This window comes from Salvelinus alpinus, chromosome 2 (genome assembly GCF_045679555.1).
Source record: "Salvelinus alpinus chromosome 2, SLU_Salpinus.1, whole genome shotgun sequence".
Taxonomy (NCBI): Eukaryota; Metazoa; Chordata; class Actinopteri; order Salmoniformes; family Salmonidae; genus Salvelinus; species Salvelinus alpinus.
Genome location: NC_092087.1, coordinates 128,821,656 through 128,879,497, shown reverse-complemented (window position 1 = coordinate 128,879,497; position 57,842 = coordinate 128,821,656). Strand labels below are relative to the sequence as shown.

General features: G+C 43.1%; 1 protein-coding gene and 1 long non-coding RNA gene across 3 annotated transcripts; one reads left to right on the top strand and one right to left on the bottom strand.

The window, feature by feature from the left end:
• Positions 1–11,261: 11,261 nt before the first annotated feature.
• LOC139568748 (E3 ubiquitin-protein ligase pellino homolog 1-like) lies at positions 11,262–56,011 on the top strand. 2 transcript variants are annotated; one of them, XM_071390799.1, is made up of 9 exons: positions 11,262–11,550; positions 37,090–37,320; positions 42,378–42,782; positions 42,904–43,208; positions 51,375–51,504; positions 51,730–51,831; positions 52,251–52,466; positions 52,699–52,887; positions 54,108–56,011. In XM_071390799.1, exons 4-9 carry the CDS (start codon positions 43,009–43,011, stop codon positions 54,693–54,695), a joined length of 1,425 nt encoding a protein of 474 aa, XP_071246900.1. In that variant the 5' UTR covers positions 11,262–11,550; positions 37,090–37,320; positions 42,378–42,782; positions 42,904–43,008; the 3' UTR covers positions 54,696–56,011. The 2 variants fall into 2 exon arrangements, with proteins under 2 accessions (XP_071246900.1, XP_071246901.1); XM_071390800.1 differs by lacking the exons at positions 42,378–42,782; positions 42,904–43,208.
• On the bottom strand, positions 48,514–49,588 carry LOC139568749 (uncharacterized). Its single transcript, XR_011673654.1, has 2 exons — positions 49,288–49,588; positions 48,514–49,095 (listed from the first exon to the last, which is right to left on the bottom strand). It is a non-coding gene; the product is annotated as an uncharacterized lncRNA (long non-coding RNA).
• Positions 56,012–57,842: the final 1,831 nt, after the last annotated feature.

The window sequence follows — 57,842 nt, the reverse complement described above, 5'->3', positions numbered from 1 at the left end:
CACAAAACACAGGGCGCACACAAAACAAATGCCCCAAAACCGGAGACTGAAACAGTCCAGCAAAACCCACGAAATGAGAAACACGTAAACCTCAAACGTGCACCCTAGTCACACAAACAATCCCGCACAAATAGCAGGCGGGCCTACTGGTTAATATAGCCCGACTAATCAACCAAACACAAAACAGGTGAAACCAATAAACAGAAAAGGGGAAAAAAGGATCAGTGGCAGCTAGTAGGCCAGTGACGACGACCGCCGAGCGCCACCCGAACAGGAAGGGTGTACCCAGCACCTCTCTTCCGGGCCGTACCCCTCCCAGTCCACGAGGTACTGCAGGCCCCTCACCCGGCGTCTCGAGTACAGAATGGCACGTATCGTGTACGCCGGGGACCCCTCGATGTCCAGAGGGGGCGGAGGGACCTCCGGCAACTCACCTTCCTGCAGGGGACCAGCTACCACCGGCCTGAGGAGAGACACATGAAACGAGGGGTTAATACGATAATATGAAGGAAGTTGTAATCTATAACACACCTCGTTTATCCTCCTCAGGACTTTGAAGAGCCCCACACACTGCGGCCCCAGCTTCCGGCAGGGCAAGTGGAGGGGTAGGTTTCGGGTCGAGAGCCAGACCCTGTCCCCCGGTACAAACACGGGGGCCTCACTGCGGTGGCGGTCAGCACTCCTCTTCTGCCGTCCACCGGCTTGCTTAAGGGATTCCTGGACGGCTCTCCAGGTCTCCTTGGAGCGCTGCACCCACTCCTCCACCGCAGGAGCCTCGGTCTGACTCGGATGCCAAGGTGCCAGGACCGGCTGGTAGCCCAACACACACTGAAATGGTGATAGGTTCGTAGAGGAGTGATGGAGTGAGTTCTGGGCCAACTCCGCCCATGGGACGTACCTAGACCACTCCCCTAGCCGGTCCTGGCAATACGACCGCAGAAACCTACCCACCTCCTGGTTCACTCTCTCCACCTGCCCATTACTCTCGGGGTGATAACCGGAGGTCAGGCTGACCGAGACCCCCCAGACGCTCCATAAACGCCCTCCATACCCGGGACGTGAACTGGGGACCTCAATCAGAGATGATGTCCTCCGGCACCCCGTAGTGCTGGAAGATGTGGGTAAATAGCGCCTCCGCAGTCTGTAGGGCTGTAGGGAGACCGTGCAACGGGAGGAGACGGCAGGACTTAGAAAACCGATCCACAACAACCAGGACCGTAGTGTTCCCCTGAGACGGGGGGAGATCGGTCAGGAAATCCACTGACAAGTGAGACCATGGCCGTTGTGGAACGGGGAGGGGCTGTAACTTCCCTCTAGGAAGGTGCCTAGGAGCCTTACTCTGGGCACACACCGAACAGGAAGAGACATAGAACCTAACGTCCTTAGCCAAGGTGGGCCACCAGTACTTCTCCCGGAGACCCCGCACTGTCCTCGCCACATCCGGATGACCCGAAGAGAGTAGTGTGTGAGCCCACCGAATCAGTTGATCACGAACACCAAGCGGCACATACTTGCGACTAGTCGGACACTGAGGATGTCCGAGTCCACCTCCCATACCACTGGTGCCACCAGCCTAGAGGCTGGAAGGATGGGAGTAGGATCGGTTGGCCGATCCTCCGTGTCATAGAGACGGGACAGCGGGTCGGCCTTCGTGTTCAGGGAGCCTGGTCTATAAGACAGGATGAACCTGAATCGGGTGAAGAACATGGCCCACCTTGCCTGACGCTGATTCAGTCTCCTAGCTGGCCGGATATACTCCAGATTCTGGTGGTCGGTCCAGATGAGAAAATGGTGCCTAGCCCCCTCAAGCCAGTGTCTCCACACCCTCAGGGCCTTTACCACCGCTAACAACTCCCGGTCCCCCACATCATAGTTACGCTCCGCCGGACTGAGCTTCATCGAAAAGAAGGCGCAGGGACGGAGTTTCGGTGGCGTACCCGAGCACTGTGATAGCACAGCACCCACCCCAGCCTCGGACGCGTCCACCTCCACTATGAATGCTAAAGAGGGGTCCGGGTGCGCCAACACGGGTGCATCTGTGAACAGCGCCTTCAACCGATTGAAGGCTCTGTCAGCCTCTGCCGACCACCGCAAACACACCGGCCCCCCCTTCAGCAGTGAGGTAATAGGGGCCACTACCTGGCCAAAACCCCGGATAAACCTCCGGTAGTAATTGGCAAACCCTAAGAACCGCTGCACTTCCTTCACCGTGGTTGGAGTCGGCCAATTACACACGGCCTTAACGCGGTCACACTCCATCACCACCCCCGAGGTGGAAATGCGATAACCCAGGAAGGAGACGGCTCATTTGGAGAACACACACTTCTCAGCCTTGACGTATAGGTCATGCTCCAGCAGTCTACCAAGCACCTTGCGCACCAGAGACACATGCGCGGCGTGGGTGGCGGAATAGATCAGAATATCATTGATATAGACAACCACGCCCTGCCCGTGCAGTTCCCTGAGAATCTCATCTACAAAGGATTGAAAGACGGCTGGAGCATTCTTTAACCCATACGGCATGACGAGGTACTCATAATGACCCGACGTGGTACTAAATGCGGTTTTCCACTCGTCTCCATCCCGAATACACACCAGATTATACGCGCTCCTGAGGTCCAGTTTTGTGAAAAATCGTTCTTCGTGGAATGATTCCACCACCCGCCGTAGCGATGAGAGGTAGCGGGTAACTACACCCCACCGTGATGGCATTTAGACCTCTATAATCAATGCACGGACGCAGACCTCCCTCCTTTTTCTTCACAAAAAAAGAAACTCGAGGAGACGGGTGAAATCGAGGTCCGAATGTACCCCTGTCCCGGAGATTCCGTGACCTATGTCTCCATAGCCAACTTCTCCTCCTGCGACAATGGGTACACGTGACTCTTGGGAAGCGCAGCGATACCCTAGTGATTTATCTCACAATCCTCCTGTCGATGAGGTGGTAATTTAGTTGCCCTCTTCTTACAGAAAGCGATAGCCAAATTGGCATATTCAGGGGGAATGCGCACAGTGGAAACCTGGTCTGGACTCTCCACCGACGTGGCACCGATGGAAACTCCCATACACCTCCCTGAACACTCCTCTGACCACCCCTGGAGAACCCCCTGTCTCCACGAAATCCTAGGATTGTGACTAGCCAGCCAGGGAACCCCCAGCACCACTGGAAACGCAGGTGAATCGATAAGGAAGAGACTAATCCGCTCCTTATGATTCCCCTGCGTTACCATGCCCAGTGGAACCGTGGCCTCCCTGACCAACCCTGACCCTAATGGCCGGCTATCTAGGGAGTACACGGGAAAGGGGGGATCTATCGGCACTAGCGGAATACCCAGCTTGATGGCGAGTCCGCGATCCATAAAGTTCCCAGCTGCGCCTGAATTGACTAGCGCCTTATGCTGGGAAGAGGGAGAAAAATCAACAAACAAACATGTGACCAACAGGGGGTTCTGGGTGAGTTTGGTGCTGACTCACCTGGGGTAACCGAGAAGTGTTCCGCCTGCCCTCTCGACTCCCAGACGGGCTCCCCCAGCACCGGTCGGCCGTGTGTCCTCTCCGACCACAGCTGGTGCAGGAGGAGCCTGATTCCTTCCAAACGACTCATTGTTGAATTTGCGATTTCCAACTTGTTGTGTAATCTTTATGCCCAATGGCCGATGAGCACCGATACGTTTGATCCATAATTTCTCTTCATATGACAACGATTAAAAAGGATTTGCCAGTAGATTGTCGACTTGATTCATGAGGATGACTGTACATATACATATACATATAACGTGATTTGACGTAATTTTATCTGTGGCCAATGACCTTAAGCCTTCTTGGAAGGGCATTTGTAATATAACTCTATGGCAGGACCCAAAGGGCTGAAATTTTGGATGTTTACCCTTACTAAGCACTCAAACTCGGCGATGACGTACTGTCCCCATGAGTGACAGAACACTGAGCCAATCATGGTGCAATACTCCTATTTTCTGCTGGCACGCCCCACCACCACCACAGAAATCACTGAGCTAGGCTGAAACACCTGCATTTTGGAGCTAAAGAAAACAAAAAAGAGACCATGTGTGAATGCAGATTTATTAACTGAATGATGTATATATATTTTTTTCCATTGCTTGCAAACTGATATGTGACACGTTTTAATGCCAAAATAACATGCAAAACAGGCAAGCCTGGAAAAAAATATATAAATATTTATTTATTTTTTGCTAAAACTGTGGGGCTCAAAACAGGTGGGGTTCTGCGACAACGGTGATGTTGGAATTTGCTCAAATCTGTATGCATGTGGTTATTACGAACGACGACTACCTATCTTCCATCTTGCTTAGTTTCTGGGTGAACGGGCCTTCTCCATGTCGCTTCACACGCTGGAGGCTCTCCTCTGCTCCGGGTGAAGGAGGCATGATCTGCCACGGGAAGTAAGGCCAGGACGTCTCTGCTGAGTATGCCTGTGTAACAGAGTTAGAAATGCATCCTTTGGTTTATTGTGAGTTTCACCAAAATTGAGAAACCAGGTAATCTATTGTACATTTTTATTTGGAAACACCTGGTGAGCGTCATACCTGTATCTCATCGAAGTACATCCATGGTTTCTGGGGGTAGTAGGGTTGAGAATTCCAAGAGTCAACAGGATCAATGATCAGGTCATCTCTGAAACTATCCATGGACAAGGTGGACATTGACACCCTCAGGTTCGCCAGTCCAAGGAGGTTGTGCGTTGGTCCATCGCCAAAAGACTTGTAATCTGATTTGGCTTCTTCTTTAGTCTGTCTCACATAGCTGATATTGTCAAAATCTTTGACATGGTCAGGCTTTCCGTTGGTGGTTTTGTTTCTTTTGTTTTAAATGTGGGTAGAATCCAAAATATCTATGGAGCTACTACATTCTTTAAAATGATAAAAACCACCAACCTGTGCTTGTACCTTTCCACTTCATGATCAAATTTTGATATGAGTTTCTTGTATTCTGAAAATGTGAATTTGAATTATGTTTCCTAGGAAACATTGCTTTATGACTTCTTCGGAACTCCAGCGATGTCATATGTTGTTGAGATAATGTAAAATTATACTGTACTAAATTCAGTGGTGTAAAGTACTTAAGTAAAAATACTTTAAAGTACTACTTAAGTATTTTTTGTGGGTACCTATACTTTACTTTACAATTTATATTTTTGACAACTTCTACATTCCGAAAGAAAATAATGTTATTTTTACTCCATACATTTTCCCTGACACCCAAAAGTACTTGTAACATTTTGAATGCTTAGCAGGACAGGAAAATTATCCAATTCACGCATTTATCAAGAGAACATCCTGGTCATCTATACTGCCTCTGATCTGGCAGACTCACTAAACACACATGCTTTGTTTGTAAATAATGTATGAGTGTTGGAGTGTGCCCCTGGCTATCTGTAAATAAAAATAACAAAAATGGGTCCACCTGGTATGCTTAATATAAAGAATTTGAAATGATTTATACTTTTACTTTTGATACTTAAGTATACTGAACAAAAATATAAACGCAACATGTAACAAGTTCAATGATTTTACTGAGTTACAGTTCATATAAGAAAATCTGTCAATTTAAATAAATAAATTAGGCCCTAATCTATGGATTTCACATGACTGGGCAGGGGCGCAGCCATGGGTGGGCCTGAGAGGGCATAGGCCCACCAAATTGGCAGCCAGGCCCACCCACTGGGGTGGGTGAGGCCCAGCCAATCAGAATGAGTTTTTCCCCACAAAAGGGATTTATTACAGACAGAAATATTCCTCAGCAAGGAAGCTGTTTAATCAGCTTCTTGATATGCTGTCTGTCAGGTGGATGGATTATCTTGGCAAAGCAGAAATGCTCACTAACAGGGATGTAAACAAATTTGTGCACAGAATTTGAGAGAAATAAGCTATTGTACGTATGGATTTTTCTGGGATCTTTTATTTCAGCTCATGAAACATGGGACCAACACTTTACATGTTGTGTTTATATTTTTGTTCAGTATACTGTATATTTAAAACCAAATAATTTTGGGCTTTTACACAAGTCATATTTTTACTGGGTGACTTTCACCTTTACTTGAGTAGTTTTCTATTAACTTCTTATGGCTGCAGGGGCAGTATTGAGTAGCTTGGATGAAAGGTGCCCAGAGGTGCCCATAGTAAACTGCCTGCTCCTCAGTCCCAGTTGCTAATATATGCATAGTATTATTAGTATTGGATAGAAAACACTCTGAAGTTTCTAAAACTGTTTGAATGATGTCTGTGAGTATAACAGAACTCATATGGCAGGCAAAAACCTGAGAAAAAAATCCAAACAGGAAGTGGGAAATCTGAGGTTGGTGGATTTTCAACCCAGCCCCTATTGAATAGTGGGATATGGATGAGTGTGCACTTCCTACGGCTTCCACTAGATGTCAACAGTCTGTAGAACCTTGTCTGATGCCTCTACTGTGAAGTGGGGCCGAAGGAGACAGGAATTAGTCAGGTCTACCATGACCTGACCATGCTCTGACCATGCGCGTTCACATGAGAGGGAGCTCTGTTCCATCGCACATCTGAAGTCAATGTAATTCTCCGGTTGGAACATTATTGAAGATTTATGTTAAAAACATTCTACAGATTGATTCAATACATCGTTTGACATGTTTCTACTGATTGTTACGGAACTTTTTGACATTTCGTCTGCTTTTAGTGAATGCGCTTCCTGACTTTGGATTTGTTTACCAAACACGCTAACAAAAATAGCTATTTGGACATAAATTATGGACATTACCGAACAAAACAAAAATTTCTTGTGGAAGTGGGAGTCCTGGGAGTGCATTCCGACGAAGATCAGCAAAGGTAAGTGAAGATTTATAATGGTTTTTATGAGTTTTGTTGACTGCACAATTTGGCGGGTAACTGTATGGCTTCCTTTTGTGGCTGAACGCTGTTCTCAGATTATTGAATATTGTGCTTTTGCCGTAAAGCTTTTTGAAATCTGACAGCGGTTGCATTAAGAACAAGTGTATCTTTAATTCTATGTAAAACATGTATCTTTCATCAAAGTTTATGATGAGTATTTATGTTATTTGACGTGGCTCTCTGCAATTTCTCTGGATATTTTGGAGGCATTTCTGAACATGGCGCCAATGTAAACTGAGGTTTTTGGATATAAATATGAACTTTATTGAACAAAACATATATGTATTGTGTAACATGAAGTCCTATGAGTGTCATCTGATGAAGATCATCAAAGGTTAGTGATTCATTTTATATCTATTTCTGCTTTTTGTGACTCCTGTCTTTGGCTGGAAAAATGGCTGTGTTTTTCTGTGATTTTGCGGTGACCTAACATAATCGTTTGTGGTGCTTTCGCTGTAAAGCCTATTTGAAATCAGACACTTTGGTGGGATTAACAACAAGATTACCTTTAAAATGGTATAAGATACATGTATGTTTGAGGAATTTTAATAATGAGATTTCTGTTGTTTGAATTTGGCGCCCTGCACTTTCACTGGCTGTTGTCATATCATCCCGTTAACGGGATTGCAGCCATAGGAAGTTTTAAGGTATCTTTACGTTTAGTAAAAAGTATGACAATTGGGTACTTTTTCCACCACTGCCTAAATTAAAATGTTCAATGGACTTTTTAAAAGTTTCCTCAATGACAGAACCTCAAAGTACAGTACCATAGCAAAAATATTCTAATATAGAAATACAAGGACTGTCTTTTGTTTCTTGGTATGATGCATCTTTATCTGAGTAATTTATATGCACAATCTGTTTCAAATGTCATCATGTACTCTATACATTGATTGTACAAAACATTCGGAACACCTTCCTAATGTTGAGTTCCAACCTCGTTCAACAAGGATGCTGGCCCATATGGACCCCAATGCTTCCCACAGTTGTGTCAAGTTGTCTAGATGTCCTTTGGGTGGTGGACCATTCTTGATAAACACGGGAAACTGATGAGCTTGAAAAACCTGACACACTCAAACCGGTGCACCTGGCACCTACTACCATACCCTGTTCAAAGGCACTTAAATCTTTAGTTTTTCCCGTTCACCCTCTGAATGGCACACATACACAATCCATGTCTCAATTGTCTCAAGGCTTAAAACCCCTTCTTTAACCTGCCTCCTCACCTTCATCTACACTGATTGAAATGGATTTTAAAAATGACATCAATAAGGGATCATAGCTTTCACCTGGATTCACCATGTCAGTTTATGTAATGGAAAGAGCAAGTGTTCCTAATATTTTGTACCCTCAGTGTATATACCCAACGTATGTCCATGTATTTACAAAATGAACACTAGATGGCACAACTTACTCAGTGTGGGTCTGCCATCTGGGTTCACCCATGGAGCCCATGAATCATATACTTACTGTATGTGTATTTCTTTGCATTTCAATAGATCCTGTTCAGTCCAGGAAATGCGACCACGCCATGTGACAAAACTTTTGGGGTTAAGGGTTGGTCTCTAATGAAAAGCACACCAATCAGGCATTGCACAGATATATGGACACAAGACAGATAGACAAACAGCCAAATCTCTAATCTGCACTCTCCACTATTTGCTCTTGTAAGGATCTTATTTGACACACCACCACTACAACTGCTACAGTATCCGCACCCACCCTTTTTCTCCTCACATCACATTGTGCATGGCCTCTGGTCCCACAGTGACCTTGAACCAGCCATGTCATCGTTACCACGCTCGGAGAATGTATCCGATTACACTAGCACCTGGCTGGTAGAGATAGAGATGGAAAGATAAGGAGAAAGAGGAGGGATGTAGAAGAGAATAAGATAAAAGAGAATAAGAGAGCTTGTGAGAAAACATCTGGATGAAAAGTGATATTATTGAGATATTCCCAACATTTTACCTTATATGGCCTATATAGCCCTTTGGTTCTTTGTCAAATAAAATGGAATGAATTTTCTGAGAAATTCTGTAAACACTATCATTGTACATGTAGTGATGATATTACTGTTATAGGTTGTGATGTTTTTTACTGTTATTGCTAGGTAATAGGAATACAGTGTATTGTATTTACTACACTGTTTGACACATTTCTTAAGGCAAATGCCTACAGACTGCCTTGTTCTTGTCTGGTAAAATTGAGTATTGGGAACATTATTGTAACCTCCCTACCCAACAATGAAGTGAGTGCTAGAGGAAAAACAAAAGGTATTGGACATCCGGGAACAGATGATGAAACCTAAGTGTCATTCAGTTCAAGTACGACACAGAGACTTATTCACACACCACAGCCAACCAGGATTCAGCTATCATCACCTACATATTAAAGCTCCAACCAACACACACACACCCTGATGAAGAGGTTATTGAGAGGGCAGGCATTGATTCATTGGCAATGACAATGCAGAAACCGACGCTCGCGCTTCTGTATTGTCATCTCCCACCCCTATTCACTCAACTGTTTTATTTTAGAATGGACTGCAGTGGTGAATTCACTTATTTCACCTCATTTTACATATGCTGTTATTATATACATGTACTGCTATTACCTATGTGCTCAAGCACAAGGAGAACGTATTTATCCTGGTTTCTCTCTCTTCCTTTCTCTCTCTCTCAAATGCACGCACACACACACACACGCACACGCACTCACACACACACACACACAATCACACACGCACAGCATGGTATTACTATACTTGTGAAGACTTTTTGGGGACCGACCAACAATTGATTTCCATTCAAAATTCTACTTTTCTTTACTCTTTACCCTAGCCCTAACTCCTTACCCTAAACCTAACCCCTAACACTAAACCAAATGTTTACCCTAATTCTAATTCTAACCCTAAACTTAACCCCTAAGCCTAAAATAGCCTTTTTCCTTGTGAGTATCGGCCAAATGTCCTGACTTGCCAAATGCCCCCCCCCCCTCCCCCCATACACACACACACACACACACACACACACACACAAATGCACCCTCCCCCCCATACACACACATAAGAATCCAGAGAAGAAGATCTTCTGCGTCTTCCAAGTTTGTGGTATTTAAAACACTACGTAAACATATTAGTGTTCATGGTTACAGTCTCCATGACTGCATGACAACGGCTTACAGGTCAGCCTTACAAACGTTTAGTGGTTTGTAATATTTGCTAGTATTAGCACAGCATTCGCTGCACCCTATGCTCCTACTGAACTCTCAAGAACCAAATGCAGCGCTGTTGCTATGTTGATGTGTGTTTCATTGCTGGAGGAAAAAAATGGCCCTCGGGGTTTCGGCAGTATGGTGTGAAGAGCTCTTTGAAAGTGTGGGACAAAATATTGAAGCAGGAATACATGAATTATGTCTGTGCAAAGAAAAGCAAGCAAGAGTGAAGAAGACCATTTTTTCCCAATCAAATGCAGAGGCAAACCAATAAATTGTGAACTAAGAGGTTATTCAAAAGTCACTGTATGGAGGAGTCCTGTCTGGTAGAAGTGTGATTATTTTAGTGTTTCTCACCCTCTCTCTCACACACACACACATTGACAGACAAACATTTGACCAACTGGGGACATTTTGTTGGTCCCCACAAGGTTAAATGTTATCTCCAGGAGGTTTAGAGTTAAGGTTAGATTTAGTATTACCGTTAGAATTAGGTTTAGGGTTAGGAGCTATGGTTAGTGTCAGGGATAGAGTTAGGTTTTCGGGTTGTGGTTGTTAGGGTGGTGTTGGAGGGCCAGTAGGAGGCACTCTTTCCTCTGGTCTAAAAACATATCCCAATGCCCCAGGGCAGTGATTGGGGACACTGCCCTGTGTAGGGTGCTGTCTTTCGGATGGGACGTTAAACGGGTGTCCTGACTCTCCGCGGTCATTAAAGATCCCATGGCACTTATCGTAAGAGTAGGGGTGTTAACCCCGGTGTCCTGGCTAAATTCCCAAGCTGTCCCTCATACCATCACGGTCACCTAATCATCCCCAGCTTACAATTGGCTCATTCATCCCCCTCCTCTCCACTGTAACTATTCCCCAGGTCGTTGCTGTACATGAGAATGTGTTCTCAGTCAACTTACCTGGTAAAATAACGGTAAAATAAAAAATAAATAAAAAAAAGGGGAAAAGGTACAGGTTAGCGTTAGGGGTTAGGGAAAATAGGATTTTGAATGGGACTGAATTGTGTCTCCACAAGGTTAGTTGTACAGACTGTGTGTGTGTGTGTGTGTTATTTCCAGTAGACTAGGCTACAACTACAAGGCCCATGGTACGTTTCGACGCGTCTCATGACGTAACTTCATGTGAGCACGAGCAGACTGGAGCAGAGACCCGATTGTAAAGATTACTCACTCTAGTATTGTCCTACACTGAGTCCGTTTACCAGTACATTAGAGCGAAAATAGTTGGACAGCGTATAACAACGTCATAAACATATCTTAGCAGGTGAATGTAAAAATAACTCGACAATTCGGTGTTTAGGTCAGCACGGATAGAATTGCTTTCCTTTCAATCTTCGGTGTGCGTTTTTCTCAGCTGGAGCATTCAAATTGGATTTCGAGCGAATATCGGGAAAGTCCAGATGATGCTGACGGATTGTCATTAGGTAAGGCGAGTTTGAAACACATATACAATGTGCTTTATTTTATGTAGCTAAAGTGTTATTTTACTGCAATTTGCTTGGCTACCAAGGGGAAAGTTATTGTCATTATCAGTAAAATATAAAATTGTAGCCTAATTGTTGCACACCTTTACACTTTTTTTTTGTCGACTATTACCAATAGTAGGCCTAGCCTACAATGTATGACTTTTCACTTTCAAGTTAGTCTATTCATGGCACAGAAACCAAACAATGACAACATTTTCCAGCGGTAAGAAATACCTAAACTGAGATTGGTTTTATTGCCCATTGTCATCATTCACACATTGAAACCAAGTAGCCTACCTACCTATTTAACTATTAAGAGAGAGTTAAGTATGTGGACCTGAAATGTGCCTATGGCACTTTTGAAGTATATATATGACGTTACTGGTTGTGCACAATGAAGGGTCTCTCTTTCCCTTGTGTGGTTGACAAGCCGGTTTGGCCCGCACGGAGAAAGCCCAGCTGGGGGCTATTGTTCCCACAACATAAACTGATTTGCATGCATCATCTCGCTGTAGCATCTGGCCTCGTGAGTCCCTCTTTTGTTCCCCCAAATACGGCTCATTTGCTCAACTGTCCAGTCATATTCATTGCTGTCCCTATCACAGTAGAGCTGTGTTTGTGTGTAGCATATGCTGTCTTTACTTTGAAATACCCTTTGACCCTTCTCTATGTAGGGTTAGGCCTATTTTAAGAGAAACTGGCTTCATATCAAACTGTCATCTGAGCATGGAGGGCTGTTAGTAGCCTACTGTCTATACTTTGAAATTCCCTTTGCTCCTCTAGTCTATTATAAGCACTGTTGATTCATGATTGTGCCGTCTTAGAAAACTGGCGTAGTATCATCATACTGTCGTCTGACTATACTCCTCAGTAGTGGACTACATCATCTGTGGATGCTTGGGCGAGTTTAAAAATAACACCGTCATATCACTCTCACCAGAGTTTCCATTCCTGAAATGGGCTGGATCAGTTTCCTTTATTTAATCAGGCCGGTCTCCCTACTCGACTCCAACCTCCCAGATAAGATGCTCCTACCCACTCACCCCTGGTATGTCAACAGGTTTTGCGGGGATCAGTTATGCAAGTCTATTTGTTTTGGGGCGAAAAGCCCTAAGGATGGGTGTCTGTTTCATGCCTTGATTAGGGAATAAAAACAAACGTGGGGTCACCGAAGGTTGCTGAGGCTGAACATGAACGGAGCTTTTCAGAGACTGCCATTTGTGAGGATCCCGTTAGCATTCTGTGGCTCGGCAGTCGCAAAAGGGTAGCAAACACAATTAGTTAACATCAACCCTGGGGCACATACTGAAAGCATGTAGCCTATGGTGTATTACACATAGCCTACTACAAGTTACTAAGTAATTGATAGGCTATATCATGTTAACAACAGCAACATTGGGTGTGCCATGATGACCCACATTTAGGCCTATGTTTGTGTAGTGTTGTGCATGCATCGCTTATAACCGTATTTTAGCCTACATTCCCTGTCAAGGGCCCTTACATGCTCACCATTCTCATGACTTTGGTTCCTGTTTAGGTTATAACTTGTGTGACACATCTCTTTTGAACAGAGTGAATGAGCAGACAAAACATTCATTGAACAACTCGCCACCTAGCCTGAACCTTTTCTCTGTTCAACTTGATAAATCAGCTGTCTGTCATAGCTCTGTGTCAGCGAATGCTGTACATCTGTCTAACTTGGAGATCTGCTTCTGTGGTAAAGTCAATTTACTGAAAGTCATTCCTGGAAAGATCCCTTTTTTTCTCTTTTTCCCGACTGGACAGAAAGACACAAAGGCTATTTTAATTGGTCCACTCCACTCCTCTCCTCTCCATATTCCTTCCTCTGCTTACCCCACTCCTTCATTGTTATCAAGGTCGACTTGATGTGTTGGAAAGGTCCAGTCATGGGCACCTACAAGCCACCGCCTCTTATCTCTCTCGGGTTACGTCCGAAATGGCACCCTATTCCCTATGTAGTGCACTACTTTTGACCGGGGCACATAGGGTTCAGGTCAAAAGTAGTAACCTATATAGTGAATAGGATGCAACCTAATTTTTGTTGTTCTCCCTGAACTTGGAAAATGGAGAGGTTGTCTACCTGGCCGATTTCGCTTCAGCGCTATAGGGAAAACACATTTGCTTGGGAACTTTGTTTTGCCCATGGTTACCTCCCAAGTTTTCACCGTTCTTCTGACTGATGATTGGAGAATGTGGAAAAACAAATAAAAGTGGTATCTTTCTGTCCTGAATTTGTATGATAGTATAATGAGATGTGTTCTCTGTGACATTGCTGCTCATAAGCAAATGGACGTTATCCTTACCTATAGCTAAATCGGTGCCTTGTATGAGGATGACACCCGTAGTTGACAGATGTAACCTATCATTTCAGAAGACCATCTTCACTCTCTGAGGAAGATTCATAATAATAATTTATTTATTTATTTAACCTTTGTTTAACTAGGCAAGTCATTTAAGAACAAATTCTTATTTATGACGGCCTTCCCCGGCCAAACCCGAACCCGGACGACGCTGGGCCAATTGTGCGCCGCCCTATGGGACTCCTAATCACGGCCGGTTGTGATACACCCTGGAATCAAACCATGGTCTGTAGTGACGCCTCTAGCACTGAGATGCAGTGCCCTAAACCGCTGCGCCACTAGGCAGAACATAGTATTTTCTTTTCTTCTAAAAACAATTATTTATTTGCCTTTCAGGGTAGTCTGTGTTCTACCTCAATGAATAATTCAAAGGGTTTGAAATGTAAACTGCCACCCTCCATCTGCTACCTCAAAAGTCAGACTGCTGAGGTTATGTCACCGTTGGACTCCATTTCAAACTGACATGATGACATCTCCCCTAACCCCCATTGTTAATGACGTTAATAAAGAGACGTTAATAATGAAGAATACACTTTGACTGTATTAAATTATCTGGAAAGTCAGTATCTCTCTTTCTCTTTCTGTCTCTGTCTCTCTCTGTGTCTCTCGAAGCCAGCCATGAGCTTATTAGCCTGCAGTCGAACCCTTTTTATGAGGTGCCGTGTTTGGATCAGACTTTGTCCCTCCCTTGATAATCTCTTTATAGAGACGGGTGCCTATGAAATGGCCACCTACAGCCAATAGCAACCCTCTTTATTGGCACCTATGACCTCTGTGAACAGGATTACAGTAAAAGTCCTAAGAGCCTTGTTAGGCTTACACAGTATGCACTGGGTATTTTGTAATTAACCATCATAACAATGACAAAAAATAGTACAAAATGCATTAAATGTAATAATGCATCTTTGGAAATTAGCTACGACATACCTAATAAATACAACACCGCTTTGGTGACAGCCCTGTCTCAAAAACGAATGGTTTTCACCACGTGGAAGTGGAGTTTCTCCTCCTGACCGTGCTGTTCTGCTCGTAAAATGACTACCAACTTTGCCCACGTCATGTTAAAGAAAATGCTATTGGGTAAACTATATCTACTTGAATATAAAGTTGAATCGCCCTTCTCCTAAAATGAATGCCTTAAGACGATTATGACGATTATTTTTGTTAGTTCACTGTTATTGTCCATAATTGTTGGTTACACGATTACACAATAATTGTGCCAGCTCTAACGTTAGCTGGGTTTTGAACTCCTGTCTTTACTCCTTTAATCTCCCAGCTTCTCCTTGGTGAAAAGCACAATACAGTACTGATTACATAATTAGGTTTCTCAAAGCTAATCAAGGCTTCACAGAATTAGCTACAGTACTTGTTGATGTGCAGTTAGTATTCTTTATTTCCATGACATGTCCTACCCGGACCACGTATAATGTCTCTCTCTGTACTACCACCAAGCACAGAAGCTGTGTCGTGTTTTCTCTGTGTGATGCTAGTCTGACACCAAATCGCGCCCACCCGACTCCCTGTCGTGCGGTTAAAAACGATTCACCGCCCAGTCAGACCGGAGGCTGTTACGTTTGTCACGAGTGGAACGAAAGGGGTGCAACAACAGTGTCCTTGTTGCTGCAGAGGAGTGAAGTCACTTTAAAAGTCGTCCTCCTTGTCTTGGGAGAGGGTGGGTCTCTGTGCTATAGCTGCAAAGCTCCTCCATTATCCAGTTACAGGCCAGTGAATGGGCCTCTGTCCTCTGCAGTTAACTGGCTTTATTCATGGCCAGGGAATATAGAAATGTGACTGAATTGCAGGGTGTTTCTTGAGACTTGGCCTCTGCTCTATTTTATCTGCTAACCTGTTGGGACCTTAAGAATACATCTTGTCAGAGATGTGTGACGTTCTCTGTCTTTCGAAATGATGTTGAAAGCCTACTCTAAGGGAGTCTTTGTAGGGTGCAAAGGTGTGTGATTGTTCCCAGTTCCGGCTGACTATGGGTAGTATAGTCACTGCAACACACAGTTTGTAGGCTGATGTGATCTACTTACAGAGCCAGCTGAGCTATGGCTCATTGCCTTGGTGGTAGGTACAGTATATCGAATTCATTTGAATGTATGTTTTTGCAGGATATTCAAAATGCCTTTTATGCTAGAATCAAGGTTTTGTTATTTTTGTTTGTTTTACGAGTGTTTATGTCCGCTTGTTCTCATGTATTTTTGGTCTCGTCTCCTTCGCTCCTTCGCACCGGAGCACCTTCCCATTTACACCAGAGATCTGTATATAATGACGAGATGCACGTCTCCGCCCTAAAAATTTGATTTTTTTGGCCCAAAGGCAAGCTTAGGTCCAAAATAAGCATTGGCCTTATTTTGGACAGATTTTAGCGAGAGTGAAACCTCTTACTTTCAAGACGAGAGATCACGTCTTCCTCTCTGACAAGCGGGTTCAACTCGCTATTTGCATTTGAGGTTTGGTCCAACAGAATCTGACAAGCGGGTTCAACTCGCTATTTGCATTTGAGGTTTGGTCCAACAGAATCGGTCATATTGACTCCAAAAACACATTGAGACATTATTTTACTGTAATAGAGGAGAAGTGAACTTTTCTAGCGATACTGTCACGTGTGCTCCCTCTCCGGCTTCTAGGTCACCAGGCTGCTTTGTTATGGCGCACACCTGTCACCATCGTTACGCGCACCTGCGCGGCATCAGACTCACATGGACTCCATCACTTCCCTGATTACCTTCCCTATATATGTCACTCCCTTTGGTTCCTTCCCCAGGCGTTATTGTTTCTGTTCCAGTGTCATTGTTCGTGTTTCTTGTTTTGTATTTAGTTGCGTTTATTTATTAAAACACTCACTCCCTGAACTTGCTTCCCGACTCTCAGCGCACTCATTACAGATACCCATTTTATGTCTCAACTACTCAAATTGCACACAGAGCAGACAATACTAAAACGAGAGTATCAATGAACATTGATTCTGGAAAATGAATGCTCAGTTTGTCGCGCATGGCATTGGGGTACCACGTACCGCTAGCAGCATTTTAGCCTAAGACTGTTATATTAGCTGTCGAGTCTGTGTTTTATAAATGTGCATAAGCATAAAACACAATTATATAAGGGATTGGCAACTCGTTCTCCTGAGAAATAAGGTAGGCCACTTGATTTCAACATCTGAACAAAGTGGACAGGCTAACATGCTTTTCAAACAGTTGGAGACAGACAGAAGGGTGTGTTCACAACAATTCAACTGTTCAACCTTGTTAGCCGACAGATAGATCCAAGTTCGCTAAACTTGAAATATAAAGATTAGCTGGCTAATCACTAGCACGTGGACCAGAGAGATTGTTGATGAGACCTGTGTTCATTTTCTATAGCCTAATGCCTGCTGCAAGAAGTGAATCATTATTAGTGAATGTGCATTATGCATGGTTCTAGTTAGATTTGTAACATAAAATGGCATTTTCATAGACTTGAAAGCCCGATCAGAGATAATTGCAAAAAAACAGCAGTTTAAACTATTTTGATAAAATAATTCAGTTATTTGTGGGTCTTATGGTTGTGGAAGGCTTATATTTAGCCTAGGTATAACTACACAATGGGAACAGCCGACACCTCAAAGCCAGATAATACCACCATTGTTGTGGGGGTGCCATGTCCACAGCTCCACCGCTTTCAGTGCCAGTGCCAGAATCACACTGGCAGTGAGTGGAGATAATATAAACATGTGAAGGGGAGGTTCTGAGAAGAGAAGAAGAGTGGGAATGACATACATCGACATATTTGGTTATTTTATTTAGACAACAACAGAGGACCACCAGAACAACAGAGTACACAGGTACAGTACCATCAGAAAGTATTCATACCCCTTGACTTACTCCACATTTTGTTTTGTCACAGCCTAAATTTAAATTGGATTAAATATTTTTATTTATTTATTTTTTATCTACACACAATACCCCAAAATGACAAAGTGAAAACATGTTTTTGAATTTTTAGCACTTTAATTGAAAATGAAATACAGAAATGTCACATTTACATAAGTATTTACACACTTGAGTCAATACATGTTGGAATCATCTTTGGCAGCGATTACAGCTGTGAGTCTTTCTGGTTAAGTCTAAGAGTTTCGTACACCTGGATTGTACAAAATGTGCACATTATTCTTTAAAAAAAATGTCAAGCTCTGTCAAGTTGGTTGTTGATCATTGCTAGACAGCCATTTTCAAGTCTTGCCATAGATTTTCTAGCCGATTTAAGTCAAAAATGTAACTAGGCCTCTCAGGAACATTCAATGTCGTCTTGGTAAGCAGCTCCAGTGTATATTTGGCCTTGTGTTTTAGGTTATTGTCCTGCTGAAAGGTGAATCTGTCTCCCATTTGCCTCAATTATAAGGCAAATGGGATTCAGGACATAAAGTTAATTTCTTTGCCAAATTTTTTGCAGTTTTCCTTTAGTGCCTTTACAGGATGCATGTTTTGGAAGATTTTTATTCTCTACAGGCTTCCTTCTTTTCACTGTCATTTATGTTAGTTTTGTGGATTAACTACAATGTTGTTGATCCATCCTTAGTTATCTCCTATCACAGCCAGTAAACTCTAACTGTTTTAAAGTCACCATTGGCCTCATGATGAAATCCCTGAGCGGCCTCTCCGGCAACTGAGTTAGGATGGAGGCCTGTATCTTTGTAGTGACCGGGTGTATTGATACTGTCACTTGAGTTGACGCTGGAGAGACGAAGCAGGTACGGGAGTAAAACATTTAATAAATAACGGACATGGAACAAGACAGGAACAGCGTCAGCAAACAGGTAACACAAACAAAAGACAATTAATGCAGCCGCGGGGAACAGAGCAAGGGAACTGACAAATATAGGGGAGGAAATAAAAGATGAGTGAGTCTAGGTGAGTCCAATATTGCTGATGTGCGTGACGAGGGAAGGCAGGTGTGCGTAATGGATGGAAGGAGTGCGTGATGCAGGGCAGCCTGGCGCCCTCAAGCGCCAGGGGGGAGGAAGAACGGGAGCAGACGTGACAGATACACCATCCAACGTGTAATGAATAACTTCACCATGCTCAAAGGGATATGCACTATCTGTTTTTTTTTTACCCATCTACCAATATGTGCCCTTCTTTGCGAGGCATTGGAAAACCTCCCTGGTCTTTGTGGTTTGATCTGTGTTAGAAATCCACTGCTCATCTGAGGGACTTTACAGATAATTGTATGTGTGGGGTATGGAGATGAGGTAGTCATTTCAAAATCACACAGAGTGAGTCCATGCAACTTATGTGACTTGTTAAGCAAATGTTTACTCCTGAACTCATTTAGGCTTGACCTAACATAGGGGTTATATCGTAATTGACTCAAGACATTTCAGGTTTTCATTTGTAATTAATTTGTAAAAAATTATTTGGTGTATTGTTTGTATAGGCCAGTGACACAAAATCTAGATTTCATCCATTTTGAGTTCAGGCTGTAACACAACAAAATGTGGAATAAGTCAAGGGGTATGAATACTTTCTGAAGGTACTGTACCTGTGTACTCTGTTGTTCTGGTGGTCCTCTGTTGTTGTCACGCCCTGACCTTAGAGATCCTTATTATTCTCTATGTTTGGTTAGGTCAGGGTGTGACTTGGGTGGGAAAGTCTATGTTTTCTATTTCTTTGTTTTTAGCCGAGTGTGGTTCCCAATTAGAGGCAGCTGTCTATCGTTTTCTCTGATTGTGGATCATCTATAAATTGTCATTTTCCTTTTGGGTTTTGTGGGATCTTATTTTCTGTTTAGTGTCTGCGCCTGACGGAACTGTTCGCTTTCGTTTTTGGATTTGTTATTTTTGTTTGAGTGTTTCTTGTAAATAAATATAATGAACACTTTCCACGCTGCGCTTTGGTCCACTCTTCCTTCCACCGACGACGAGCGTTACAGTTGTTGTCTAAATAAAATAACAAAATATGTCGATGTATGTCATTCCCACTCATCTTCTCTTCTCAGAACCTCCCCTTCACATGTTTATATTATCTCCACTCACTGCCATGTGATTCTGGCACTGGCAATGAAAGCGGTGGAGCTGTGGACATGGCACCCCCACAACAATGGTGGTATTATCTGGCCCTTTGAGGTGTCGGCTGTCCCCATTGGCACACGGAGTGGCATTCAGCGGGTGCCAGCTCTGTGCCAGCTCTGCCCAGCAGCCACGGGCGGGCACCGCGTCATCAGACTCTCATTATTTATTGATCTAATGGCCGACTTAGCGGGAGAGCGACATGGAAAGGCCAGTGACATTGGCCTCTCCAATCCTGGCCAGGGTCCGACAGAGAAGACCAGGGGAGAAGTTAGTGGCCCATGTTTAAAGACCTGGGTTTCCTTTGTCAATGATGACTGGGTGGGTCACTTGTTTTGGGCTTGAAATAAATAGAAGTGAAACTGAATGAGTTGTTGTGACCTGGGACATGTCTACTGTAGGTATGTTTGGTTTATTGTGTTCCTTTCTGCACACAGTGGAGTACAGGTACAGATGTAGGATCTTAATTTGACCCAGTTTACTACAAAAGGACAATAATCCTGCAGCAACAGGAAATGTGAATTATTATGTGGATGATAATTAATGGACATTTTTGTAGGGGTTGATAACATTTTTGTTAGGGCAAATCAAGTCTGAAATTTCTGCATGGAAATTACAAACTTTAGAAGCCTATTTAACCCTTTGATGCTACAATCCCATATTTGTGATCATTGTTGAGTGGTCCCTGCAGCGTACGATGTCAAATACCTGATTGGAACAGTAGCAACAGAATGTATGACGCAACAAACGCGTCGAAACACCATTGTTGTCTGAACAGCATCTAAAATGTTTTTTTTGTACTGAAGGAAAATAATAGTCTTAAACTTTATTCCTCAATTTGACCTTTTATTGTAAAAGATAAATGCGAACATCATCCAAGCATCACACGGAACACATCCACAGCCAAACTCACATCCACAGCCAGATTCCATAAACAAGTCTAAATAACAGGTTGCGCTGACAAAACACAAAACATAAGTTAACGACCTAACAGCTAGACTAGTTTACAATGTACCACATCTCTGGTGAGCACAAGAGACTAATGTAAATGTTGATTAGAAAATAAATATATGTCAGCTAAGCTAACAGCAGCTAAATTCTTTATGATGGCAGCCATGTTTGTTTACGACTTCAACTGTAGCCAGCAAGTAGCTTAGCATTAGTTCATCATAATCAGTACAACATTCAAGTATTTTACACACATCATATGTGTCCATTACAATCTATGCAAGATTCGGAATGCATGATTTGTCACCAGTACTTGAAAACATGTTAATAAAACAGTAAATACATTATGATCCATACATGAAGTTGATGCCGGAAGTTTACATACACTTCGGTTGGAATCATTAAAACTCGTTTTTCAACCACTCCACAAATTTCTTGTTAACAAACTATAGTTTTGGCAAGTCGGTTAGGACATCTACTTTGTGCATGACACAAGTCATTTTTCCAACAATTGTTTACAGACAGATTATTTCACTTATAATTCACTGTATCACAATTCCAGTGGGTCAGAAGTTTACATACGCTAAGTTGACTGTGCCTTTAAACAGCTTGGAAAATTCCAGAAAATTATGTCATGGCTTTAGAAGCTTCTGATAGGCTAATTGACATCATTTGAGTCAATTAGAGGTGTACCTGTGGATGTATTTCAAGGCCTACCTTCAAACTCAGTGCCTCTTTGCTTGACATCATGGGAAAATCAAAAGAAATCAGCCAAGACCTCAGAAAAAAATGGTAGACCTCCACAAGTCTGGTTCATCCTTGGGAGCAATTTCCAAACGCCTAAAGGTACCACGTTCATCTGTACAAACAATAGTACGCAAGTATAAACACCATGGGACCACGCAGCTGTCATACCGCTCAGGATGGAAACGTGTTCTGTCTCCAAGAGATTAACGTACTTTGGTGTGAAAAGTGCAAATCAATCCCAGAACAACAGCAAGGACCTTGTGAAGATGCTGAAGGAAGCAGGTACAAAAGTATCTATATCCACATAACCTGAAAGGCCCCTCAGCAAGGACGAAGCCACTTCTCCAAAACCGCCATAAAAAAGTCAGACTACGGTTTGCAACTGCACATGGGGACAAAGATCGTCTGATGAAACAAAAATATAACTATTTGGCCACAATGACCATTGTTATGTTTGGAGGAAAAAGGGGGATGCTTGCAAGCTAAAGAACACCATCCCAACCATGACGCACGGGGGTGGCAGCATCATGTTGTGGGGGTGCTTTGCTGCAGGAGGGACTGGTGCACATCACAAAATAGATGGCATCACGAGGAGGAAAATTATGTGGATATATTGAAGCAACATCTCAAGACATCAGTCAGGAAGTTAAAGCTTGGTCACAAATGGTTCTTCCAAATGGACAATGACCCCAAGCATACTTCCAAAGTTGTGGCAAAATGGCTTAAGGACAACAAAGTCAAGGTATTGGAATGGCCATCACAAAGCCCAGACCTCAAGCCTATTGAAAATTTGTGGGCAGAACTGAAAAAGCGTGTGTCAGCAAGGAGGCCTACAAACCTGACTCAGTTACACCAGCTCTGTCAGGAGGAACGGGCCAAAATTCACCCAACTTATTGTGGGGAGGTTGTGGAAGGCTACCTGAAACATTTGATCCAAGTTAAACAATTTAAAGGCAATGCTACCAAATATTAATTGAGCGTATATAAACTTCTGACCCACTGGGAATGTGATGAAAGAAATCAAAGCTGAAATAAATCATTCTCTCTACTATTTTTCTGACATTTCACATTCTTAAAATAAAGTGGTGATCCTAACTGACCTAAGACAGGGAATTTTTACTAGGATTAAATGTCAGGAATTGTGAAAAACTGAGTTTAAATGTATTTGGCTAAGGTATATGTAAACTTCCGACTTCATCTGTACATGTGGTGTGCTACAGCAGAAACGACAACACGATATTTTTGATAGGAACGCATACATGTCCAATTTGTAAGACAAACAACCATGAAGGCAATGCGGGCGCCAGCCAGAAAATGTTTTGGGGGAAAACGTTTGTGCAAGGCCTGTTCTGACTAGAGATGCGCAATGTCTTAATCCTTGAGCTGGGGAAACACTCAGGAAGTACTTGGGCTCACGTTGAAGTTGAATAGAGAAGTTTGTCCGCTCAGTAAAGCCTCAAACATAAATTGTCCGCAAGAGTGAAATGGGCTACTTCTTATACAAATTAACGAGGAGGCGGAACACACCTCAATTCAAACTGTTGTTAGAAAATAAAACTTGTTCAAAAATAATTTGAAATTGACAAGTTGAAACAGCCTATTGATAATTAACAGGCAGCGTGCCTTGGTTTGAGGGCAGCGCAGGTAACTGTCCTGTTTAGAGCATTCTGACATCACGAGCATGAAAAAACTCACGCAGGGGCGACGGTTAGAGATATTTGGAACTCACGCGTGAAATGGTTAAAACTCAAATACACTACAAATACACTCAGCAACAAAAGAGTGATAAAATTAAGATCCAGTCAGTGGAATCAGAAGATCAATCGTTGCACTGGTCATTAATCGTGGAGCTCTCAAACAGATAGTCAATAAATATTGAATTGGTTAGAATATTGAACACTTTTGAGATGTCAATCCTGTCCATTGCAGAGCCCACAGAAGGCCATTGCATTGAACATTCTAATTTAGAACTGTATGATTTCATTGCATCATAACAATGAATGATATTACTGGCATTCCAAACATGTCATTAAACATTGTTGTGGTCAGTTTCCCAGGCAACACATTTCAAATTCCTGGATTCTGAAGACAAGAACCTCATTTAAAACATTTTATCATGAAGAGAAAAGGTGTGAGCAAAGGTTTGTGGTGGTTCTTCAGCGTTTTCATGTGTGGTGGCTCTACAGACATTGTGGATTCTACCCACCTTTACAGCAAAAGACAGAAGACCACCCACCCAAAACCAGACCATGTACAACATTTTGGCAATATCAGCTATGTGAGACAGACTAAAGAAGAAGCCAAATCAGATTACAAGTCTTTTGGCGATGGACCAACGCACAACCTCCTTGGACTGGCGAACCTGAGGGTGTCAATGTCCACCTTGTCCACGGATAGTTTCAGAGATGACCTGATCATTGATCCTGTTGACTCTTGGAATTCTCAACCCTACTACCCCCAGAAACCATGGATGTCCTTCGATGAGATACAGGTATGACGCTCACCAGGTGTTTCCAAATAAAAATGTACAATAGATTACCTGGTTTCTCAATTTTGGTGAAACTCACAATAAACCAAAGGAAGCATTTCTAACTGTTACACAGGCATACTCAGCAGAGACATCCTGGCCTTACTTCCCGTGGCAGATCGTGCCTCCTTCACCCCCTGTGCAGAGGAGAGCCTCCAGCATGTGGAGATATATGGAGAAGGCCCGTTCATCTAGCCCTGAGCTGCAGACTCCCACCCCAGAGGAGAGAAGCAGCTTCCTCCAGGAGAGCCGTTTATGTAAATATATGTCTTTGTCCTCCACATCCTCCATGAGCCAGAACACTGTCTCTCCCTGTGGGGGACTATGAGATGGAAGAGAAGTAGATCAGTTGCCAGAAGAGCCAGGCTAAGGGCCAGGATGTGGCCCACCTTACTGATGCCATCCAGCAGTGACGTGCAGAAAAAATAACTAACAGGCAGGCCACAATAAATAAATATACATTTTATCAATAATAATTTTGTCATCTTCATGTTTTTTCTGCATGATTAAATCGATTTCTGAACTAATACTTCCCAAATTCGCTGTGATCTGGTACAGCTCGCTCCTGCCTATGGATGTCACACGTCATCTCTTGCCTTTTGGCGGTTACGTTTGTTTTACGGCTAGTTAAAGTAAGCTGATCAAGACTGTTGTGCTCTTCCGTGTTCTGCAGAAGAAGGTGATGGATATGGGTGTCTGCCGTATCTGTATCAGCGACACAATGAAAGCACTGGAACAGCAGCAACAAGACTTAGTGATAGTTTCTATGAGCGATTTGAGCAGAAATGCAATGAACTGGGTCTGGCAGAAAGCGAAACTCATTGTAGCCCAAACAGCCGAACAGAATAGAGAGGGGGCAAATCTACTACAACATACTGGACAATATCAATGTTCATGTTGTGCTGGGGACAATTAAAGGCCACTCTAAAATGTGCAGTTTTGTCACACAACACAATGCCACAGATGTCTCAAGTTTTGAGGGATCGTCCAATTGGCATGCTGAGTGCAGGAATGTCTAACAGAGCTGCTGCCATAAATGTTCATTTCTACCATAAGCCGCCTCCAATGTTGTTTTAGAGAATTTGGCAGTACGTCCAACCAGCCTTACAACCACAGATCACGTGTATGGCGTCGTGTGGGCGAGCGGTTTTCTGTGGTCAACATTGTGAACAGAATGCCCTATGGTGGCATGGGGTTATGGTATGGTTAGGCATAAGCTACGGACAAGGAACACAATTTTATTTTATCGATGACAATTTGAATGCACAGAGATACCGTGACGAGATCCTGAGGCCGATTGTCATGTCATTCATTCACCGCCGTCAACTCAATTCATTTGAAATGTTTCTAAAATCTCCTATGGGAAAAAGATTGGAACCATTTCTGTGTTTGACTTGCTAGGTTTTATGGGTATTATGACATGTCCACTGTGGGGCTCAATAGTCCGCCTCAGACCTCACCGCACATCACTGCCATCCAGGGACAGCTATTTAATTGTGGTCCTAGACTGATTTCTAAATCAAGCGCTATTACAGTTATGAAGTATGTAAGAAAGTACTGTGAGTTTTTCCGTTCTCACACTAGTAAGGAACAGAAAAGGTATGTTACCTTTCCTTGGATGAGATCTGACTGCTTCTGTAGCCATCAGATGGTAGTTACTTATTAAATCTAACAGACAGACAGACCTTTAACCTGTCTGGGAACCCCTCGCCAACAGCCAATGAAATTGCAGGGCGCCAAATTCAATCAACAGAAATCTCATAATTCAAATTTCTCAAACATACAAGTATTAGACACTATTTTAAGATAAAATTCTCGTTAATCAAACCACAGTGTCCGATTTCAAAAAGGCTTTTCGGCGAAAACAGAAAATATCATTATGTTAGGTCAGCAACTAGTCACAGAAAGCATACAGCGATTTTCCAACCAAAGAGAGGAGTCACAAAAAGCAGAAATAGAGATAAAATTAATCACTAACCTTTGATATTCTTCATCAGATGACACTCCCGGGACAACATGTTACACAATACATGTATGTTTTGTTCGATCAAGTTCATATTTATATCCAAATAATACAATAAATAGTCCTATAATTCCTATAATAACTACAAAAGTCAAATAAAGAACAGAGCAGCAGCAAATGATGAGTGTAAAAGTGTGTGTGTGTGTGTGTAATATGTGTGTGTGTGTTTGGGTTGTGGCTGTGGCTGTGGCTGTGTGTGTGTGCGTGCGTGCGTGCGTGCGTGCGTGCGTGCGTGCGTGCGTGCGTGCGTGCGTGCGTGCGTATATGTAGTGTACAGTATGTGAATGTGTGCTTGTTTTGTGTGGGAGTGTCAATGTAGTGTGTGTGAGTGCGTATGTATATGGTTTGTATATACAGTCTAGTGAGTGTGCGTAGGGTCAAATCTTTTCAGCCTGCTGAGGGGGAAGAGGCAATGCCATGCCCTCTTCACAACTGTGCGGGTGTGTGAGGACCATGTTAGGTCCTTAGTGATGTGGACAGCAAGGAACTTGAAGTCAAGGAACTTGACTCATCAACGTGCGTGCGTGCGTGCGTGCGTGCGTGCGTGCGTGCGTATATGTAGTGTACAGTATGTGAATGTGTGCTTGTTTTGTGTGGGAGTGTCAATGTAGTGTGTGTGAGTGCGTATGTATATGGTTTGTATATACAGTCTAGTGAGTGTGCGTAGGGTCAGTGCAGGTAGTTTGGGTACCCTTAATTGACTATTTAGCAGTCTTATGGCTTGCGGGTAGAAGCTGTTTCGGAGCCTGTTGGTCCGAGAGCCGATGCTTCGGTGCAACTGATGGTGCAGCTGTAGAACTTTTTGAGGATCCGAGGGCCCATTCCAAATCTTTTCAGCCTGCTGAGGGGGAAGAGGCAATGCCATGCCCTCTTCACAACTGTGCGGGTGTGTGAGGACCATGTTAGGTCCTTAGTGATGTGGACAGCAAGGAACTTGAAGTCAAGGAACTTGACTCATCAACGTTGGTGATCATGCCTACCAACTTCGTGTCGTCAGCAAACTTGATGATGGTGTTGGAGTCATGCATGGCAACGCAGTCGTGGGTGAAAAGGGAGTACAGGAGGGGACTAAGTACAAACCTCAGAGGGGCCCTCGTATTAAGGGTCAGTGTGGCGGAGGTGTTGTTGTATACCCTCACCATCTGGGGCCGGCGCGTCAGGAAGTCCAGGATCCAGTTGCAGAGGGAGGTGTTCAATCCCAGTGTCTCCAGCTTGGTGATGAGTTTGGAGGGGACTATGGTGTTGAACGCTGAGCTGTAGTCTATGAACAGAATTCTCATATAGTTATTTCCCCTCTTGTCCAGGTGGGAGAGGGCAGTGTGAAGTGCACTGAGATTGCGTCATCTGAGGATCTGTTGGGGCGGTATGCGAATTGGAGCATAAAAGGCATTTAACACGTTTGGGAGTTCTACATCACTGGGCAGAACTCCTGCATGGCTGGGTTTCCCTTTGTAATCCGTTATCGTCTGCAACCCCTGCCACATACAATGAACATCGGCACCAATGTAATAGGATTCCAACTTCCTCCTATATTGTCCTTTTGCATGTTTGATGTCTCGTTGGAGGTCGTAGTGGGCTTTCTTGTATGCGTGCGTCCATGTCCATGTCCCGTTCCTTGTAAGCAGAAGTTCTAGCCTTTAGCCCAGTGCGGATTTTGCTTGTAATCCGTGGTTTTTGGTTTGGATACGTTCTTATAGTCACTGTGGAGACAACATCGTCCTTGCACTTATTGATGAAGCCTGTTACTGTCGTGGTAAACTCCTCAATGCTATCGCAGGAATCCCAGAACATATCGCAGTCTGTACTAGCAAAACAGTCTTGTAGCCTCTTGTCTGCTTCATCCGACCACTTCCGTATTGAGCACATCACGGGTACTTCTTGTTTGAGCTTCTGTTAGTAAACAGGAAGCAGGAGAATTGAGTCATGGTCAGATTTGCCGAAGGGAGGACGAGGGAGGGCCTTGTATGCATTTCTGTGGGTAGAACAAAAGTGGTCTAGAGTTTTTGCGCCCCTTGTCGCTCTCCCGAGTTAAAGTCTTCGACCACCAGAAACGCTGCCTCTGGGTGAGTGGTTTCTTGTTTGTCAGGGAGAATTCAAAATTTCCAAACAATTAATTTAGCGGTATAGATTTCGTTGTAAATGCAGCTGCGCCGACTGGCCAACCGTACCCGCTGCCACTCCCCTTGCCACGCCCACTACCTAAACCCTTTAGATCCAGAAAAAAACACTGTAAAGTATTAAGTGTTTGAAGACCCATCACCCGGGGCAGACACAGAGTATGTTCTTTGAACAGCAGTGAAATCTGATGAATGATTTAAGCTTCCATGGGGAAACAAACAACAAGAACAGAGAAAAAGATGAGCACAAGATTCAAAAAACCTAACCCGTCCCAATTATAAGTCATAAACCACCTATCCTGTGCCCACAAATAGCTATCTCTCAATTTCATCAAAAAATCAGGCAGGCTTTTTTCTCATCATTCCGTTCTCACAGATCACTCTTTAACTGACTTGCCTACTTAAATAAAGGTGTAAAAAAATATATATATATTCGGCCAAATCGGTGTCCAAAAATACCGATTTCCGATTGTTATGAAAACTTGAAATCGGCCCTAATTAATTGGCCATTCCGATTAATCGGTCGACCTCTAATCCTGATGCCTAGTCACTTTACCCTGCCTTCTTGCACATAAAGTATCTACCTCAAATACCTCATACAGTGGTTTCTCAACTAAAAGTTTTGTGATTATGCTGCGGGTTAGGGTTATGCTGTGGTTTAGGACTGTACCCTTCGTCACTGCTTCATTGCTCCAGACCAGCGCAAGGGGGAGTTAGAGCACTGATTATGCTTTTGGGTCCCAAGGCGCTAATGTGTCTCTAACTGACAATGCATGGGCGACATAAACCAAATAGAAACTGATAATTGTGCACGACTTCAAAATTGAATTTCAATTAACTGAATGATAACGATGAAGAGGGTGATTGAATTTAGAACAATAGTGTAAGAATTGCTATTCCTCGGTCCTGTCCTCCTGTTTCTACTCGTCAGTAATACTTTCTAAAACTATTGTTACACTAAGATTTTTTATTCTAAGAGAAACTAAAATGTTCAATTATATTCTGTGATATTCTTAAGATATACTGTATGTGTTGACTGAATATAAGCAAGTGATGTCTGCTAAATAATCAAGTTGATGGCACAGTCATATAGCCTCGGCACCTACATAGAGCTGAGTCATTCATGGCTTTGGATCAAAATAAATAAGTACCGACATTCTTTCTGATAGTCTTTAATAAAGACATGTTTTGGTTATCCTGACCTGGACACCATGTATTATAATAGCCTGTTATGGGCTATTAGCAGGACAATAGACTCTTGCCAACACCTCTCTGTATTTTGATACTTTGTGCAAGACAATTGATCAGCATTAAAATCTTTGGATGGGGCCTCCCGAGTGGTGCAGCGGTCTAAGACACTGCATCGCAGTGCAAACTGCGTTGCTACAGATGCTGGTTCGATATCCGTGCTGGCCGTGACCGGGAGACCTATGGGGCGACGGTGGGCTTTTGGTTTCTCTCCCTCTAAAAACAGAAATAAATCATTCTAAATAACAAACTGGCTTTATTTACAAATTAGTAATAATGTCTCACTCCATGTTCAAGAATGGCCTTTTTCTCGCTCACTTTAGGTTATTTGAAAACAAAATCTCCAAAATATCGTTATTTTTTTAAACAAAGCAATTAATATTATTAATTAATTCAGAATTATATAAAAGCCTTATAGATATTCTCACAGATCCTAACGAAAAATGCCTCTTAGAGATTAATTTAGAATCCTCCAACCCTCTAAATCGAATTATTGGCGGAGAGTCACGTCATAGAATATATATTTTTCCGATATACTGTAGGCCTATCGTAGGCGACATGAGTCTCACTATTGTTGAGTAATGTGCTGTTAAAAGTGGTGTAGGTCTTATTTATTTAAAAAGCATATTGAAGTTAGAAGCAATAAGATTTGAAGCAATAGCCTACCCGCTGTGGTCAACTATTTCAGCACCGTTTCGCACTGCTCTGAGACAAGCATGGGGACTGGTCTTGATAAATCAATGAGATTTTTATTTTCACTGAATCTCCATTTGGGTATTGGTTAGACTACAATTAGGGTGTGGAAATGTTATGCTCTTAGTACTGTAGCCTACTCCCAGCCATCACATTATACAGCGCCATATTTTCCTAACGGAAACCCTGAAGGTTTCGTTTTTCTTGGAATAGAAACACTATAATATTAATCAAATTAATTAGGCAACATTTCTTAAAATCAATCCCATATACTATGTTCTTACAAAAAAAATATTTTAAATTCTCTACTACAGACAATATTGAAGGTTATCAAATGCTTTTAAAATATGCCCTCTGGTGGTCAAACTAGCACTAACTAGCATTAATGGTAACAATGGCTGACAATTTACCCTTTCCCACGTACCATCACAAGGGTCTGATCGTTCTACAGTGATCCCTGAAGTATACGATCACACCCTTGTGATTAGAACGCTTATTTAGAACGGTCAGTTTCGAATGACGCAACAGTCAGCATTGTAGCTGGCCACACTTTTTTCAGAAACTATTTACACAAACACAGTCCTTACAAAGTTATGTCCAGAATGTGAGCAGTTTATTTTTGGATGCAATGTTCAGATATTCACAGAAGTATCTATAGCATAACACAATCATCTAAACCGGAAAAATGTAGGCTACATTTGTCCTAGCGCTAACTGAGGAAAGATTGACGCAAAACAAGCGGTCATATTTTCGAACTCTCGGCTGACATAAACTACAATATTAATAGCAATTACTATTTATAATGAATCACATCACGGGTGAGCTCACCATTGATCGAAATAATGAATTAAAGTAAAACACTTTCTAGAAATCTAAAGTAATCCGACGATGATTAGTTTCAGTACGCAGCCATGCTTTTTTTCCTCACAGAAACCAAAGATAATAAGAGAAGACAAGATGAGTTTGGTCTGTTTATAGTATGCATGTTGAAGGGGTGTGTCATCTACCATCGCTCACATCCCACCATTCACTTCCTGAAGTTCTCAAAAAATGAGTGAACCCTTACTCACCTCATTTTGTTATAGCATTTTTGGTCCGACAGACAATTACGTGAAACCCAGAATGCATTGTATGTCAACAAACATGGCTCCACACATAGCTGGAATTAGCTTAGCTCATCATAATCAGTACAACCTTCAAAAAAGTATTTTACACACATAGTATGTGCCCATTACAATCTATGCAAGAATCGGAATGCATGATTTATCACCGGTACTTGAAAAACATGTGAATAAAACAGTAAATATATCAATAATTACCACACAAAACATTTTCTAATAGTGATTTATTGATACAAATGGCGTGTGCAGGCAGTCAATCACGTAACCTCTCACTCCCACTCTGAGCCATTCAGTGTTGTTGTTTATGTATGTAGCTAGTGAGCTAAGCTGTAGCATTGACAATGTCTGAAATGAGTCTGAAAGTCAGGAATCAGATTCTGACAGTGAGGAGCTGCCCCCCAGCCATTGAGAACCCTGAATCTGAGGACCCGTTGTCCACTGACAAAGTCCCAGTTCCCTTTGAAGATGTTGGTGGTGATGGAGGCAGACCGGCAGTGGATGAAGTACAGGAGTTCTGTGGTAGCTGGAAGGCTGCCAGCGATTTCACCCCTCCTGGCCCTGCTGTTTGCTTTGATGAGTCCCAGTCTGGAGTGCAACGCCTCTTGCCATTTCCATCTGAGGCAGAGTGCTTCAAGTTGTTTCTGACAGAGGAGCTGGTGGGAGACATAGCAGAGACCAATCGCTATGCCTTGGAGCTACAGGAGAAGAGAGAGCCAGGAGTGGGGGGGACAATCACAATTCGTGAAATGTATACCTTCCTGGTGACAGTCCTTCTCATGGGGATAGTAAAGAAGAACTCCCTAAGAGAATACTGGAGCACAGATCCTATGTTTGCAACTCCCTTCTTTGTCACCCTCTTTTCCCAAGACTGCTTCCTAGCTCTGCTGCGATGACTGCATTTCATCAACAATGCTACTGCCATCCTAAATGACCCGTTATACAAAATAAGAAATGTCAACAGCTGGCAGTAAAGTGTGCATGACAAACGAGACATCCGTGTCCTCTCCACTGTCCATACAGCAACCATGTCGGCCACAGGGAAGGTGGACCACCTGACGGGAGAGAGAAAAATCAAACCAGACTGTGTGCTTGACTATTACCTCAAAATGGGGGCAGTGGATAAGGCGGACATGATAAACAGCTTTATGGAATGCACTCAGAAAACGACCAAGTGGTATAAGAAGATATTTTTCAATTTTTCCGGGGTAGCTTCAAAATACAACAAGCCAATACTTCTCTGACGCAATTAGCATTGTTTTAAAGAGCTAATATAAGAATGTAACTAGCTACATAAGCACGATTGAATATCTCACCCACCATAAAGGTTATGACATGAGTAACGTTACCTCGCGTGTCCGCGGTTATAAGGAATATACACATTATGCTCCATACACACAGTGAGCTACAGTAGGAACGGTATAACACGACATACAGAAACTATTATAACGTAATAAGGTACTTATTTTGCTAGAAACGCAGTCTGGATTTGAACCTGGGTGTCTGTAGTGACGCCTCTAGCACTGAGACGCTGTGCCTTAGACAGCTGCGCTACTTGGGAGTCAAAAGTTTCAAAATACAACACATGCTAATACTTCTCTGACGCAATTAGCATTGTTTTCCAGAGCTAATAGAAGAATGTAGCTAGCTACCTAAGCATTGAGTATAACACCATAAAGGTTATGAAATGAGTAACGTTACCTCGCTTGTCCGCAGTTATAAGGAATAAACACAAATATATTATGCTACAGTAGAAATGACATAACACGACATGCAGAAACTATTATAACTTAATAAGGCACATACTTTGATAGAAACGCACACATTTCCAAAGTTATTATTGGTAACGAAAACAACAATGACTGTGATGCAGGCAACAGACGGAAAATGTGAACACGTGTGTGCAGGACGGGAGATGAGCAGATGTCTGCAGACTTGAACTGCACAAACAATTGGGAAGTGTTTGGGGAATTTTGTCTGGGTCAGAAATGTCCCCAAAAATTATTGGTCCGCAAAAGTAAAGATGACTACTTTTATGTGAATGAATGAGGCGGAACACACCTCAATTCAAACTGTTCTTAGAAAATAAAAAACTTGTTAGAAAATAATTTGAAATTGACAAGTTGAAAACAGCCTATAAATAAAAACAGGCTGCGTGCCTTGGTTTGAGGGCAGCGTGGATTAAAAGTCCAGCCTCTCTCAGCCTATTGCGGACAGTCTGAGCACTGATGGAGGGATTGTGCGTTCCTGGTGTAACTCGGGCAGTTGTTGTTGTTGCCATCCTGTACCTGTCCCGTAGGTGTGATGTTCGGATGTACCGATCCTGTGCAGGTGTTGTTACACGTGGTCTGCCACTGCGAGGACAATCAGCTGTCTGTCCTGTCTCTCTGTAGCGCTGTCTTAGGCGTCTCACAGTACGGACATTGCAATTTATTGCCCTGGCCACATCTGCAGTCCTCATGCCTCCTTGCAGCATGCCTAAGGCATGTTCACGCAGATGAGCAGGGACCCTGTGCATCTTTCTTTTGGTGTTTTTCAGTAGAAAGGTCTATTTAGTGTTCTAAGTTTTCATAACTGTGACCTTAATTGCCTACTGTCTGTAAGCTGTTAGTGTCTTAACGACCGTTCCATAGGTGAATGTTCATTAATTGTTTATGGTTCATTGAACAAACATGGGAAACAGTGTTTAAACCCTTTACAATGAAGATCTGTGAAGTTATTTGGATTTTTACAAATTATCTTTGCAAGACAGGGTCCTGAAAAAGGGACGTTTCTTTTTTTGCTGAGTTTATATCTTTATTTCCCAAACACAATTCAACACAATCACTTTTTTGTCTTTTAAAACAGGCTTAACACCTTTGTGCTTTTTAAAACACTTTTAACATAGGCCAGGCCCTATTGTTACCTCATTTCTCAGCGATAATGCATTGCGTTATGCCTGGGAAGAAAACACTTCAATTTGCTCAACTTTCCACTGGCTCAACCATTGGCTCAGCTTACCCCATGGCCATTGGCTCAAACATTTTGACTATATTAGGCCACACAGCTACAGAGATGCTCTTGCATGCTAGGTTCAGGACCTCATATTGAAGCTTATAGAGACCTCAACAGATGCATAGAACAATCTTAAAAGTGTCTACTTTGGTTTAGATACAAGCATCATGAAACCTCTAACACAATAAATACATTTGACTTGGTGAAAATCCGTTTTTTGGACCTAACTTGCTTACAACTTTTTCCATGTCATTTCTTTCTTCACAGACCATGAAAGGAGCTCTTCCTAAATATTTGGTCAAATTATTCATTTTGTGTATGGTTTCCTTGTAACGACCGTCTACTTCGTCCTCCTCCTCAGACAAGGAGAGGCGAGAAGGATCAGAAGACCAATATGCAGCGTGGTAGTTTGAAGACATAATGAATTTATTGACAAGACGAACACTGACACGATCTACACTTGAATGATACAAAATAACAAAACGACGTAGACTGACTTAAACATGAGAACTTACATACAACGAAGAACGCACGAACAGGTACAGACTACAAACAAACGAACGAACGAACGATACAGTCCCGTGTGGTACCAACATACAAACACAGGAGACAACCACCCACAACAAACAATGTGAAACAACCTACCTTAATATGGTTCTCAATCAGAGGAAACGTAAACCACCTGCCTCTAATTGAGAACCATATCAGGTAACCCATTAACCAACATAGATACACATAACATAGAATGCCCACCCCAACTCACGCCCTGACCGACTAAACACATACAAAACAACAGAAAACAGGTCAGGAACGTGACATTCCTAGAAACAAGTGTGGCTCAACTTACCTCTTTAGCTTAATTTCTGCCACTCTGCCCTAATATTGGGTAAATTAATGAATTTTCAAATAAGTTCAATACATTTTAGAATATTGTTGAATTCCGTTTTAATGTCTGGATTCTGTGACTCCGTATGTGTTTTCCACAACGTGGATTCTATTGGGCCCTACTGTCCTAAAAACTCCTTGAATTCCTTTCTCATTTCTCTCACTCAGTAGCATTATCAACCACACAGCGCTACTATGTGTGTCTCTCCCCTCTATCATAGACAGTTCCAATCATGCATCGAAATACTTGTCAAATCGGACAAACACACCAAATGTGTTTTTTGTGCAGTAATATTGTAGTAATGAGTACTAGTGTGTTTTAGCTGTGGAGCTGTGGATTGATTATGTGTGTTTGTGTGGGTATCTGTCCCTGTGGTGCACCGCTACTGAGAGCTGAGTGGATTGGACTTGAGGGCTGTGGGAGTGTATGGTCAAGGTCAGCGTGTGGAGTAAGGGTCAGAAGACTATCGGGGGGAGCCGTCAAGCTCAGATCAGTCCCTGGAGCTGACACTGACCCACCCTCTATCCATACACCCCTCCTCCTGTAGGGTGGAAGCACCCAGCCTCATGTACAAAAGGTTACCAAAGGTTGAGATCATCAACTAACATAAGTGAGGGCAGGGACATTTCCCAGTTTACAGTCAACTCTGATAACTGATAAATGCAATGGCTTGGGACAGTTGTGACAGTTTGCACTAAACCGGAACATGCAGTTAGTTATCAGAGGCAATTAAAAATGATGCAATTGAATTGGGACGAGGAGCTATATTGCACTTTTTTAACAGTTTATCTAAAGTGCACTTGTCAGCAGTCGACTGTGATTCAAGATGACACAATTTAATTTTCCATTTAGAATTTGTGAGTTCATTTTCAGCTAAAGTTCTTGGATTTGTTGGCCATCAGACGTATAAACAAATTGTGTGACTCCATTCTTGCTTATAAGACGCTTATATGATAAGCTCAGGCTGTGCCATGCACACAGCGTAAAGAGAGCCAGCCAAGGTCAACATTGATAACTATGGCCCGCTGTAGTCGACTGAAAATGGAAGGGTGTGACATATGTCTGGTCTAATTAGCTTTGTTTGCGCCCCACTAAGTCCCCTGTCGTTGCGATGCTAAGAGCCTGCTCTCTGAACTCTCCCTGCAGTAGCAGCAAAGCTGAAGATTAGCGCCGAGCCTGTCTAGCCGTGGAGAGTTGAGCTTTTTACTCTCCGCCTGATGGATTTGTGTGACCGGTCACTCTAGCGTCCTGCTGCACTATGTAACCGAAGCTAACACGCGTTCTACACTATTACTATGATTGTATTAGTCTGTATCTTCAGTTGCAAGTCTTAAGAAAGTTACAGTGTATGACTGGCAAGCAAAGCCAGGATAGCAGTTTAGCTGTCGCGTTCGATAGGCGCCACAGGTCACAGAGTGAGTAATCAATGTGGTTTGTCATGTGCTCTTTGGAGACCCATCAATCTTGGTTGTTGTGTCTGTTTGTTTGTTTAGTCTATCTCTCTCTCGCTTACTGACTAATATCCGCCTATGGTACCTGTAGCACGCTGTTCGATAATCTCAACGTGAGTAATCGATGTGTTGTATCGTGTGCTTTGGAGACACAGCAATCTCCGTTGTTGTGTTTGTTAAGTCTCGCTCACAGGCTCGTATTGATTCATATACTGTTCTAGACGCACCTGTTATGTCTGTTGTGTCTGCTCTGTGTGGCTGTTTGACCCTGACCAAAGTTCTCGTCTGCTGTTTTTCTGTTTTTGTCTGCAGGTTGAGTGTGGCGTTGTGAGCGACAGGATGACCAGTCTCTGAGGAAAAAGAAGCAGACTCTGAGGAAAAAGGAGACAGAGGAGTGAGTGTTCACCGTGGGAGAGCTCTTCATCACTCTACCCCCCCCCCCCTGACAGCTGCACCAATGTTCTCTCCCGACCAGGAAAACATCTCCACCACCCCAGCCTCCACCAAAGTGCCAGTCAAATATGGAGAGCTCATTGTTCTGGGGTAAGAGGGGGTTTAATTGCATTTTGTTGCTTATGTACAGTACATAGGCCAGAGTTATCCCAATCTGATATTAGTGAGGGAGTGGGCGGGCAAGAGCAAGTGTTGGTTCAGGAATGTATTTATTATTTTAAATTAGGGTTGGGGTTGAGATGAGGAGGGGGATTATTTAAGATACTCTTTGAAGAGGTAGGATTTCAGGCGCTTTCGGAAGATGTGCAGGGACTCTGCTGTCCTAGCTTCAGGGGGAAGCTGGTTCCACCATTGGGGTGCCAGGACAGAATAGAGCCTGGACTGGGCCAAGAGACCAAAGGTGGCAGAACGGAGTGCTCGGTTGGGTGTAGGGTATGAGCATAGCCTGAAGGTAGGGAGGGGCAGTTCCTCTTGCTGCTCCGTAGGCAAGTACCATGGTCTTGTATCGCAAGCACAGTGAAGTACCAATACCTAGAAATCTATGCAAAACAATACGCACATTCCAAAAGTAAAAAATAAAGAAATTAAGAAATATCTGAACGAGCAATGTCAGAATCCGGAAAATAAATATATCAGTGGAGGCTGGTGGGAGGAGCTATAGGAGGACGGGCTCATTTTAATGGCTTTAATGGAATAAATGGAACGGAGTCTAACGTGGTTTCCATATGTGTGATGTGTTTGATACCGTTCCATTGATTCCATTCCAGCCATTACAATGAGCCCGTCCTCCAATATCTCCGTCGACCAGCCTCCGCTATATATATATATATATATATACAGTGGGGAGAACAAGTATTTGATACACTGCCGATTTTGCAGGTTTTCCTACTTACAAAGCATGTAGAGGTCTGTAATTTTTATCATAGGTACACTTCAACTGTGAGAGATGGAATCTAAAACAAAAATCCAGAAAATCACATTGTATGATTTTTAAATAATTAATTTGCATTTTATTGCATGACATAAGTATTTGATCACCTACCAACCAGTAAGAATTCCGGCTCTCACAGACCTGTTAGTTTTTCTTTAAGAAGCCCTCCTGTTCTCCACTCATTACCTGTATTAACTGCACCTGTTTGAACTCGTTACCTGTATAAAAGACACCTGTCCACACACTCAATCAAACAGATTCCAACCTCTCCACAATGGCCAAGACCAGAGAGCTGTGTAAGGACATCAGGGATAAAATTGTAGACCTGCACAAGGCTGGGATGGGCTACAAGACAATAGGCAAGCAGCTTGGTGAGAAGGAAACAACTGTTGGCGCAATTATTAGAAAATGGAAGAAGTTCAAGATGACGGTCAATCACCCTCGGTCTGGGGCTCCATGCAAGATTTCACCTCGTGGGGCATCAATGATCATGAGGAAGGTGAGGGATCAGCCCAGAACTACACGGCAGGACCTGGTCAATGACCTGAAGAGAGCTGGGACCACAGTCTCAAAGAAAACCATTAGTAACACACTACGCCGTCATGGATTAAAATCCTGCAGCGCACGCAAGGTCCCCCTGCTTAAGCCAGTGCATGTCCAGGCCTGTCTGAAGTTTGCCAATGACCATCTGGATGATCCAGAGGAGGAATGGGAGAAGGTCATGTGGTCTGATGAGACAAAAATAGAGCTTTTTGGTCTAACTCCACTCGCCGTGTTTGGAGGAAGAAGAAGTATGAGTACAACCCCAAGAACACCATCCCAACCGTGAAGCATGGAGGTGGAAACATCATTCTTTGGGGATGCTTTTCTGCAAAGGGGACAGGACGACTGCACCGTATTGAGGGGAGGATGGATGGGGCCATGTATCGCGAGATCTTGGCCAACAACCTCCTTCCCTCAGTAAGAGCATTGAAGATGGGTCGTGGCTGGGTCTTCCAGCATGACAACGACACGAAACACACAGCCATGGCAACTAAGGAGTGGCTCCGTAAGAAGCATCTCAAGGTCCTGGAGTGGCCTAGCCAGTCTCCAGACCTGAACCCAATAGAACATCTTTGGAGGGAGCTGAAAGTCCGTATTGCCCAGCGACAGCCCCGAAACCTGAAGGATCTGGAGAAGATCTGTAGGGAGGAGTGGGCCAAAATCCCTGCTGCAGTGTGTGCAAACCTAGTCAAGAACTACAGGAAACGTATGATCTCTGTAATTGCAAACAAAGGTTTCTGTACCAAATATTAAGTTCTGCTTTTCTGATGTATCAAATACTTATGTCATGCAATAAAATGCAAATTAATTACTTAAAAATCATACAATGTGATTTTCTGGATTTTTGTTTTAGATTCCGTCTCTCATAGTTGAAGTGTACCTATGATAAAAATTACAGACCTCTACATGCTTTGTAAGTAGGAAAACCTGCAAAATCGGCAGTGTATCAAATACTTGTTCTCCCCACTGTATATATATACAGTGCATTCGGAAAGTATACAGACGACTTCCCTTTTTCCACATTTTGTTACGTTACAGCCTTAGTCTAAAATAGATTAGATTAAATTTTTTTTTTTTCATCAATCGACACACATAAATACCGTATTTACATAAGTATTCAGACCCTTTGCTATTAGAGCTCAGGTTCATCATGTTTCCATTGATCATCCTTGAAATGTTTCTTCAACTTGATTGGAGTCCACCTGTAGTAAATTCAGTTGATTGGACATGATTCGGAAAGGCTGTCTACATAAGGTCCCACAGTTGACAGTGCATGTCAGAGCAAAACGAAGCCAAGAGGTCGAAGGAATTGTCTGTAGAGCTCCGAGACAGAAAATGTCAGCAGCATTGACGGTACCCAAGAACACAGTGGCCATCATAAATGGAATAAGTTTGGAACCACCAAGACTCTTCCTAGAGCTGGCTGCCTGGCCTAACTGAGCAATCGGGGGAGAAGGGCCTTGGTCAGGGAGGTGACCAAGAACCCGATGGTCACTCTGACACAGCTCCAGAGTTCCTCTGTGGCGATGAGAGAATTGTCCAGAGCACTGCACCAATCAGGCCTTTATGGTAGTGGCCAGACGGAAGCCACTCCTCAGTAAAAGGCACATGATAGCCCGCTTGGAGTTTGCCAAAAGGCACCTAAAGGACTCTCAGACCATGAGAAACAAGATTCTCTGGTCTGATGAAACCACAATTGAACTCTTTGGCCTGAATGCCAAGCATCACGTCTGGAGGAAACCTGGCACCATCCCTACGGTGAAGCATGGTGGTGGCAGCATCATGTTGTGGGGATGTTTTTCAGTGTAGATAGTGTTAAACAAATCAGAATAGATTTTAGATTTTAGATTCCCTTTGCCTTGATGACAGCTTTGCACACTCTTGGCCTTCTCTCAACCACCTTCATGAGGAATACTTTTCCAACAGTCTTGAAGGAGTTCCCACATATGTGACTCGTTTCAGGAAACTTGGTGTTTCAGGACACTACGCGTATGTCGTAAGTCACGACTTCATATGAGATTTGAACGTTTATTTATATTTTTTATCAAAATGCATTTTTTGGCAGAAATGCCTTCTGGAACATTTTAACTTTCATGTGCCTTAATAACAAACTTGTATGCCATCTGTAAATAAGAATAAAGTTGTTAAATTACGAGCATAGTTGGTTTAGCCACAGAAAAGGTCAGGAACCTTCCCACTAGCCATGATTGGCTGAGATAATGAATTGGCTGTACATGCCGAGAGATGAGTTTTGGATTGGTCTGCCGTGTAGAATCTTCTGTCTATAAAATGAGCTGCTCGTTATGTGTAGATAATCCTTCTACTGCAGTTTTTTCGAAAGATATAACATTAGCCATGGAGAACTGGAAATGTGTTGCTAATGCTCTCAATAACATTTCTGCCTTGAATATATCAAGACGCTATCGACAAAGGTCAGTGGGAAAAAGTTGTGATGGACTACTTTCAGGAGGACGATAGCACCATGCTGACTCTCTCTTGACTCTGAAAATGAATCAGACGTTGAGGATATCCCTGATTTAGGTAGAAACATTTTCATTGAAGAAGACATTGTAGAGTCTTCTGATGACAGTGATGGGGGAAGAAACGGCGATCAACATAGTTGTTGTCACTGAAGAAGTTGACCAAGTTTAGAAATCAGTGGAATGTCTGGTAGAAGCAGAGTATGATAAGGAGATGAATAGAATTCTGTCGTTTGATTGCAAATGCAGAGGGAGTCGAAAAGAGAACACAGGTGGCTGTTGTATAAAACACCTGCCTCCGGATGACATCTTCCAACTAAGGGCAACCATGGCATCTGTGACAGAGAGAGAGAAAGATTTGATGATTCTTATGGCATTGCACACAGTCAGTGTGAACCAGAGTGACTTGACAGAACAACGGGCCAAGCAAGCTGTACAAACTAAACGGAAACGACACAGGACGTCTTATTTAATGAAAGGGGTTGCAGTCTGCCGTGAAGCGTTCATCCATGCATACAGGTAAGAGTCCAGCTACAGTTTCAGATATTATACGTTTATAATTTTGTCAGAAAGTTGTTTTCATTGCAATTCAAAACTTACTGTTAGCTAGTGTATGATCTGTGTAGTAATATTATCTCAGAAAGCCATTTGCATTGCTAGTTATAGCCTAATGTTAGCCAGCTAACATTGAACCTATTTGGTTAACTTGTGCTAGCTATGATAATCGGTTTGTATTGCTAGTACTCTATGGATTAGGATTATGGTTCATTGTTTAGCTAGCTACATGTCTAAACAAAAGACCCCAAGTTAAAACGTACTGTTAACTAGATAGCTGACGTTAGATGGCTGGCTCGCTAGCTAACATTACATGTATGATCTGTGTAGTAATATTATCTCAGCAAGCCATTTGCATTGCTAGTTATAGCCTAATGTTAGCTAGCTAACTAGCTAACATTGAACCTATTTGGTTACCTTTAGTTAGCTATGACAATCGGTTTGTATTGCTAGTACTCTATGGATTGGGATTATGGTTAATTGTTTAGCTAGCTAGCTAGCTACATGTCTAAACAAAAGTATCCACTTCGCCAGATGATTACATGTCCCATCAAGTTAGCCAGGTGTGTCTGATGGGGATTACGGCTATCTACTGTATAGTAATGCTAACATATTTGTGTCTGGAATTTGTCTTTCAGCATCAGTAGAGCACGTCTTACTCTCCTCCACCAGTCATACAAGGAGAATGCCTCCCATCAAAAAGAGAGCTGTCCCAAGCAAGAACAGGTTACACCTGAAGCATGAGGACTTGCAGTGAGATGTGAACTTCATCGACAACTACGCAGAGGATAATGCAATAGCATTACCAGAACTCCACCCAGGACACAAATACTTTGGTGGAAAGCTGCTGCCATCTCAAGACCAGAGTGACCACTTTGTCTGAGATTGCTGGTGTTGTGAAGGACAGTACTGTGACGAGTCAACATCCCACAGCTGGTTGGACTGGAGGATGGTACGGTGCTGGTGGAAAGCTATGGCTGGCAACAACACCTGGATCTGTACTTCAGGCCGCTGTCACAGATCAAGCAGTACCAGCACTTCAGGTGAATATCATTTTCATTGCATTGTATGAGGTTATTCTTCTTATCTAAACTTGGGAGGTGAATTGATGTTATGCAAGGTTGTAATATCTTCTCATTTTTTTGGTTATTTCCTGTTTTACAGCTTCGATGCTCTGGATGTCTGGTGTTGTTGTCGCCAAGGAGCATTCGGACTCAGTCGGGACCATGTTTCAGCTGCTGCGCAACGCTGACATCCTTCCTCCCATAGATGGTCTGCTTGTACAAGCACCACCTAGACTGGACACAGCTAGACAAACTCATCTTTTTGAGAAGATCAGGGAGTTTTGTGACTAAGAGACTATGTACATCACATGCCGTGCACCAAAGGCAAGGGCAGGACATCAACGGGATCTCCAAATATAGATCCCTTTGTTCATTCGTGGTTCGGACGGACCAGTTCATCACTGGGTGAGAGTTCCCAGTCATCAGCGCTATCTGCAGTGCCTCTATAGACATTCACATCACTTTCTCCTGACATGTTGCTGCTACTATTTCTTTTTTTATCCTGCTGCTCAGCCACTTTAGCCCTCACTGTATGCATATAACTACCTCTATCACCAGTATCACAGATATTGTTATTAATATTGTTCTTGTACATACTGTATATGATTTTGTTCCTTCTCTACTGGCATTGACACTTGGTATTTTTTCTTTATATTGGCACTCTCTCTTTTTGATATTGCTACTATGCAAGTAACCATTTGGCTGTACTGTTTACACTTAGCAAGATGTGGCTGGGGGTTATATCATTTCTTTCACATGACCCACCAATTTAGACAAGTGTGTCTGAGTAAGTGTCAACTAATATTTATAAAATATTTTTATCTGGACACGTTCTGTTTACCTGGAATACTACTTCCACCACTTTTAGTCTTAATCTTTATCACACTACATGACCTTTATCACATGGCCTCACATGTGAATCCTTAAAGAGATGGGTGGGGCTAAGGCTTAAGAGGGTGTGAACAATGCTGAATGGGTGTAGACAAAAGAGCTCTCCAGTAGGTGAACCAAAATATTCTAGGGACATTTTCTCAAAAAGTGGAGTTACAAGTTAATCAATTTTCAAAGCATAATTACTTTCCCATTGTTCCTCAAATGCAGTGTATGATATACCATTTTGTAGCTCTGAGTCTCTACTTTTAACAAATGTAAAAACACAATTTACTACAGAAGATAGAATCAAGGCTGAATCATATGCTGAGCACATGTTGGCTGCTTTTCTATCACTCTGCGGTTCAACTCATCCAAAACCAACTCAATTGGTTTGAGGTCGGGTGATTGTAGACGCCAGGTCATCTGATGCAACACTCCATCACTCTCCTTGGTCAAATAGCCTTTACACAGCCTGGAGGTGTGTTTTTAGTCATTGTCCTGTTGAAAAACAAATGATAGTTCCACTATACGCAAACCAGATGGGATGGTGTATCACTGCAGAATGCTGTGGTAGCCATGCTGGTTAAGTGTGCCTTGAGTTCTAAATAAATCACAGACAGTGTCACCAGCAAAGCACCCCACACCATCACTCCTCCATGCTTCATGGTGTGAACCACACATGCGGAGATCATCCGTTCACCTACTCTGCGTCTCACAAAGACACAATGGTTGGAACCAAAAATCTCAAATTTGGACTCATCAGACCAAAGGACAGATTCCCACAGGTCTAATGTCCATTGCACGTATTTCTTGGCCCAAGCAAGTCTCTTTGGTAGCGATTTATTTGCAGCAATTAGACCGTGAAGGCCTGATTCACGCAGTCTCCTCTGAACAGTTGATGTTGAGATGTGTCTGAGGTTCAGTTGACTCTAATGAACTTATCCTCTGCAGCAGAGGTAACTCTGGGTCTTCCTTTCCTGTGGCGGTCTTCATGAGAGCCAGTTTCATCATTGATGGTTTTTGCGACTGCACTTGAAGAAACTTTCAGATTTCTTCTTCGTGTCTTAAAGTAATGATGAACTGTCATTTCTCTTTGCTTATTTGAGCTGTTCTTGCCATAATATGGACTTGGTATTTTACCAAATAGGGCTATCTTCTGTATAATACCCATACCTTGTCACAACACAACTGATTGGCTCAAACTCATTAAGAAAGAAAGAAATTCCACAAATGAACTTTTAACAAGGCCACCTGTTAATTGAAATGCAGTCCAGGTGATTACCTCATGAAGCTGGTTGAGAGAATGCCAAGAGTGTGCAAAGTTGTCATCAAGGCAAAGGGTGACTAATTTGAAGAATCACAAATATAAAATATATTTTGATTTGTTTAACACTTTTAGCTACCACATGATTCCATACATGTATTTATATAAAGTATATAAAGTATGTATTTCGGGTATTTTATTAGGATCCCCATTAGTCATTGCAAAGGCAGCAGGTACTCTTCCTGGGGTCCACACAAAACATGAAACATTACATAATACACAATATGAATAGACAAGAACAGCTCAAGGACAGAACTACATACATTTAAAACATCACACATAGTCTACATTTCAGTACATACACACAACATATCTAGGTCAAAAAGGGGAGAGGCATTGTGCCGTGATGTGTTGCCTTTTCTGTTTTTTTAAACCAGGTTTGCTGCTCATTTGAGTCATCTGATATGGAAGGGAGTTCCATGCAATCATGGCTCTATATAATACTGTACTTTTTCTTGAATTTGTTCTTGATTTGGGGACTGTGAAAAAAAAACTCGTAACATGTCTGGTGGGGTAAGTGTGTGTGTCAGAGCTGTGTGTGAGTTGACTATGCAAACCATTTGGAATTTTCTTATGAAAAGAAGAAGTGATGCAGTCAGTCTCTCCTCTACTTTTAGCTAATAGAAACTGGCATGCATGGTATTGATATTAGCCCTCTGATTATAGTGAAGAGTAAGACGTGCTGCTCTATGTGCCAGGTGCAGCACCTGACCATATGACTGGGCAATAATCAAGATAAGATAAAACTAGACTCTGCAGGAGTTTGGTGTCAAAAAAGCAGAGCATCTCTTTATCACTGACAGACCATGTAAACATTATTAAAGTAACCAGTGTTCAATGACTCTATGTACATAGGGCAAAGCAGTCTCTAAGGTGCAGGGTAGAGTACCTGGTGGTAGCTAGCTAGTAACAGTGACTAAGGTTCAGGGCAGGGTACTGGGTGGAGGGCGGCTAGTTTAACATTCTGATGGCCTGGAGATAGAAGCTGTTTAATTAACAGTGTCTCGCTCCCAGCTTTGATGCCCCTGTACGGTTTCCTCTTTCTAGATGGTAGCGGGGTGAACGGGTCATGGCTTGGGTGGCTGAGATCCTTAATGATCGTCTTGGCCTTCCTGTGACACCGGGTGCTGTAGACATCCTGGATGGCAGGCAGTGTGCCCACGATGATGCGTTGGGCCGGCCACACCACCCTCTGGAGAGCCCTGCAGTTGTGGACAGTGCAATTTCCGTACCAGGCGGTGATACAGCAATGGTGCATCTGTAGAAGTTTGTGAGGATCCTAGGGGCCAAGCCGAATCTCTTCAGCCTCCTGAGGTTGAAGAAGCGCTGTAGCTCCTTTTTCACCACACTGTCTGTGTGAAGGGACCATTTCAGGTCGTCAGTGATGTGCACGCCAAGGAATTTGAAGCTTTTGACCTTCTTGCCTGCGGCCCTGTCGATGTGGATGGGGGCGTGCTCTCTCTGCTCTCCTGTAGTCCACGATCAGCTCCTTTGTTTTGTTGACATTGACGGAGAGGTTATTCTCCTGGCACCACTCCGCCAGGGCTCTCACCTTCTTGTAGGCTGTCTCGTCATTGTTGGTAATCAGACCGACCACTGTTGTGTCGTCAGCAAACTTGATGATTTAGTTGGAGACTTGCGTAGCCACGCATGGATGAACAGAGAGTACATGAGAGGGCTGAGCACACACCCCTGTGGTGTTGTTGCTTACCTTCACTGCTTGGGGTCGGCCAGTCTGGAGTTGCACAGGGAGGGGTTCAGACCCAGGGCCTTGAGCTTAGTGATGAGCTTGGAGGGCACTATGGTGTTGAAGGCTGAGCTGTTGTCGATGAACAGCATTCTCACATAAGTATTTCTCTTGTGCAGGTGGGATAGGGCAGTGTGCAGTACAATGGTGAATGCGTCGTCCGTGGATCTGTTGGGGCGGTATGCCAATTGTATAGGGTCTAGGTTGTTGGGTAAGGTGGAGGTGATATGGCCCTTAACTAGCCTTTCAAAGCACTTCACGATGAAAGAAGTGTGCTACGGGGCAATAGTCGTTTAGTTCAGTTACATTCACTTTCTTGAGTACAGGAACAATGGTGGAACTTGAAGCAGTCTGGACACTATTAAAGAAATTGGGTGTGTTACTCAGGGCTGGAATGAAAGCACCCAAGTAAATCTCCAGGACCGTTACCTGGATTGAACAGCAATAGTCATGTGGCGCAATCATTTTTTTGAGGTTTGAAACAGTCCTGTTCAATGCATAGCAACATGCAGTGCCTTCCGAAAGTATTCACACCCCTTATTCCACTTTTTTTGTGTGTTACAAAGTGGGATTAAAATTGATTTAATATGCATTTTTTGTCAACGATCTACACAAAATACTTTAATGTCAAAGTGGAAGAAAAATCTGAAATGTGTCAAAAATTCATTAAAAATAAAACACTAATATATCTTGATTAGATAAGTATTCAACCGCCTGAGCCAATACATGTTAGAATCACCTTTGGCAGTGATTACAGCTGTGAGTCTTTCTGGGTAAGTCTCTAAGAGCTTTCCACACCTGGATTGTGCAACGTTTGCCCATAATCTTTTTCAAGCTCTGTCAAATTGGTTGTTGATCATTGCTAGACAACCATTTTCAGGTCTTTCCATAGATTTTCAAGCAGATTTAAGTCAAAACTGTAACTCGGCCACTCAGGAACATTCACTGTCTTCTTGGTAAGTAACTCCAGTGTAGATTGGGCCTTGTGTTTTAGGTTATTGTCCTGCTGAAAGGTGAATTAATCTCCCAGTGTCTGATGGAAAGCAGATTAAACCAGGCTTTCCTCTAAGATTTTGCCTGTGCTTAGCTCAATTCCGCTTCTTATTTACCCTGAAAAACTCCCCAGTCCTTAATGATTACAAGCATACCCATAACATGATGCAGTCACCATTATTCTTGAAAACATGGAGAGTGGTTCTCAGTAATGTGTTGTATTGGATTTGCCACAAACATAACACTTTGTATTCAGGACAAAAGGTGAATTGCTTTGTCACATTTTTTTTTACAGTGCCTTGTTAGTTGTTAGTTACTTAGTGCCTTGTTGCAAACAGGATGCATGTTTTGGAATATTTTTATTCTGTACAGGCTTCCTTCTTTTCACTCTGTCATTTAGGTTAGTTGTGGAGTAACTACAATGTTATTGATCCATCCTCAGTTTTCTCCTATCAAAGCAATTCAACTCTGTTACTGTTTTAAAGTCAGTATTGGCCTCATGGTGAAATCCCTACCAATAGGTGCCCTTCTTTGCGAGGCATTGGAAAACCTCCCTGTTCTTTGTGACTAATATGTGTTTGAAATTCACTGCTTGACTGATGGACCTTACAGATAATTATATGTGTGTACAGGGATGAGGTAGTCATTCAAAAATCATGTTAAACACTATTTTTGCACACAGAGTTATGTGACTTGTTAACCAATTTTTATTATTATGTGACTTGTTAACCAATTTTTTACTTCTGAATTTATTTAGGCTTGCCATAAAAATAAGAGGTTAAGTGGATTTATTGACACAAGACATTTCAGCTTTTCATTTTTTAAAATTAATTTGTAAAACAATTCCACTTTCACATTATAGGATATTGTGTGTACACCAGTAATCGAAACATTCAGGATGTAACACAACAAAATGTGGAAAAAGTCACGGGATTTCAATACTTTCTGAAGGCACTGTACATGTTAAATGATTGGCAACTGTGGTATGCTACAACTGTGCTACGTGGAGCTTCTTTGAAATAAATGCCAGTCAGCACTTACGCTCTAAATGTGAACCACATTGTTCCAACTTCCAACAGACACAATTGTACATGTTCATTTACGACATTTGAACTGGGCAGTTTTGTTTCTTTAAAAAAAAAGGGGGGGGCAGGGTGGTTCAATCTAAATCCAGTTAAATGCACACTGCAACTCAGCCACAGTGAGGGTAAACAAAGAACGCTGCTGGCTTCCTGAGTGTAGGACGTTTTTTCGGACAAAGGAGAATGTAGCCTATGTGGCGCGGAGAGAGGGAGGTTGTTGCGGCTTCGAAAGTATTCTGTCACGTTCACATTGTATTCAGCAGTAGAATTCAACTGAAAAGAAAACAACGTTCAACTGACAAATTAAGAGTTCATAGACTACTTTCTTTTTTCAGTTCCAAATAGTTAACAAATGCATTGGTTGTCTCAGTTAGCGCTGGATTTAATGCTACTAATTAAGACGTGAAATTAGTGAATGCACTCTTTATTCTTCAGCTTGTTCAGGAAAAGTAGGTAGCTGCTTACGTTCGATGAAGTAACAGGAAAGCCCTCATTTCCCAATGAAATCTTTGCACTCGTACTGTCTGAAAGTTGAATGTTTACACAGCAGATGCTGGTAGGGGTAAGCGACCAAAAGATAACCTCGTAGCTTAGCTCCTCTGATTGGACGAAAGAGGATTGTTTTAATGGAGATCTGACTGCAACAAAACCCAAAGCTGACGGCGAGTGTGACCCAATTCCACCAAGGAGTTACAGTAAAGTAGAGGTCCCCTCTCAATTGTCACTTTATTTTAGAAGTGGATCGAATGACTTCATTACATTTACATTTTAGTCATTTAGCAGACGCTTTTATCCAGAGCGACTTACAGGAGCAATTAGGGTTAAGTGCCTTGCTCAAGGGCACATCAACAGTTCTCATTCATTTCCCTTTTACATGGGTTTACAGTGGTTAAACTATTTGTTTTAGTTGTGTTAAGAGTCTTAGTTAGCATTGTCTTATTTTGCATAGTCTTATTTTCACATATAAAAAAGATTTCTAAATAAAAATGTACGCTATGGCCAAAAGTATGTGGACACCTGCTCCATCTCGTTCAAAATCATGGGCATTAATCTGGAGTTGGTCCCCCGTTTGCAGCAATAACAGCATCCACTCTTCTGGAAAGGCTTTCCACTAGATGTTGGAACATTGCTGCGGGGACATGCTTCCATTCAGCCACAAGAGCATTAGTGAGGTCGGGCACTGATGCTGGGCGATTAGGCCTGGTTCGCAGTTGGCATTCCAATTCATCCCAAAGGTGTACAGCTAGTTTCAGGTCTCTCCAGAGATGTTTGATCGGGTTAAAGTCCGGGTTCTGGCTGGGCCACTCAAGAACATTCAGAGACTATGGTCGTTGTACTGCTGGAAGTTGAACCTTCGCCCCAGTCTTGAGGTCCTGAGTGCTCTGCAGCAGGTTTTCATCAAGGATTTCTCTGTACTTTGCTCCATTCGTCTTTCCCTCAATACTGACTAGTCTCCCAGTCGCTGCCACTGAAAAGCATCCCCACAGCATGATGCTGCCACAATCACGCTTCACTGTAGGGATGATGCCAGGTTTCCTCCAGACACACATGACACTTGGCATTCAGGCCAAAGAGTTCAATCTTGGTTTCATCAGACCAGAGAATCTTGTTTCTCATGGTCTGAGAGTCTTTCGGTGCCTTTTGGCAAACTCCAAGAGGGCTGTCATGTGCCTTTTTTTCATCAGGCCACTCTACCATAAAGGCCTGATTGGTGGAGTGCTGCAGAGATGGTTTTCCTTCTGGACGATTCTCCCATCTCCACAGAGGAACTCTGGAGCCATGTCAGGGGGTGACAATCGGTTTCTTGGTCACCTCCCTGACCAAGGCCCTTCTCCCTCGATTGCTCAGTTTGGCTGGGTGGCCAGCTCTAGGAAGAGTCTTGGTGGTTCCAAGGAGCCACTGTATTCTTGGGGACCTTCAATACTGCAGACATTTTTTGTTACCCTTCCCCAGATCTGTGCTTCGACACAATCCTGTCTTGGAGCTCTACGGACAGTTCCTTTGACCTCATGGCTTAGTTTTTGCGTTGACATGCACTGTCAACTGTGGGACCTTTATATAGACAGATGTGTACCTTTCCAAATCATGTCCAATCAAGTGAATTTTCCACAGGTGGACTCCAATCAAGTTGTAGAAACATGTAGAAACAGGATGATCAATGGTAACACCATGCACCTGAGCTCAATTTTGAGTCTGATTTTAAAGGGTCTGAATACTTATGCAAATAAGGTATTTGGTCAAATAAAAATAAGAAATGTTTTTTAGAATAAGGATGTAATGTAACAAAATGTGGAAAAAGTCAAGGGGTCTGAATACATTCCGAATGCACTGTATATATCCTATATGATGAAACAAACAATCAACAGCCTCTTTCGTACTGTAACTTTTGATGGTTCCCCCTAGCCTGGTCTCATACTGGTATGACACCAAATGAATACCGAGGGGAGTTTGCTAAAGCACGAAACAGACTGGAACACCAGTCTAGGATCCCACTGCCAGGATGTCTTGATTAAAATGGTTCATTTGTATGGGGTGTGTTCTTGTCCACACAGGTACAATGGCTCCCTACCCAACGGAGACAGGGGGAGGCGGAAAAGCCGCTTTGCACTGTGCCGGAGACCCAAGGCCAGCGGGGTGAAACCCAGCACAGTGCACGTGGCGTGCACACCTCAGGCAGCCAAGGTAGGAGCTAGGAAACGGTCATACTGTATGCTGGAATTTAAGACTTCTTTCTGTAATCGTAGAAACGCTCTTATACAATGTAATGTATGCTTGATAAAAACACAAGCTTCTCTCTATAAGAGGCATTATATCTCCACTCAGAACGAGGGCACCTGAAGTAAATGTAATTGGTAATGACATCATCCGGCTACTCCTAACATCAAACTTTTCCCTCACCGCCTGCAGGCCATCAGCAACAAGGACCAGCACAGTATCTCCTACACTCTGTCCCGGGCCCAGACGGTGGTGGTGGAGTATACTCATGACAGCAATACAGACATGTTCCAGGTGAGTGTGTCCTCAGCGTGTCCTCACTGCTCAAGTCAAGCCTGGTCCCAGATCTGTTGTGCTGTCTTGCCAACTCATGGTCGACTGTGTGATCACGCTCTCCGTGGCCGATGTGAGTAAGACTATATAACTCTAACTAATAAATGGCATGAAAACGATAGAAGACTTGGCTAACAGGGAACAATCTTAGTGAAAGCACTAATGGTTGAGAGACCACATAAAAAGGAGACAAGGAAAGGAAGCCATTTGAGTACTGAGACATAGAATACATATCTGGAATTCCTAAAGCTAATCTAAATAAAGAACTGAATCAGGTTAGTTACTATATATGCCTCTCTAAAATAAACATTGCAAGAAAATTACTTAAGCTAAAAGGAGTATACACTGATAATTCATATACCTCTTCCCTTCTATCCCAGATTGGGCGTTCCACAGAGAGCCCCATAGACTTTGTGGTGACGGACACGGTGCCTGGCAGCCAGCAGAGCCACGGGGGGGAGGGCCAGACCCAGACCCAGTCTATCCAGAGCACCATCTCGCGCTTCGCCTGCCGCATCATCTGCCAGCGGAGCCCGCCGTACACCGCTCACATCTACGCCGCCGGCTTCGACTCCTCCAAGAACATCTTCCTGGGGGTGAGTTGGTGACTGTGATGAAAACAAAATAGCTGCCATATAATTAGGATAGAAATACTACTAATATGATATACTGTTCCTCTGTAAGCATTTGCAATTAGCATGCATGATACAATGATGTTTAGAAGTCATAATATCACCTTGAAATAACTATGAACTATTAGAACTAAAAGTATTGCACCCATATCTCTGAAACTCTCCTTTTCTACTTTCTATCCCTTCTTTCCCCCAGGAGAAGGCAGCCAAGTGGAGGACACAGGAAGGACAGATGGACGGGCTGACCACTAATGGCGTGCTGGTGATGCACCCTCGCCACGGCTTCACGCAGGACTCCAAGCCGGGCGTGTGGAGAGAGATCTCTGTCTGTGGCAACGTCTTCACCCTCAGAGAGACCCGCTCTGCCCAGCAACGGGGCAAGATGGTGGGTAGCTAGTAGATACATACACAGACACAAGCATGCACACAAGCACACATGCACACACACGGATGCGTGCGCACACATGAAGTAACAAGCACTAACATGTGTAGATGTTCACGCACACACTCCTGTGCAGTCTCATTGAGGGATTCTACTCCCTGTCAGCCGTGCCTTGCCATTATTTTGCAGGGACATTGTTTTAAGAAGCTGTTTCTGAAGCCTTAATACTGCACTAACTGAATGGAAGCCACCAGCTAATATCCCCAATTCTCACACTAACTTGGAAAAATGTATCTCTGGAACAATTTTTCAGAACATAGACTCTACCGTCCTCCAAAATGTTATTTTTGTGTAACTTCATTAAGCCATTGAACAACAGCTCTGTGAAATGAGCAGATGGGACATCTTAACAAATTAATTAGTTATCTCACTTGTACAGAATAGTCTGGTTGGATGGGCTCTAGCTGTTTGAGGTCTCTGTTTCTCAAGCACAGAAATCGGACTCTGATTTATTATGTGATAATGTAGGTCTGTTATGTCACTGATAATAATCTCCCCTGGGAAACCCTGACTCTAGACTTTTAAGTTCCATCCCTTCCTCCCAGAGACCACACAGTCAGTTTGGAAGATTTCAGTGTGTCAGAGGAATTCTCATAGGAATACCCCCCCCCCCCCCCCTTCCTCACCGTCATTTTGGGAGGAATGACTGAGAGTCTGAGACATGCTGTTATTATGATTATGATGTGGTTTGGCCTTTAGACTTTAAAACTGAGTCACGAGAACGGCCAAGGAAGGGGGGGAGGAAATGCAGAGAGCTGATGAGAGGAAGGGATGCTGGTTCAATGGGTTTAGTCACAGCAGGTCTGCACACTGTCTGAAACAAAACCAAGATTTCTTTGATCTATTATTGAGGTACATATTGAAGGCCAATAATACAGGACAATGCTCAATATAATATACTTACAGTATCTCTCCTCACTCCAAACGAATGAAAAGCACTACGTTAAGTCCCTTAATTGAGAACCCAGGATCCCAACTTCACCCCACAGCTATTAAATGTGGCATCCGTAGGTTGCCGTCTACTGGACCGTTGACACATTTAATCAAGGCAGACTGCAGAGCAACTCCATGTGGAGCATGTGTTTGTATTGTGTCTGTTAATATCTTGCCATCTCTTTGCTAATATTTCTGTGTCTCTTGTCCTCACCTCTCTCCCATTGCAGGTGGAGAGCGAGAGCCAGGAACTGGTGGATGGCTCGCTGATCGACCTGTGCGGCGCCACCCTCCTGTGGCGCACGGCCGAGGGCCTCTCGCGCACTCCCACCGTGAAGCACCTGGAGGCCCTGAGGCAGGAGCTGAATGCCGGGCGGCCCCAGTGCCCCGTGGGTTTCAACACCCTGGCCTTCCCCAGCCTCCGCCGCAAGGAGATCCTGGATGAGAAACAGCCCTGGGCCTACCTCCGATGCGGCCATGTGCACGGCTACCACGCCTGGGGAGGCCAAGGACGGGAGCCCGATGATGAGGTGGTGGAGGTGGGCCGTGAGAGGGAGTGCCCCATGTGCCGAACCAGGGGGCCATATGTACCGTTATGGCTGGGGTGTGAGGCAGGGTTTTACTTGGACGCGGCACCGCCCACACACGCCTTTAGTCCGTGCGGTCATGTGTGCTCGGAGAAGACGGCGGCGTTCTGGAGCCAGATCCCGCTGCCACACGGCACGCACACTTTCCACGCCGCGTGTCCGTTCTGCGTGCAGCAGCTGGCCGGCGAGAGCGGCTACCTCAGACTCATCTTCCAAGGGCCCCTGGACTAGATAATGGACAGCGGTCTCCTCCCAAACCCCAACTGACGCTTCACAACTACCAGGGTTGTGATCATTAAGGCACACAACCGAAAACATCTTAAAACGTTTTGCAACAGAAAATGAACATTTTAGTTTCTTATTGGACAAATCCAGGTAGTCCCTCACTGTTTCAGACAGTTTTCTTCTGTTTGGTGGCTAATGAACATGACCCAAGGGCCATTCAATAACCAAGTGAATGGTGGAAAAACAGCTTAAAGGACTGTTAAACATTTCTTAACTTAAATATTTTGGAGAGCTACGGAATACTTTTTTGCTTTTTTTCCAAGTGACCTTTTTTCTAGCAGTGCTGTTTTCGATACTATAATTCTATTTTTATGTTAACAATAAAAAAGCGCTACAGTATATGCTAACACAGAAAACTCTTCCACAGGTGCAGATTTGTAATGTTCTGATGCAAAATCCATTGTGAGGCTGTGTGTGTGTGGCTTGACGTTTATAGTCATTTCTTTTTCTATCTGAAACTTAGGAGGCAATTGTAGCAGAAACAAGCATACTTTGTAATGCTAGCTACTGTTTTGGAATGACCTCCTTTTTCTTAGACATGAAGACCCATGTTGTTAAACTAGGCCTATTAAATCAATATTTGGCAATTGCATAAAAAAAGTGCTTATGGGCTTGTACCTTTTTTACCATGAATCCCAACATGTACTCTATCTTAATGCTATCAATCACCACATCAACACGTAGGTATAAGGTGGTATTAGAAGTGGAAGAATTACATAATACAAAATAATATCACTTTTCTCTCTGTGTACCCTTCCGCCCTTCTGAACAAGGACTGGAGAAACAGATCTATGAATTGACTAATGGAAACTTGTTGACAATGACACATATCTGAATGTCCAGACTGTTCAAAGCAAGTGATCAGTTTTTTTTTCAATTGAAGTGTGGCCCTAAACACATTGACTTTTCAGATGGTATGAAAGTTTTCCCCTCTCATCTTCCATGTGTACCTGCATTCAGTGTGTATATAATATTTATGTTTATGTTTGTGTGTATGTTACTTTACCCATGTATCGTCTTCTGATCTTAATTTACGCAGTGATTTGTACCTCAATTTGAGTAATGTGTGAGAGCTTATTTTCTTTACCGTTCAACCAACTTACATTCATGTTTTACCAGTTTGTTCTGCTTTATATGCTCTTGATCGCCTGATGCCTTTATACAGGATGTTGAGTATTATTTCTGCAGAGAGGGTTGCTGTTGCAGACAACAGATTTTTTTACCAACTGGAAACAATAAAAGTTAAAAGCTTTTAAATTGTTCACATTTGTGTGAGTGCTCTCTTTTTCCAGTCCACTGTTGGAATCCAAGATCATCAATCCACACTGGACAGAACTCATGTATACTAGATATTTGGTTTATTTAGCTAAAATAAATAAGATATGCAATAACATTCACCCTATTATACACAGTATTCATTTGGATTGACAGTACTAGCTAGTTCACATAAAAATGACTTTTGCCACTTATGAGAATGTGAAAATTGTCAGTTATAAGCAGTAGGTTGGAGATGGGCAACTATATTTGTATTTTTTTTTTTAGAAACTCTCAACTTACTTAATAATAGAATACACAAGGTGCAATTTCGAAATTTGGTTGCGCATCAGCAGTCACTCAAATAGCCCAAGTCAGCTAAACGTTTTTTTGATTGGTAAGTTAGTCTAGCGGCCAGCTATCTAAACTTGTAGTAAGCATGGGTGAATTACCGACCGGGGTGGGGCCCATTGATCATCAGTTATCATATTAAAAACTGCAAACATTTGCCTTCATCCTATGGCAAAATGACACAACAGTGGTAGGCCTTATCACCGACAACGACGAGACAGCCTATACGGAGGAGGTCAGAGACCTGGCAGTGTGGTGCCAGGACAACAACCTCTCCCTCAATGTGAGCAAGACAAAGGAGCTGATCGTGGACTACAGGTTAAAGGTGGGCCGAACAGGCCCCCATTAACGTCAACAGGGAGCGGGTCGGGAGTTTCAAGTTCCTTAGTGTCCACATCACCAACGAACTATCATGGTCCAAACACACTAAGACAGTCGTGAAGAGGGCACGACAATACCTTTTCCCCATGAGACTGAAAAGATTTGGCATGGGTCCCAAGATCCTCAAAAAGTTCTACAGCTGCACCATCGAGAGCATCCTGTCCGGTTGCATCAATGCCAGGTATAGTAACTGCTCGGCATCTGAAGGTAAGGCGATACAGAGGGTAGTGCTTACGGCCCAGTACATCACTGAGACCAAGCCTCCTACCATCCAGGACCTATATACTAGATGGTGTCAGAGGAAAGCCCAAAAAATTGTCAAAGACTCCAATCACCAAAGTCATAGACTGTTCTCTTCTACCGCACGGCAAGCGGTACCGGAGCGTCAAGTCTAGGACCAAAAGGCTCCTTAACAGCTTCTACCCCCAAGCCATAAGACTGCTGAACAATTAACCAAATGGCCACCGGATCATTTACATTGACCCCCCCCCCATTTGTTTTTTACACTGCTGCTACCCGTGGTTGATTATCTATGCGTAGACACTTCACCCCTACCTTCATGTACAAATTACCTTGACTAACCTGTACCCCCGCACATTGACTCGTTACCGGTACCCCCTGTATATAGCCTTGTTATTGTTACTTTATTGTGTTACTTTTTATAATTTTGTTACTTTTGTTTATTTGGTAAATATTTTCTTAACTCTTTCTTGAACTGCACTGTTGGTTAAGGGCTTGTAAGTAAGCATTTCACTGTAAGTCCTACACATGTTGTATTCAGCGCATGTGGGGGCGGCAGGTAGCCTAGTGGTTAGAACCAGTAACCGAGAGGTTGCTAGTGGGTGGCAGGTAGCCTAGTGGTTAGCCTAGTGGTTAACCGAGAGGTTGCTAGATTGCTAGATCAAATCCCAGAGCTGACAAGGTAAACACCTGTCATTCTGCTCCTGAAAAAGGCAGTAAACCCACTGTCATTGTAAATAAGAAATTGTTCTTAACTGACTTGCCTAGTTAAATAAAAAATGTGACAAATAAAGTTTGAAATGTGTAGAACTGCAGGAAATAAGCTGTAAAACTGCACATTTTTCTCTCCACCCTATGGCAAAATGA

What these genes read in the sequence shown, in the direction of transcription:
- LOC139568748 (XM_071390799.1), top strand. Translation starts at nt 43,009, where the DNA reads ATGGTCTGCTTGTACAAGCACCACCTAGACTGGACACAGCTAGACAAA. An exon ending in ACGGACCAGTTCATCACTGG is followed by an intron (nt 43,209 to 51,374) that starts GTGAGAGTTCCC and finishes TTGTCCACACAG; the next exon opens with GTACAATGGCTCCCTACCCA. An exon ending in CCAAGAACATCTTCCTGGGG is followed by an intron (nt 52,467 to 52,698) that starts GTGAGTTGGTGA and finishes TCTTTCCCCCAG; the next exon opens with GAGAAGGCAGCCAAGTGGAG.